Genomic DNA, 72,089 nt, shown 5'->3' with positions numbered 1-72,089 from the left:
GGGGGCACCTGCTTGGCTTAGTTAGTTAAGCCCTCAAGCTCCCTGCTCAGCACCTGCACCACCCCCACACCAACCCCCGCCACACTGTGCATGCAATATTGGGTGCCTGTGCATGCTCTCTCTCTCTCTCTCAAATAAATAAATCTTTAAAAAAAGAAAAGTACAAATGCATTAATCATGATTGACAATATAGAACAAAGATGGCTGTAAAGAACACAAACTCTTATAAGTTTCCAAGAGGGCGATTTTGCAATAATTATAAAAAACTTGAACAGAATTCATATTGTTTGACTCAGAGATTTCACTTATAGGAATTATAGGAATTCAATTTCTAAGAATTGTACTTATAGGAATATAGGATTTCACTTATAGGAATTTAATTATTTATCATAGGGAAAATATGTATCAATCTAATATCAAAATTCAAAGAATGGTTAAATAAGTTATGATTCAATGCTCTACTTCCATCTCAACCTATTTCTAATAACCTTTCTGCGCCTTTGAGGTTGGAAGGTAGAAACTACATTTACCAGATGCCTTCGCTGTTAGGGTGGTAGATGGGTTTGTGTCACCCCCCCCCCCTCACCACCATTTAGCGACATGGGGTCCATGGAGGGACAACTCACGGCAGTGGCTGGTTTTGGTGCCGCAAACCCAGTGGTGCCTGCATTGTCCTGTTTGGTCACTACCCTGTGGTTTGATGACATCGTAGGGGCAGTGCCTGCCTCCAGAATGCGGAATTAGCAGGCGAGCGGAAGTTATCAGGAGTTCACTTAGTTCCGGCCATTCCAAAGAATCTAAGCCATTGAATACCCAGTAATAAATTTGTGCTTAAACTAGGTAGGACCGTCTTCAAGTGCAACCCATAGCTAATAACTCATTTCATAATATGACACATCAATTCAAAAATCACATTGTTGCAGGATCATTGAACTCACAGTGGTCAAGAAAGAACTCTTGAGACATTTTAGACTGCAATTTAGTATATTTAAGTAAAACTGGAACCGCAGACCAGATCCATGGTTAGAAAGGGCTGCACTTTTGCTGTATGAAGCTGGTATTTATATACTTAGTGTTCAAAGGGGAGGGGACATGCGGGGAATATTAGGTCATAAGTGTTTGCTTCAAATTTCTACTTGTAAAACTTTCACAAGATTTTTCTGGTGTTTGTCATTCACCTGCATATTAGCTATCAGTGAGATGTACAGACAGTCATGTGACCCTTTAAGAATGTAGCAACCAGCACGTATTTGATCCTTATCAGAATTATGCAGGCTATCTGTTCACCTTCTGGGCTAAAGGTGAACATTTTTCTGCTTCTGTCCTTCACCAACATTGTCAAAATTAAGACTTGATGATATACAAAGTAAATTTCTAACTTTTTTTTTATTGGGTCAATTTATTTTCCACTGATTTATAATGTATGCATCATTACTTATGCCAAAAACTATTTTCTTAAAGGGCCTCTATGTCTTTAAGAGCAAACACTTAAATACATGTAATAAGTTTAATCTGGTTGTAGGGGAAATTACAAATGATTTTTTAACTCAGAGCACTAAAAAGATTTCTTTTCTGCTGTTCACCTTAAGCCACAATTGTTCTACCCAGTTTCCTTCAAAAGCATTTGTTTTTAGGAGTAATGCAGTTAATCATTTAGCCTGTCCTTCAATATTCAAACAAATTTGGCTCAAACTCACATAAATGGTATAAGTCTTGCATATCTCCTGTTTCTAATTTTTCAGCTAATTCTTGAGAAGAGATGGAAGGTGGGAGGGTGGCTTCGTTTTGTTTTATTTTGTTTTGATTTCTGGATGGTTTATCTAGTGGTCTTCTGCTTGTTGTCCCCATTCGTTATGAGAGGGCAAGGGAATAGTACAGAAATGTCTCTCCCTCTGATATGAATTACACTACTTCCCTTACCTGTGTCAAATTAATTAAAGAGGCCATTAGACTGAGGGGGCTCTAAATGCCCTTTTGGCCCACGCAAGCAAACCAAACCTTAAGCTTGTAAATGCCTCAATGTTATTACATCAAAAGCTAAATGCAACCAACCACAAACAGCTAACTAGACTTTAAAGTATAGCCAATCAATAATCTCCTTACTTGCTTCAGCTTTTTCTCTATTAAACGTCTCTCTCCAGCTCCTAACTACTTCTGGTTTGGCACTACCCAATTTGCATTGATTTTTGCTCAGATAAACTCAGAATTTTTAATATGCCTCAATTTATCTTTTTAATAACAGATGGAAGAAGCATGGTCCATTTTAGTTTTAAATATGTTTTCTACCTCCTTTCTACAAGATGACTCTGTCATCATAATTTCGTTTGAAAAACTTATAACTTAAGACCACACCAGTATGTTCTGCATATGTTTGTAGACATGTTTGGTTTAAAGACTATAGAATGTAGATCAAAGCTAAAGTCAATCATTCAGAGAAAGGACTATAAGAGAATTTCTAAAAAAATTCCACTTTTTATTTTTTTCTTCAACCTCTAGAACTGACTGGAGTTAAGAGCAGTCGTATGAGTCCCCCTGTTACCCCACCTGGTCTTCCCAGGCTGCCATGACTAGGAGGCAATTTGGCACACAGTCTCCTGTGGGATTCAAGACTGGGTAGTTCTGGGTTCAAGTTTGAGTTCTCCTACATACTTTTGTTTGGCGAAATAAGTTAACCTGATATTTCAGTGTTTTCATCCTTAAAAGTGGGGATTATGAGAATGCCTTCCTCATAAGGTTATTATGCAGATTCCATGAGAAAATGCATGCAATTAAATTTTAGCATTTAAGAGTGTAAGGTCCTGGAGCTGTGTAAGTGGTGAAGAAATTGACCCAAACTGGACTTACAGTCCTTACAATCCCGATTCTTCTTTTATAATCGTTATCTCTGCTAATACATCTTTTGGATGCTTGTCAAGAACAGATATTATTTCCTTCTCTGAGTTAAGTATAATTTTGATTCTTTTAAAACAAGCAATGAGAAGAAAATTTCAGAGCAGCCATAATGGTAGAATATGTTACATAGGGATTAAATAAGTAAATGCACGGAAAGTGTAAAATAAACTAATAGTAACAAAATAAATCTTTGCCTATTTCTAGATAATAGAAGCAGTCAGAACTCTTCTCTCTTTTGAACTAGTTAAGTATCTAGTCATGCCGCAAAGCTTGACCTGCAAATTGTGGGGACACCTTCATGTCCTACTCCTCTTCCCTCAAAAACAAAACAAAACAAACAAACAAACAAACAAAAAACAAGGCACCGCAAAACTGCCACCAGTAATAAGTGCAAGAACAATACTCCCAGTGGTGCATTCAGACCAGGTTATGATCCCAGGGTCCTGGGGTTGAGCCTGGCATCAGCATCGAGCTTCCTGCTCAGCGGAGAGCTGGTTTCTCTGTCTCCCTCTGCTGCTCCCCCTGCTTGTGGGCACTCTCTCTCTCTCTCTCTCTCTCTCTCTCTCTCTCTGTCACATAAATAAAATATTAAAAAACAAACAAATTTAAAAAACCCACCACCACCAATAATACTAATAATAACGTCCTTCTTTTGAGCACTTACTGCAGTATGCCAGATACTACATGTGCTTTTAATTGCTAAACTTGCTCAGTTACTCTCTGAGCTAGGAATACCCTCAGACATTAAGACACCAGTAAGAAGAGGTTAATTTGGCCAATAGCTCCTAAATGGCAGAGTCTAGATTAGAAGAGAAGGTGTGATTCCAGGCTGATTTCTCCTAAAGAGAAATAAAGATTTGCAGGGTTGGGCTGCCCACAATCCAAATCACTAGATGCATAGAAAGTGACAGATTTATTTTAAAATGTAAATCCAGTCATGCTATTCTTTTGAATCATTTGAGATGCCAGTTAAAAGGGCAAATTACCAGGCCTATATCAAGCCCCTGAATCTGATCTCTAGGATTAAGACTAGGAATCTGAATTTTCAATAAATTTTTCTTTAGAGTTTATGCACAATATAAGATTCAACTTTAGAAATCAAGATCAGATCAAGAGGATGAAGTTCAAACTTTTTATTTTGGCACAAAAACCAGTATCTTGAGGATGAAGTTCAAACTTTTTATTTTGGCACAAAAACCAGTATCTTAAGGATGAAGTTCAGACTTTTTATTTTGGCACAAAAACCAGTCTCTTGAGCAGTGCCTACCACAAAATAAATGTTCAATAAATACTTGTGGTGGGGGAAAAAAAAAAACAAAACAAGGAGTCAGGAGGGGGAGGAGAAGGGTACCTAACCTCCTTAAATATTAGATAACATTAAGGCTTAAGACAGAGAAGGAGAATAGACTAGTTACCCTACAGAAATTCTGCACATATTAATTCCAGTCCACTTTCTGCTTTGTTATTCTTTCTCCAAAAGGTTGTGTAGCCCTTGAAAAACAAATGAAATGATTAACGATCAAATTAACTATTTTACTTTTAATTTTTTAAAAGATTTTATTTATTTATTTGAGAGAAAGAGACAGAGAGAGTGAGAGAGAGAGAGAGCACAAATGGGTGGTGGGGGCAGAGAGAGGGAGAAGTCGATTTCCACGGAGCAGGGAGCCTGATGCCAACTGGATCCCAGGACCCTGGGATCATGACCTAAACCAAAGGCAGATGCTTAACCAACTGAGCCACCCAGGCGCCTGTTAACTACTTCACTTTTTAATGCCTTTCATTCTTTCCCTCTTTTTATTACAGCGTTCTCTGCTTACACTGGCATGTGAACTGGTTTTACTGGTCAAATCAGTTTGGATGGAAGCATTAATTTATAGGAGCACAGCTTGCATTGAGGTCCTTCATATCCATGCACAGCCACACATGAACAGAAGTAGTGGCTGCACATCTGTATTCCAGTTAGCCCACAGCATTTTTTTAGATGTTGCTGGAAATTTGGCCTGAACGTTGCTTCAGAAAGACTGATACAATTTAAATCCAAACTTACCCAAGTAAAAAGTCTCCTAATGATGGTTTTTGAAGAGCAGTTTTAGACTCACAGTAGAATTGATAAAAAGTTACGGAGATTTCCCATGAAACCCCTCTCCCCACACATGCAGAACCTTCCTCATTAACATCCCCCACCAGAGTGGTACATTTGTTACAGCTGATGAACCTATGTTGACATTATCACACAGAGTCCATGGTTTAGATTAGGGTTCATTTTTGGTATTGTACATTCTATGGGATTGGACAAATGTATTTATCATTATAGTATCGTATGTAGTAGTTTCACTGCCTTACAAATCCTGTGCTTAACTTATTCACCCTTCTCCCACCTCTAACCCCTGGCAGTCATGGACATCCAGATGGCTACCAGACCCATGAAAAGATGCTCAATATCACTCATCATCAGGGAAAGGTAAATCAAAACTACAGTGAGCTAACACCTTATTCCTGTCAGAATGGCTAAAATCAACAACACAGGAAACAAAAGATGTTGGCAAGGATGTGGAGAAAGGGGAACCCTCTTACACTGTTGGTGGCCATGCAAACTCAGACAACCACACTGAAAGAAAGTATGGCGGTTCCTCAAAAAGTTAAAAATACAACTACCCTATAATCCAGCAATTGTACTACTAGGTATTTACCCAAAGGACACGAAAATACTGGTTCAAAGGGATTCATGTACCCCAATGTTTATAGCAGCATTATCAACAATAGCTAAATTATGTAAAGTACCCAAATGTCCATTGGTCAATGAATGAATAAAGAAGAGGTTGTATATGCATATATTATGGAATATTACTCAGCCATAAAAAAGAATGAAATCTTGCCATTTGCAATGATGTGTTTCATCTATTCATTCTTCTCCCACCTCTAACCCCTGGCAACCATGGATCTTTTTACTGTTGTCATAGTTTTGCCTTTTCCAGATATCTTCTTTGGAAAATATCTTCATGTCGTCTGCCCATTCTTTTACCTAAATTACTTGTTTTTTTTGCGTGTTAAACTCTAGAAGTTCTTTGTAGATTTTGGATACCAACTCTTTCTCAGATACGTCATTTGCAAATATCTTCTCCCATTCCAAAAGTTGCCTTTTAGTTTTTTTGATTGTTTCCTTCATGGTGTAGAAGATTTTTATCTTGATGATATCCCAATAGTTCACTTTTGCTTTTGTTTCCCTTGTCTCACGAGACATATCTAGAGAGAAGTTACTATGGCTGATGTCACAGAGGTTACTGCCTAAGTTCTCCTCCAGGATTTTGATGGTTTCTTTTCTCACATTTAGGTCTTTCATCCATTTTGAATTTATTTTTGTATATGGTGTAAGAAAGTGGTCCAGTTTCACTCTTCTGCAAGTGGCTGTCCAGTTTTCCCGACACCAATTGTTGAAGAGACTGTCTTTTTCCTGTTGGATATTCTTTCCTCTTTTGTTGAAGATTAGTTGACCATATTGTAGTGGGTCCATTTCTGGGTTTTCAATTCTGTTCCACTGATCAATGTGTCTGTTTTTGTGCCAGTACCACACTGTCTTGATAACCACAGCTTTGTAATATAACGTGAAGTCCAGAATCATGACATCCCAGCTTTGCTTTTCAAGATTGCTTTGGCTATTCAGAGTCTTTTGTGGTTCCATACAAATTTTAGGATTGTTTGTTCTAGCTCTGTGAAAAATGCTGGTGGTATTTTTATAGGGATTTCATTAAATATGTACATTGCATTGAGTAGTATGGATATTTTAACAATATTTATTCTTCCAATCCATGAGCATGGTATGTTTTGCCATTTCTTTGTATCTTCTTAATCTTCTTTCATCCGTGTTCTATAGTTTTCAAAGTACAGATTTTTACCTCTTTTTTAGGTTTATTCCTAGGAATCTTACTATTTTTCATGCAATTGGAAACAGGATCTGTTCCTTGATTTCTCTTTCTGCTGCTTCATTAGAGAAATGCAACAGGGTACCTGGGTGGCTCAGTTGGTTAAGCATCTGTCTTTGGCTCAAGTCATAATCTCGGGGTCCTGGGATTGAGCCCCACATTGGGCCCCTTGCTCAGCAGAGGGTCTGACTCTCCCTCTCCCTTCATGATCTCTCTCACTTTCACTCAAATAAATAAAAATAAAATCTTAAAAAAAAGCAACAGATTTCTGTACATTGATTTTTTATCCTGTGACTGTTGAATTCATGTATCAGTTCTAGAAATTTTTTGGTGGAGTCCTTTGGGTTTTCTACGTAGAGTATCAAGTTGTCTCAAAAAGTGGAAGTTTGACTCCTTTCTTGCCAATTTGGTCATTTTGTTGTCTGGTTGCTAAGGCAAGGATGTGCTATGTTAAATAACAGTGGTGAGAGTGGACACAGCTGTCATGTTCCTGACCATAGGGGAAAGTTCTCAGTTTTTTTCCTCACTGAGGATGATGTTAGCTATGAGTCTTCTGTATATGGACTTTATGATGTTGAGGTATTTTGCCTCTATCCCAACTTTGTTGAGGATTTTTATCAAGGACGGATGCTGTATTTTGTCAAATGCTATTTCTGCATCTATTGAGAGGATCATATGGTTCTTACCCTTTCTTTTGTTAGTTTGATGTATCACCCTGATTGACTTGCAAATACTGAAGCACCTCTGAAGCCCAGGAATAAATCCCACTTGATCACGGTGAATAATTCTTTTAGTGTACTCTTGGGTTTAATTTGCTGGTATCTTGTTGAAAACTTTTGCATCCATGCTCACCAGAGATATTGGCCTGTAATCCTCTTTTTTAGTAAGTTTCTTTGGTTTTGGAATCAAGGCAATGCTAGAAGTTTGGAAGTTTTCCTTCCATTTCTATTTTTGGGAACAGTTCGAGAAGAATGAGTATTAACTTTTTAATTTTTTAAGACTTTATTTATTTATTTATTTATTTGAGAGCGAGAGAGTGAGCACTTGTGAGCAGGGGTAGGAGAAGAGGGGAGAAGGAGAGAATCTCAGGTAGACTCCCCACTGAGCATGGAGCCCAACGAGAGGCTCGATCTCACAACCCTGAGATCATGACCTGAGCCAAAATCAAGAGTCAGAGGCTAAATTGACTGAGCCACCCAGACACCCCAGTATTAACTCTTTTTAAATGCTTGGTAGATTTCCCCTGTGAAGCCATCTAGCTCTGGACTTTTATTTATTGAGGGACCTTTTATTACTGAATAAATTTCTTTGTAGGTATTTGGTCTGTTCAAGTTTTCGATTTCTTCCTGTTTCAATTTTGGTAGTTTATATGTTTCTAGGAATTTATCCATTTCTTCCAGATTGCCCAATTTGTTGGTATATAATTTTTCATAATATTCTCTTATAATTGTTTGTATTTCTGTGATGTTGGTTGTGATCTCTCCTTTCATTCATGATTTTATTTATTTGGATCCATTCTCTTTTCTTCTGGGTAAGTCTAGCTAGGGGCTTACCAATTTTATTAATTTCTTCAAAGAACCAGCTCCTGGTTTCATTGATCTACTGGGTTTTCTTTGGTTGTTGTTGTTTCTATATCATTTATTTCTGTTCTAATCTCTATTATTTCCTATCTTCTGCTGGCTTTAGGCTTCACTTGCTGTTTTTTTGTTTTGTTTTGCTTTTTGTTTTTTTAAGCTCTTTTAGGTGTAGGGTTAGGTTGCATATTGAGATTTATCTTGCTTCTTGTGGTAGGCCTGTATTGCTATATAATTCCCTGTTCTGACTCCTTTTGCTCCATCCCAAAAGTTTTGGACCATCATGTTTTAATCTGATCTGCTGCTCAGTCTACATTATGATAAAAAAAATTATCAGCTTTAAATATTCATGTGTTACTTATAGCTTCAGCCACACAGAAAAAATGATTCCCAGTCTGATTCCTGAATTTCAACTTCTGGCGGAAGTGACTTGGAACTTATTCTTATTCCTACTTCATTCTCCTTAGCTGTGGCCAGAGGATAACTATAACATTATACAAAAATGACCCACAATAGCTGTGTATCTGAATAGCAGTTAAGGGCAGTAGAATGTTGGAGCAGCCAAAATGACCTACAAGAGCCAATTATTCAATTTTCAGAAATTCTGGAAGCTGGTTGTTAAACACAGGGGTTATTAAAAATTAGATTTATATAAAGTGATAGTTAAGCATATTAAAAACAAAAGTAATAAATTTCAAAACTGATCAATTCCTAATTTTTTCAACTAAAATTTAATATCTATGTTCTTGAGTTTATCTACATTTTTATCTATTACATCTGAAGAGTGGAAATAATATATGTTACTGCACACTTCTCAACTCTGTATTCAGTAATGTGATGTCACATTTGTAGCTTGAAATAAGTCATGGTGTGAATATTTACATCAGAAAAATTGGCAAACACTACAGAGAAGTTTCGGGAGGGTTGTTTGTTAAATATATACCAGCTCACCACTGGTTAAAGGAGTCAAAATATCCTTTACTATTTATGTCTTCTACTGTCTTAGAAGATAAATTTCCTCCGAACTGGCTATAACACCATTGATTCTAATACAATGGTTTCTTCTATGATTTTTGATCTTCTAATCAGGTTATAAAAAAATCTGAGTATGGACCCTGGTTAGCATGATTTGAATTTAATTGTTTATGAATCTTCAAAGACACCCACATCCAAACGTATTCTTTATGGTAGAATTCATTCTCCAAATGATTGACTTACAACATTTTTCTAATCTTATCATCAGTGGCAGTAAAGGATAGAGGTTAAGAGCACAGATCCTAGAATCAGAAAAGGCAGATTTAGACTCTAGTTCTGTAATATGCTAGCCATAAGCTTCTATCTAGCAATCAGTAAAATAAAGGTTAAATGAGAGTGCACATAAAACACTTTTTATAGTGCTTGGCCCCTAATCATTACTCAGTAGATTCTGAATTGTCAGAATAATGTCAACATTAATGTCAACAATAATGTCAACATTATTGTTCATGTATCAGTTGCCTTCATCTCTAGTTTCCCTAACTCTCCCAACACACACGTACATGTGTAAAACTTACCTGTGTATTACCCATAGCTTCGGTATGATGGGCCTGTACTCAATTTAGATTTTCAAGTTAGAATCTCATTTACTGAAAAAAGAAAGCATTTTTTATTTTGTTTTAACGTTTGCATTCAACAAATAATAGTTGAACAGCTCCCGGTTTGGTATTATGGGAGGATAAAGCTGTAGCTAGCATAAGGATCATACATTTCTAATTTTCCAAAAGATTTTAAAAATTGTTTACCATTTATTTTCATGAACACTTTATAGAGAACTGTACCATTTTAGCACTCAAATTACATGCATCCCAATTTTGATTCAAAAAGTAAGGTGGTGGTTTTAAGGCTAAATTACTGGTGACCGAAAAGTGATTATGCGTTTGGATAGCCACATATACAAGTAGCCACAGGAGAGGAGCAAGCTTCACTGGACCACAGAGCAGGCTGCTGTCACTTGAGGCACACTGGGTGATATCTCAAAAAAAAAAGTAATACACTAAGTTGTTTGCTTTTATATAAGATATACATACTTAAAGAACATTGATTAAAATTAAATAAGAGAAAAGTAGAAAGAACATGTCACAGTTAGGAATCATGCTGGATTCCTTATACAGAGCACAGAGATACCCAATACACACAGAGTTTTTTTTGTGTGTGTGTCACACACGCAAAATAAATAAATAAAAATCAACAACTGGAACATAATGTAGGATACAAAAAATAGCTCTGATTGTTTCACAGGTTTTATCGACTTAAACACATCCCTAATATATACCTCTCAGAAGTGGGAATTACTTTTTTCCTTCTCCTAGAACTGGCCAATCATTATGGGGAGTTAGGGTTGATTTGTTTTTTTTACTTTGACTACTTTTTATGCCGCAAGCAGCATTTTGGTCATCTGTCTTGACCCTGTGGATAATTTTTTTTTATTCATGGCCTCTGACTTATCTGTTTCTCTCTGTTTGTGCCTACTTTACTGTTTTCTTTTAATTGAGATATAACTGACATATAACATTATATTAGTTGTAGGTATACAACATGATGATTTGATATATGTATATATTGTGAAATGATTACCATAATAAATTTAGTTAACATCCATTACCACACATAGTTACAAATTTTGTCCTTGTGATGAGAGCTTTTAAGCTTTACTCTCTCAGCAATTTTTAAAAATGCAATACAATATTATTAAATATAGTCACCATGATGTATATTACATCCCCAGGACTTACCTTCTTACTAGAAGTTTGTACCTTTTAATCACTTATCCTTATTTTGCCCATCTTCCCACTCTTCGCAGGGCTTGAACTCATGACCCAGAGATCAAGATGTGAACTGAGATCAAGAGTCAGACACTTAACTGACTGAGACACCCAGGTGCTTGTAATTCCACTTTTTTTTTAGATTCAACATATAAATGTTATCATAATGTATTTGTCTTTCTCTGTCTGACTTATTTTATTTTAATTAGCATAATATCCCAAAGGTCCATTATGTTGTAAACAGCAGGATTTTCTTCTTTAAGCTGAATAATAGTCCACTCTGTACACATGCACACGCACATACATACACACATCATTTTTTTTTTATTCATTCATTAATCCATGGACACTTTTGTTGTTTTTCCACCTTGGCTATTATAAATAATGATGCAATGAACATGGCAGTGCAGGTATTTTTTCAAAATAATGTTTCTATTTTCTTAAGATAACTACCTAGAAGTGGAATTGCTGGATCATATGGTAATATTAATTTAATTTTTATTTTTCATACTGTTTTCCATGGTGGCTGCACCAGTTTGCATTCCCACCAACAGTGCACAGGGGTTCCCTTTTCTCCACATCTACCCAACACTTATTTCTTTCTTTTTGACACATTGTCATGTACCTATTGGCTATTTGTACATCTTCTTTTGGAAAAATGTCTGTTCAGCTCCTCTGCCTATTTTTAATTGGATTGAGCTTTCTTTATTTTTATTTTAATTTTTTTAAAGATTTTCTTTATTTGTCAGAGAGGGAGAGGGAGACAGAGTGAGAGCAAAAGCAGGGAGAGCATCAGGCAGAGGGAGAAGCAGTCTCCCTGCTAAGGAAAAAGCCAGATGTGGGACTCAATTCCAGGATCCTGAGATCATGACCTGAGCTTAACCAATTGAGCTACCCAGGCTCCCAAGGGTTGGGTTTTCTTCCCTTCTTTCCCTCCCTCCCTCCTTCTCTTCTTCTTTTCTTTTCTTTCTTTCTTTCCTTCTTTCTTTCTTTTCTGCTCTTGAGTTGTATGGGTTTTTTAAAAAATATATTTTGAATGTTAACTCCTTATCAGATATATGGTTTCTCCATTCCATAGGTTACCTTTTCATTTCATTGAAAGTTTTCTTTACTGTACAGGTTTTTAGTTTGATGTAGTTTCACTTGTTTTTATTGTTGTTGTTGTTGCCAAATCCAAAAAGTCATTGCCAAGACGAATGTCAAGGAGCTTACTCCTATGTTTTCTTCTAGGAGTTTTTTGCCTCTTTAATCCATTTTGAGTTGATTTTTGTGTATGATGTAAGATAGGTGCCCAGTTTCATTCTTTGGCATGTGGATACCCAGTTTTCCTAGCACCGTTTATTAAAGACAGTATCATTTCTCTGGTTTTTTGTTGTTGTTGTTTTGTTTTATTTTTGTTTCTTCTTTAAAGGTAACAAATATTTATACAGAAATGGATAAGTAATAAAAAGTCTCCTTCCTTATTGCCTCTTCCTCTCCTTTTGAAGAAAAGAGACATGTAGGGAATGTAGGAGAGTGAGAGGTAGAGAGGGACACAAGAGTGACTATATTCTCTTCTCCATTTCCCATGATGACATCTTGTTGAGCAGAGGAGAAAAACAGGCTTCAGCCCACAATGTATCATATGGCTATCCAGAGGACAATGTCCAGATGGCCAGGCAGCTGCAGCTGGGCTCAATGAAACTGTAATAACCAGAGCAGCCTGGCATGGGATAGGATGGGGAGGGAAGCAAACCATGCAGGCAGTGTATTCACTGTCCCTCCGTGAAACAGAATCCAAGCAGTGATCCAATAGCCCCGATACCTGAGAGACCAGGTCTGACTGTTTTGTGGGTGCTCTCTTTGGCCAAGACGTGGAAAGGGTCGGAAGAATGTCTTCCAGCTGTTAAAGAGAACTAAATTTGTACCTATTTTAAAGGGGGAAGAAGGGAACGAAAGGAGCTTTTTATTTATTTATTTATTTATTTAAGATTTTTATTTATTTATTTGACAGAGGGAGAGAGATCACAAGTAGGCAGAGAGGCAGGCAGAGAGAGAGGGAAGTGGGTTCCCTGCTGAGCAGAGAGCCTGATGCGGGGCTTGATCCCAGGACCCATCATGACCTGAGCCGAAGGCTTAACCCACTAAGACACCCAGGTGACCCCTAAAGGAGCTTTTTAAAAAAAATAGAGTACCATCAGGCACATTCATTAGCTTTCCCAGACCTGGGCAACCTCAGAGCCAGAGGACTGAGCTGGGAGCAAACCCTGGGTCTTTACTGCCTCACAGAATTAATTCTGTTTCCAAGTTTTTCTTCTTTGCTGGGCTAGCCCAAGCAGGACATGAGAGGCTCTTAGTACCTCAAGTCCCTTTTACTTTGAGGCTTGTGCCTTTCGTAGCACTTGCTGCTGGTTTTGTAGAGCTCCCTGAATGCTGCTCCCCCACTTCCTCCAGCTCTGCCAGCCTGGATTCCCATTAGAGCCCCAACAAAGAAGCAGGAGACTGAGAAGGACACTGGAGTAAGGACACTGGTATTCTGGGGCTGTCCTTGGTTTCTACACACATCTCCAAACACACTCATTGGAGCATTTGGGCTTCAACATAGGAATTTGGGGGAACACAGTTCTATCCATAGCACTACACTAGGCTAGAATGAGCAAATTAAGGGTGGGATTACCGGAATCCAGATAGGATAGCTGTATAGTGTTGACTGCTAGGAATTGGGCCATAGATAGAGGGACAGGGTAACACTACAGGGAGGGAATTGTGAAAATCAACAGTTAACCCTCACTTTCCTCCTACTTTCAGATCTGCTTGTGCTTCCCATTGTTTGATCTCAACCAAAGCCATGGAAGGGAACCAATTGGGTAGTGTATATGCATCAGCTTTCTAAGGTTCAGAGCAGGGTGAAGTGTGTGAAAAGTGAATGGGTCAAGGCAACCAGGCATTTATAGCACATTTGTACACCAAGATGCTATCAAGAGAAGGAACAGAGGGGAAAAAAGCAAAAAACCCTAAAAGACTAAGCATTTACTTAAAAGAAACTGACCTACTCAGTAAAATAAAGATAACAGTAATTTCTCATGGGGTTGTTAGATGGATTAAGTGAGGTAAAATATAGCCAGCATTCGGGGATTGTTAGATGGATTAAATTAGATAAAATATAGCCAGCATTTAAAACATTCAGATTGACTAAGTGAGTTAAAATATAGCTGGCATTCAGAGTACTTACACAGAATCAGTACTCAGTAAATGGCAGTTACTGATATTATTGAGAAGTAAGCCAGAATTCTTTAATATCCTAGGAGTAGATAATTATTTCTTAAAAGCTGTGCAAAACTTTGTTTTTTTTAAATACTTATATTTTGAAAATCTGTTTCCTACTTTGAGAATTAAACCAATATAATTTTGTTAAAGGAGGCAAGGCTGCCTTCTGTGGTACACAAAAAAACTAAAGGAAACTTGATATCTTGATGCAGAAGAAAAGGTTAAGTACCTGGTTTCAAATCAGAAGATTAATACATTTCCAAATGTAAGAATACTTGGTAATATTTAAACAGAATTCACACTTTTATTGACTTTTTTCAATTTAAAAAGTTACTTGTTGTTATATTAAATATTTAACTCACAAGCTGGGAGTGCAGTTTAAGTGAGATAATATATGTGAAAGAGAAGTTCTAAGTAAATGTGCCAAATGATTATTGTTAAGACTACATAATATGCTAAATTGTGCAAGCAGAAACTCTGTTGAGCACCAAGTACTCTGCTCCATTACACTCAACAGTTCAGCAATATTTGCTGCAGTATAGTTAATGTGCTCCTTCCTCATTCTTTGGCAGTTCTGGAAAAGTTTCAAGCAATTTGTTACCAGAAAGGACCTAGTCTTCCTAGGAACCAGACATGAATTCAGTCTGATTCCAGAAGGCGGTGCAGAATACATATTTAAATATGTTTAATGATTACCATCAAGTAATCCTTATAAAATACTTCAGATGGGTTGAGGACATTCCCTCTCTAACCTCTTGTGTTATTTTATTTTAATTAAGATTTTATTTATTAATTTGACAGACAGAGATCACAAGTAGGCAGAGAAGCAGGCAGAGAGAGGAGGAAGCAGGCTCCCTGCTGAGCAGAGAGCCCGATGCGATGCGGGGCTTGATCCCAGGGTTAAAAAGATCTCATCCTTAGGAGGCATGAGTGCCTCATTCAGTTACTGCTTACTCTGATAGGATAATCATGGGTTGGGGAAAACGGCATTTTGAGATCACCTCATTTTTTTTTTTTTTTGGCTGTTTCTCTTGCTTTTTCTTTAAAATTATTAAAGAAAATCTCAAATATATTTAAGAAAGTAGAGAGGAGAGTATGTCTGTCCATGTAGGCATCACCCATTTTCAACTCATAAGCAGGTGTGTTTCATAGCTAACCCTCACCTATAACTCCTGCCTTACCTATTTTATTTTGAAGAAAATCCTATAGACTGTTTCATTTCATCTGTAAATATTTTAGTATGTGTCGTGAAACTATAAGAATTATTTTTTAAATATAACTTACAACTAAAAATAATCAATAGCAAGTTTTAAAAATCATCAGATATTCAGTTTTTGAAGTCTGTTGATAGGTATATGTGAGAATGAGTATGTGTTTGTGTCTGTACTCATGAATTCAAATCAGTATCTAAATAAGGTCCAAGGTCCTAGTTTCATAGAGCTGCTATAACAAAGTACAACAGTTGACTTAAAGCAATAGAAATTTATTCTCATAGTTCTGGAGGCTAGAAGTCTGAAATCAAGGAGTGGACAGGGTCATGCTTCTTCTGAAACCTATAGCGGAGAATCTTTCTTTGGCTTTCTTAGCTTCTGGCTTTTGCCCGTTATCCTTGGAGTTCCTTGGCTATATCACAGCATCCCTGGCCTCTACCTACTATGAGCTACTAGTACTTCCTCTGTTGGGCCAACTATAAATTTCTCCAAAAATTGCCTGATGTCCCCAGGGGGCAGAATTATCCCTTGTTGAAAACCACTGACAAATGTTTTCCTGGGTTTAGTGTTTTGGCAAGATTATTTCACAGATAATGTTATGTATTTCCATTAAGATGCACATAAAATCTGATTCTCTTTCTGATATATAAATTAGCAACCTTTAATAATCATTGCCTTGATCTGTACTTCATTAATAGCTGTAAAATGGCAATGTCCTAGTTTTATCACGCTCCACCCTGGCCATGTATTAGCTGAAATACTTCCATAAAGAAACTTTCTTTCATTGACTATTTGCTTGGTAACCCTGAGATACAGTTCTAACTGGAAACCCAAGATCTATGATGATTTTTGTTTACCAGTTTTCAAAATAACTTCTTCCCTAGCATCATCCAAAGAAGACGGATTTTTTTTTAACTATTATGGAATTTATGGATTGAAACATAATCCAATGCAGATTTATCTTTACAGATGCTCAGAGTGTCTCATATTTGGCTAGTGGGAGCCACTTTAGTTAGCAACTCTTCTGAGTCATTTTGACAGGATCCTAGCATTCTTTCATCATTGCTTTCTGGTATGACAAGATGTCCTAGGTTCATATTGTATTTTTGCTTTCCCTGTATCAATATTCTTTAAGATTTGGGGCAGAGTATTCTTTACTCCTCACTCTATATAACCCTTCCAGGGAAAAAGATTCCAACTACCTTCCCCCTGACACCCTCCAGAATCCACGCACTTGATACATAGACACTTCAATCGGTAATATTGGCCAGGGTTAAGGCAACTGAGAGGGGTGATGAAGGCCATGTTTGGTTAAAAGCATTACAGTTCAACAAAAGCACACAGACCCTGTGTTGGTTCAAGATCAGTAGGCACCAATTTGCAACCTGTGTTATATAACCTAGTCCTGACCTGATTTAATGTTGAATAGTGTGAAAAATATGTTTCAGAGACTCCAGATTTTATTGTCTTCCTCTGAGGAGTGCTGATCACTTTGAATTTGTGTATGCTTGGTTTTAAATTTTACAGGCATGAATCTGTACAGGGGCCCTCCATTCCTGTCCTCCAGTGGGTTCAACCTCACAATTCTGCCTCTTTTAAAAATCTCACACTGCTTTTGTTTTAGGCTAGGTCCTGATTAGGCCCTTACTCCTAAGATAGGGCCTGTCCGTCGAATACTACCTCAGTCATTTGCCTTGTCGTTATCTGGGCTCCAGCTCACTGGCATTCACCTTACGTTCTTCTTCTTCTTCTTCTTCTTTTTTTTTTTTTAATATTTTGACTTTTTTTTTCTAAAGATTTTATTTACTTATTAGAGAGATAGAGAGAGACCACAAGTAGGCAGAGCAGCAGGCAGAGGAAGAGGGAGAAGCAGGCTCCCTGCTGAGCAGGGAGCCCGATGTGGGGCTCAATCCCAGGACCCTGGGATCATGACTTGAGCCAACGGCAGCCGCTTAACCCACTGAGCCACCCAGCTGCCCCTTACATTCTTGACCATACCATGGCCTCTTTCTCCCTCAGAGCCTTTGTATGTGCTGTTCTCTGTCTGGAAGACTCTTACCTCCACCTTTTATTAGGTATCGTCTCAACTTCACCTCCTCAACAAGGCCTTTACTCATTTTTGCACTTAAAATCTCCCTTCCCCAACCCTGCCTCACCATAATAACCTCTTACTTGCTTCTTTCATGGACTTCATCATGATCTTTAATTTCTTTACTTATGCCTTATTTCCCCAACTTAATGTAGAAACTAGATCCTATACTAAATGAATTTTTTAACCCCAGAGCCTGTAATAATATTTGGACTGAATAGGAATTTAATAAATACTAGCTGCCTGAATTAATAAATGAGTAGAACATTATATAATGCTTTTCTCAATTCAGTCTTTTCTTACCTAACCATTGACTATCAACCTGAATTGAACCATGAGCAGCTTTGCCACCTAGGACCTTTTATTTTTTCTTGAAAAAGTCCTTCTGCCCACCATCTTTGCCCTTTCTTCCTTTCACCTAGACTGATAATAGTCTTTTAGTTCTCAAGTAGACTTAATTTTCCCTTCTCCAGAAAGCTTTTCTTGACTCTATTCTGAACCCCCCACCCCATGTCTGAGTGATGTGCCCCTGAAAGTTCCAATTACATTCTAAGTTTACTGGAGGCACTGTTAATCAGTTGGGTGGGGGCTGGAGGTAAACTGCCTGGCATTGAGCCATGTTACTAGTACTCCTGACCTTGGGCACTTTAATTTCATATTACTTCGCTTTCCCTTTATGTAAAATAAAGCTAGTTATAAAATCTAATTGGGTTTTTGGAAGATGAAATCAGACTGTATAGCTCAAACACTCAGAACAGCACCTGGCACACAGTAAAAACACACAATTTTCAGCTATTACTATTACACACGAATTTTCTGTTAACTTGTTTTATATATATATAGTAGATTTTAGTTATTTATTTGACAGACAGAGATCACAAGGTGGCAAAGAGGCAGGCAGAGAGAGAGGAAGGGAAGCAGTCTCTCCACTGAGCAGAGAGCCCTATGCAGGGCTGTATCCCAGGACCCTGGGTTCATGACCTGAGCCGAAGGAAGAGGCTTCAACCCACTGAGCCACCCAGGCGCCCCAACTTGTTTCATATATTATACTGGAAAAGTCCTTAAAGGAAGAAATACTGTTTTGTTAACTCTTCATTCTAAAGCATCTGATACATTGCAGAGTTTTATATTACCTGTTTTTCTTTCCCCTTTTTCCTGCAGGCCCTCCTTAAACTCTTTCCACTGATTTTAGCTTGGTCTCAACTTGTTAGAATGGCCAGCACACTCTAGACTGTCTTCTTTTTATAACAGTGCTACTTTTCTCCCCTTCAAAATCTCCGTCCCTTTTAAACGCAGTTAGGAGGGGTACCTGGGTGGCTCGGTTGGTTAAATCTGCCCTCAGCTCCCGGGATGGAGCTTCGCATCAGGCCTCGCATCGTTTCTCTTTTTCCCTCTGTGATCTGTCTCATTCTCTCTCTCTCAAATAAGTAAAATCTTAAAAAAAAAATATTAAACTCAGTTTTGGAACAGTGAAGCAAAATGACCTTTTCAGTCCCTTGGATAATGAACTTCCTGAAAGTTTCCTTGCAGATTTTACCATATTATGTAGTTAAATAATTTTGGTCATTTCTGTAGTTTCAATTTCTCAATAGTCTATTTAAATCAACTGTGTACCCCAGCCCCTCGATGAATTTTTAAATCAAATTTGCCATTATATTAATTACAAAGCTATACTACAATTCAACATAACTAATTCCCCCAGTTAACAAAACTAGTAGGAGAGCGGGTTCCTTCCCGCGCTGCCTTTGGCTAAGCCTAGGGCAGAATTAAGAAAGTGTGTCTGGCGACCCGAGTACAAAGCGGCGGCTGCAAAGGGACGGACCCAGGCTAAATCTCCGGTTTGCAGAATCGGATTAAAAGCTCCGCGAAACAATCGGAAGCATTTTTGCGCTAAGGTCCGTCACTAGGCTTTTCAGGTGAGAAAACGGAGCCACCCGAGTGTACGCGCCTCGGCCGGCAGCCCAGCAAGTTACAACTCCGTCCATCCAATCACTGAAAATAAGACTCAAGCCCGAGGACATCCGGGCTGTGGGAGACAGAGCGACGTGCTGACGTTATCACGTTTCCCTTGACCGCCCTGCTTCTCCGGCCCGCTTCCCCGGCCCGCTTCCCCGCCCCTCTCCGCACTGTGACGCTCCCACGGAGGAACGAAGCGTAAACAGCGCAGGGCATTTCGGGAGCGGGATTGTTTCGCGCAGGAAGCAGGCTCCATTTTAGCGCCGCCCGCCGTCGCCATCTGTTTCCCTTCCCTCCCCCTTACCCCCTCCCGTCCCCAAACCCCAACGAGAAGGCTGGGCCTAGGGCACCAGAAAGGTTGCAGTGAAAGGAGGAAAGGAGAAAAGGGAGAAAGGGAAGAAGCGGGAGGAAAAAGGGTGAGTCGAGAAGGGTGAGCGGTAGAGGCCAAGGTGTGAAGCGCGCAGCCCAGCGGCCGGACTGACGGACGTGCCCGTGCTACGGCTGCCGCGGCTGCGGCGCCCGCGCGAGTCGCTTCGAAGCGGCGGCGGCGGCGGCAGCAGCAGCAGCAGCAGCGGAAACAGGAGGGGAGCAATGGCGGCCGACAGCCGGGAGGAGAAAGGTTAGTGCGGAGAAAGGTGACGGGTGGAGGCGACGCTCCGGAGTGGGTCGATGGAGCCGTAGTCGTTGTTGCGGGGTGGGGGTTGGGGAGGTTATCTTGTCCCGCGCGGAGCCGATCCCACCCGAGACACTTGGACTCACTGGAAGAAACCGGGCCTGTCTTGCGTCCTCGATCTCCATTTGACCTAGCTCTTCATTTCGCCTAGGGTTGGTTTCCGTGTGTGTGTTATGTTTTTTGTTTGTTTGTTTGTTTTTTGTTTTTTTTAAATCCTATTCCCCCTCTTCACTTTACGTTTAGCAGTCCTGGGCGCGGCTGAGAGGGCCTGCTCTGAGTGGCAGACCCTTAGGTTCATTTCCTGGTAGGATTATGCGGATGTAATGCGTATTTTCAGAACGACTCTTTTATTTTAGGCAAAATTTCGAAAACCCTTAAAGCTGCGATCAAAACGATGGCAGTTTAGTAAGTGACCGTATTTAAGAAGTTGTACAAGTGGATTAGTAATCTCGAGAAATATCTACAAGTAATTTATGGCTCTTCCTGTTAAATAGGCAAAATGGCAAGAATTGCCCATTTAGTTCCTCGAATACTTATTTTGGAAAACATGATGTTTGAAAAGATACTTACATGTTTTAGGCACAAATAATCCTGGCCACTGTTGTGATAGAAACACATTGTGCTAGCACCCAGAGGGTACAACCGGGAACCAACGGGTGTAATTTATAGAGAGCTGGAGGTATAACATTACAGTGAAATACAGGAAGAACTGATGTTCGCGGAATGGAATGTCATGTCTTTTGAAATACCGACCTCCCAGGCCTTACAGATATTAATGAATATCCTGGATCATTATCGGTCTGGAGAGCAGGCTCGATTTCATGTTGCCTTAGGGTCTTTTCTAACTTTAAGCATATCCCTGATAGTTTTGGAAAGGTTATAGTTGATAAAAATATGGCACAGCTGCTGCCCTGTATCTCAGAAGCCTACTCTTCTGTGTGGTTAATTAACTTGGGGGTGGAGGGATTTGTTAAATGGATTCTAGGGTCAAGTTGCATTAGGCCTGTATCTCTTTTTCTCCTTAAGAGAAAGAAGCGTTTTCATGCTTTAGGATAGGGACAAGCTTGGAAAGTGGTGTGTATGGGAATATGTTTAAGCAATTAATTCAATGATTAGATTGTAGTACTTAATTTACCTTCCTTAAATCTTAACCCCCCCTCAAATTTTGAGAAGCACAAAAGGGTTGTAAACTTCAGGTTGCATGATGTTAGTGACAAAAATAAACTTTTTAATTAGTAGTAAAGTCAGTTATTAAAATAGATGATTTTAATCAAAAATTAATTGTCTACACTTAATTGTATCAGAGTGTAATCTCTGAGCTGTGTGTATGGGTGGTGGTTGTGGTGGGTGGGGTAAACCAAATACAAAATGAGTAAAAGTTAAGTACTTCCCAGGAGTTCATTGTTAAAACGAACATAGTTGTTAAGTCAGTAATAGGCACATACATTGTGGAAGAAAAATAGGTTATGTTTTAAAAATTGTTTTAGAAATGGAAGTAGTGATGAAAATGCAGTCCAAATACATAAACTCTGTTACTGTTCTGAGGGGCTTACAGTGCCACCTATTATTAATACTTAGGATAAGTCGTCAGCTTCTGAAATAGCTCACATTTGTGTAGTTTTAAAAACTTAATTTCATTTCTGTAGTTTAACTTATATCTATTTTAAAACCTCTGATATAAGTGCTTATTTTTATAGTTTAGATCAAAGATTGTCTCTGGTTTACTGGGAAGTCTAGCAAATAGAAACCTACTGGAATTGCTGATGGCGTAATGAGAAGATTGCTAGAATAATTCATTTTATAAATAAGGAAACTGAGGTCCAGGATGTCTCACTTTGTTGATCATGATCACTCAGCTAGAATAATAACCAGGATTAGAATACCTCATTCCCTCTTCCTTCTCCTATTTCAACAAGGAAAAGTGGGAAGTGAAGTACTTATTAGTTATCTTATACAAAACATTATGAAATTATAAAGTTAAGCCCTGTAACAATATTAGACTTGTCACAGGTCTTAAATGATTTCATGAATGATGTAGAATCTTGTTAAGAAATGAATTTAAATTGCAGAAATCTGCTGTTGGTCACAGAACAGTTAAAAGACTAGGTAATAGAGTCCTTGGATTATTGGGATTTGCACATTAATTGTATAATAAACATTAACTTCTATAATGCGTCTGTAATACCCTTACTGAAGCCTATGTAGACGCTGAAGCCTATGTAAATTGCCAGCTCTCTCTGATTCTAGTGGTGATTAAATGTCCAAAAGTGAATTTAAAAGAGACTGCAACGTTGGTGGTGTTAACTGTTAGTTTTTCTATATGAGGTATACATATCTTTTCTACTTTAAATGCCTTCTATTCATTTTATTTCTTATGCACTTAGGAAGTTCTTTCTGAAAGAGTGTGAAAATTTAATATATCCAAAATGAGGATAATGAGTTACCACTTTCATAAGTAATATGTTTTCTGCATTATCAGACTGAAAGCTCTATCAGGGCCCGCAGTGTGTGTCTCTCTTGTTCACCAGGTTCTTTGTGACAGTTAATCATGACTCAGTGCCTTGAAAAAAGGACTTCAAGGTTGGACTTCATTGGTAACTAACTGGCATTTGCTGTTGCTATCCAAAGCTAAGAGTTTTCTCAGTTTAAATTGTATATGTACACACACAGTCGTATAGGCAAGTACATAGTATAGCCCTCACTGTAGTAGGGCCTTAGAAAAAGTTGACTTCCTAGGTCCACTTTAATTAGGGCTTTAGAAAGCATAGAATATATATTTGATATTCCATTATATTTGTTTCACCGATAATAGAAATAGGATCAAAAATTTAAAATGCTGCCCTTAGACTTCAAATTGTATGCTTATTGGAGAACAGCAAATTGTGTGGGATGGGAAGTGCAAGTCTCTACACTTCAATTTAGAGGGATGGCAGTTAGGAATGACAAAACAGTAGCTGAGATTGATCTAACCTAAAATATAACAGAAGGGGAGGTTCCAGGAATTCTTGCTTCTTGTCAGAGTCCATTAAAACTACATTAAATGCGTTAAAATAAAAGATATAATAATGTACTTTGGTGTTCTGTAAAACAGAATGGCAGTATATTTAACTGCCAGGTTTTCTTTGTTTGGCTATTCTAGGTCTCACTTTGTTAAGCTGGACCCTCAAATAAATAATACTTTCTATCTCCTGACCCAGAAGCTTTCAGGTTCTAAACAATGAACTGTGTCTCAGATAAAGGCTAGTTTTCTACACTGCTATCCTGGAAGTTAAGATTTGTGGCCTCCGTGGGCCAGGAATTTGAAGATTAAAGAGTAATTCTGGTATAGTGCAAAGAGCATTAAATTTAGATTCATAGTTGTAAGATTTTAGTGAAGTCACTTCAATTCTGTGGGCTTCATTCTGGCATTCTTGTTATATACTTAACCCGATGGTTCAAGTACTTTGAAAGCTAGTTAGATTTCCAGTTTCCTAAGATTATCTAAAACAAAAAAAATCCCCCAATAGAACAATTAAAAAAAAAAAAAAAGCCTTGTTATTCCTAACATCTTGACAGGTTTTGAATAAGCTCTGAAGACAGTGATTCTTTTTATTTTCTTGTTTTGCCTCCTATGCCCCTGGATCTTTACCTTTGTTTCAAAACTCAGTTTGCTATTAATTTGAGATGACAAATAAGATTGTGCTAGTTTGCATTAGTGATGATAGTGAAGGTCTTTTTATATCAATATTGTGAGCACAAAACATTCACAGATTGCACTTACACAGAAGACTCAAGCTGTAGCAACAACCTGCATTTTTGTTTTGTTTTTGAGGCAGTGTTTAATAAATCAGTCAATTCCAAATAAAAATCTGAATTTGGGAATCCTTTTGAAACTTGGACGATGGGACAATATAGTGCTCGGGTTTTGCTAAGGTAGTTAGTTAAACCATTAGAGTCGTGTAGGATTGTCCTCTTTACCATTTCTACTCTTTCACAAAGTATCATGTATACTAAACTTCTTTGCAGTTATTTAACATTGTTTTTCAGGAATTATAGGCTTACATGCATACTAGGGTCAGGCAGATTAAAGTCCTTGTTCAATAGTTAATGGTAGGTATTATGTTAAAAAAAAAAAGTATAAGAGATGGAATGGTCTGTATGTAGGCAGTATTTGTAAATACACGTTTACCAGGCATAAACCCAGATTGTCTCTTGCAAAACCATGGCATATATTACCTTCTCTGTATTAGGACTGCTCCTGCTGGTTGCTTTCAGATGAGAATCTGGTTCCTTAATGACCAAATAGTCCTTTTAAAAAATGCAAGGTGTGCATTTTTGTATTGGATCCTTGGAGTTTCTACAACTGTGTCCAAGAGCTAGATTCCCATCATCTAGATTGTTAGGGTATAACTTTTGGATGAATTTTTATTTTAGCTATAAGAAGAAATACTGTTTAATGAATAATTTTGTGTTTCATTTGAGCTAATTCATTGTGACAAAATTCATTTTGGTGTGGCATCCTTAGTTTTTTAATTTTTTAAAATAATTTTCAAAAACTATTTTTAAAAAGGATTTTATTTACTTAAGAGCATGAGCTGGAGGGAGAGGGAGAAGCCGACTCCCTGCTGAGCGGGGAGCCTGATGTAGGACTTGATCCCAGGACCCCTGAATCATGACCTGAGCCGAAGGCAGACATTTAAGCGACAAATTGAGCCACCCAGGAGCCACAATATTGTATTCTTTATATAGACTTAATCCAAAAACTACGTGAAGTGCTTTATCTCATAGAAATATTACAGCAGAGTTATTTTTGTAGTACGTGAATTTTATGTTCATAGAATTCTTTTTAATCTGGCATTTGCTAACCTTTGTTTTTTATCGTTAATATTCTTAGGTTGGGGTGCTGCTGTCAAGCTACTATGAAGGAATCGAATATCTAAAATATACATAATAATAAATTAATAGAATATACGGTGTGTATTTTTAGGATGAAGAGTGATTTAAATTCCTTTATTAAAAATAAAGTTTATTTGAAAAAATAAAATAAAAATTAAATTTATTAAGGTACTTTAAAGAAGGCCACACTAGAGAACTAGTGGGTATTATTTTAAATTACTTTTATTTTACTTAAATTACTTTTTTCCAAAAGGAATATGCCAGTGATGATTAGTCTTCAGCAGCAGTAGCTTCTCAGAATATTAAAATAATATTTGCTTTCTTTATAATTCATTCTGGGTTGAAAAAATGAATTGAAATAAGTATAAAGTGTACTTTTTCTAGCCAATCAAAGAATTGGTCAGAGAAAGCAGCTTAAGTTAGCTTTATAACCCATTACTGTAAACTCTCACATTTTAAAACTGTATTTCGGTTTTTAAAAATACACCTTACATTTGTAATTAAAATCCTTAAGTTTAAACAGAACTAAGTAGATGGTGATAGCTTTGAAAACACCTACTAAGTATTTGATACTTCTCCATCTTTAGGTAGAGTTTTTGTCTCCTCTGTTGGAACCTGAGTAGACTTTTGTGATTGCCTCTGAATAAAATACTGAACTGAGCTTTTGCTTGGCATTTTCTCTTTCGGGGTGTACTTACTTAGTGCCCTAAGCCACCATGTAAAAAGTCTGCCTCCCCTGAAGCTGCCATGAGAGAGTGACCGCAGAAAGAAATGCTCTAGAAGCCTCAGCTGTATTGAGTCTTCCCCATGTAGGTGCCAGCCAGACGGGTGAATGAACAAGCCTTCAGGTGATTCTAGCCCTGCCCGTCATCTGACCTCAGCCACACGAGAGCTTCGCTGAGCACCAGAACTATAAGCAATAATAATAAATTATTGTATTGTTTTAGCCAATGTGTTTTGGGATGGCGTATTATATAGCAGTAGATATTAGAACATGTATATATTTGTTTGTTTATTTTTTTAAAAACGGATTTTTGTGTTCACCAGATTTTATGTATCATCTACCCTAGTCATTAACACAAAGTTCGTGGCAGGCAGGATTTATTAGAATTTGATAGTGATAGGGAAAGGCTTATAGGTTAAAAACTCATCAGGAGATTCAAATAACTGTGCTCCTGTTCCTTTCCCTGAACACTGATACTTTTATTCTAAATGCCTCTTATCAGAAGTGAAGAAACTGGAGCTCAGACTGGGACCTTCCTGAAGATAACTTAGGTCTTAAATGAAGACCTGGATTTTCTTCCAAATCCAGATCTTCTGTATATTATATTACAGTAAGGATAGGAGAGGTTTCAGTAATGGAGAAAAGTAATTTAAAATGTCATATATGTTAGGGGTTGGCAAACTTTGTAAAGGGTCAGATAGTACATAATTTTATTTTAGGCTTTGTGGACCACATAAGGGTTTGTCACATGTTCTTTGCACTGTGCCCCCCTCTCCACCCCCATACCCCCTGCTTTGAACACAGTCTTTAAGATACAGAAGCCATTCTTATCTTGCTGGTCAAATTAAGTCATAGGCTGAATTTGTTCTGCAGGTTTTTGTTTGCCAGTACTGTGATAAAAACAGGTAGGTTATTGGTCTAATGAAATAATATGGATAAAAATGTGTAAAACATCAAGTGAGGATGTAGTATTCTTATAGTAAATTTCAAGATGCTATAATGTCAGTCATACAGAGCTTTCTGGTGCATTAGTTTGAAATTTAGTGCCTGTGACTTTTTTATAATTTCTGTTTTTGTTGTTTCTCTTACACTTTGTTTAAAGGTTTTTCAAATGTTCCCCATCTAATTTAGTTCTAGATTTAGAAAACCTGGACTTGTAGGCTTGTATACCCATCTGTTTCTAGACACATGAATTTGGTCAGCTTGTACTTCTGAGCTCCTTTTTTTTTTTTAAATCTGTGAAGTAATGGATGATAAAACATACTTTAGTTGTTCCATGTAGGTATATAAATGATATAGGTGAAAGTGGTAAAATGTTGAAAAAAAAAGTAAGTATTGGTTAATATTTATTGTCTTAAAACTTTATAGCTGCTTTTAAAAAACTGCAGCCAGTCTCTACATTTGACTAATCAATTATTTGTTAAGGCTCTTTTAAACAATACCCTTTTTTAAAACTAGGGAAACTATAATTTAAACATGCCTGAAATTTAAATTGATTTAAATCAGCCTGCACAAATGTTTCATTCTGTGTTAGATTTAGCACATATAAAGTGTATAATTTTATGTAAATGTTTAGGCTTTTGGGTTGATATTTCTAATATAGAGCTAGTGATTTTATGAAAAGATTTGTGTAGCGCTGTGTTTACTTAATTGTTTCATTGTGATAGGGTTTTTTTTTGCTTTTTTTTGTTTGTTTTTTTTTGGCTCAGAAATGTAGTTGATTCTGTGAAGATCTGTTGGATCTACTTTTTTACTGACTAGAGAACTATTAGTAAAAATAAAAACAATCCGTATAATGTATATATTCATTTTAGAAAACCAGTGAAGTATACTGTTAACTACCCAAAGAAATCAACTGATATGCCGTTCCAGCATATGGAATGTTCTTTTTTTTTTTTTTTTCTTTTAAGATTTATTTATTTATTTGAGACAGATAGCATGCATGCATTGTTGGGGAGGAGCAGAGGGAGAGAATCTCTAAAGAACACACGCTTAGGGGCGCCTGGGTGGCTCAGTGGGTTAAGCCGCTGCCTTTGGCTCAGGTCATGATCTCAGGGTCCTGGGATCAAGTCCCACATCAGGCTCTCTGCTCGGCAGGGAGCCTGCTTCCCTCTCTCTCTCTCTCTCTCTCTCTCTCTGCCTGCCTCTCTGTCTACTTGTGATCTCTCTCTGTCAAATAAATAAATAAAAAACAACAAAAAAAAACACACGCTTAGCTTGGAGTCCAGCACAGGGCTCAATCCCATGACCTATGAGGTCATGACCTGAGCTGAAACCAGCTCTCAGAGAACTGAGCCACCTGGGTGCCCTTGGAAGTTCTTAAGCAGCAACGGTCTTTAATTCCAAACACTGAAGAAGATGTGTCCTTAAATAGCAGTTGTGTCTGATTCCAAATACTGAGATGTTACTTTTTCCATATCCCATGTACTCTTATCTTTCTTATACCTACAATAAGTATTTTAATTTTCTTCAGTCACTGATTTCTGTCCACCTTTGAAGATATTTTAGTCTCATTTATCCTGTTTATAGACCTCAGGTCAGATTAATCGCCCTTGTTATAATTTTGAATGGGCCTTGCTTTTTGGCTGGAGCCATAAATAAAATTATCCTATCTCATCAATGTTCATGACTTTACATTTCCCTTCACCATACTTTAAATTTGGAAAGATATTTTTGACACCAGAATACTTAATAATGTTCAAAGCATTTATCATTAGCTTTAATGTACATTTTAAAAAATATTTAATTTTTTAAAAAGATCTTATTTGAAAGCAAGTGAGCAGGAGAGCATGAGCATGAACAGGGGCAGAGGGAGAGGGAGAAGGAAGGAGCCCGACGTGGGGCTCTATCCCAGGACCCTGGGATCATGACCTGAGCCACAGGCAGACATTTAATTGACTGAGCCACCCAGGCACCCATATAATAAAAATCAATTTAAAGTAGTAAATAGACATGTATTTTTAGGATTTATTTTATCCTGTTGGATATGGTGGGAGTAAGGATACAGTGAGAAAACTGAGTTGCAGGTTTTTACCATCATTCAGTTTGTCGATTATAGTCAGCAGTTCTCTTGTCTGAACAAGTTAACATGTTTCATAGTTTATACCAGCATCCTGAAATGATTTCTGTGTAGGACAGATGTACTTTTTTTTTTTTTTTTTTTAAACTTTTAATGTTATTTTGATGTTTTTGGACAGAATAGAAAGGTTTTTTTACCTTTCAACCATATTCCACAAATAAATGTTAACTTTTCACCACATTGTTTTTCTTGGATTCAGTCTTCCCTAATTTTCTCTGTGAATATAAGCCTATGCAGGCACACTTTTTTCCCTGAACCATTTGTCAGTTGCAGACATGATACTTCTTTGTCCCTAAATACTTAAATATGTATTTCTTTAAGAATTAGGACTTTTACTTACTGATGGTACTATCAAAATTCAGGAAATTAACAGTGACATTTACTGTAATCTACAGACCTTACTACTAGCTTCCCAGTTAAGGTGTCTTATTCAGTTACCATGTCTTTTTATTCTCTTTCAGTCTGGAGTAATTTCTTACTGTTTGTAGTTCATGACTCTTCATTTTGGTTTATTTGATGTTTCTCACATTAAGGTTCAGAGTTTGCATTTTTGCATCCGAATATCTCAGAATTGTTGTGCATCATGCCAGGTGGTCTTTGATATTGATTTGGCTGTGGTTAAGTTGGAATCTTTCATGTTTCTCCATTGTAAAATATTTTTTTTTCTTGATACTAAGTATCTTGAGGTGTACACAGTCCTTGGTAAGTGTGTGTTGATGTTACACACTTGTATTTCCTAATTTTTTGTGCACATTTTAAAGCAAGTAGAAAAATTAGATATTAGAAAATGAGATACAGTTAAAGAAATTCTTAACATTTTCTTTTTGTACTCCAGTATATGCTTTTATATCCTGTGGGGTGGGTATATTCTACTCCTGGCTTTGTAGACGAGAGGTCTATATCATGTCCTTTACTTTGTATGGTTTTACAGAATTAGTCTTGAGTCTTGATCCTGAAATAAAATGTCTTTGAGGGTTATGTTATCATGTATGTAGACCCAATGTAGTAGTCAAATATAAATGCTTAATGGTAATGATTTTTCCCTATTTTTAATTTTCTTGCTTTCAGATGGAGAACTTAATGTTCTAGATGATATTTTGACTGAAGTACCAGAACAGGATGATGAACTATATAATCCAGAGAGTGAACAAGATAAAAACGAGAAAAAGGGTATGTAATTTTTAAAAAATTTTGTTAAAATAAGTTTCAATAGAGATTTAATTTATTAAGAAAGTGACTTTGTATTTGTTCTTATTCGTTGAGTCTGTTAACACCAAAAGTACAGTCATAACAAACTGTGGTACCCAGTTCTTTATAAATAAAAGTGATCTATTTTTTTTTTCAATGTGTGAAATATCTCATACCTGAATTTATTCCAATATTTGCAAGCTTTTTTTTATGATTAACATTTCAGAAGACATTTTAAAGAAATGAGCCTTCGATATGTATTTTCTGTTAATCTTGGGTGAAACAGATAGAATGCTTAGAATACATTTATATGCTTTCTTTAAATTGTATTTTTAAGGATCAAAAAGAAAAAGTGACCGAATGGAATCTACTGACCTCAAGCGACAAAAGCCTTCTGTTCATTCAAGGCAGTTGATTTCTAAGCCTCTGAGCTCATCTGCAAGCAATAACAAAAGAATAGTTAGTACTAAAGGCAAGTCAGTTGCAGAGTATAAAAATGAGGAATATCAAAGATCTGAAAGAAGCAAGCGTCTAGAAGCTGATCGAAAGATTCGTTTATCAAGCAATGCTTCTAGAGAACCTTATAAGAGTCAACCTGAAAAAACTTGTCTCCGGAAAAGAGATCCTGAAAGGAGGACCAAATCCCCTACGCCAGATGATTCTGAGGTAGTAAATGTTATTGCAGATGTAAAACAAAGCAGTTCTTTTTGAGGCTTTAGAACTGTTTATTCACTCTGACCTTTTCTGTTATATGACTGCTGATTCCCTTTTTCTTTAAACATCAGAGAATTGGGCTTGAAGTGGATAGACGTGCAAGCAGATCCAGCCAGTCTTCTAAGGAAGAAGTGAACTCTGAAGAGTATGGCTCTGACCATGAGACTGGCAGCAGTGGTTCTTCTGATGAGCAAGGCAACAACACTGAGAATGAGGAGGAGGGGGTGGAAGATGTGGAGGAAGATGAAGAGGTAGAAGAAGATGCAGAGGAAGATGAAGAAGTGGATGAAGATGGAGAAGAGGAGGAGGAGGAGGAAGAGGAGGAGGAGGAGGAGGAGGAGGAAGAAGAAGAGGAGGAAGAAGAAGAATATGAACAGGATGAGAGAGACCAGAAGGAAGAGGGAAATGATTATGATACTCGAAGTGAAGCTAGCGACTCTGATTCTGAATCCGTTTCTTTCACAGATGGATCTGTCAGATCTGGTTCAGGCACAGATGGATCAGGTACTACTTTTTGTATTTATAAGTTTGTCTTTTAAATTAAAAAAAAGACAAACTTTTTTTTTTAAAGACAGATTTATTTCTGAACATGTTTAAATTGAATTATAAAATATTTTGAGATGTGGGGTGTTAATAAGATTGTCTTGTGTTTTGTACTTTTGAGTAATATAAATACATTTGAGATTTATATGTCTTAGTAAATGTGTTTCCCAGCTTCGAATTGATTGTATTCTAAATGAATACAAGTCTGATTATTTCTCTGTGTAGAAATGTATTTCAGATTTTAATGTTATAAATTCTTAGATTTCCATACTAGCCAACATCTTATTTAAACACTAATGTCTGGTGTACTTAAAGTATATTGATATGGAACCTGTCTACTAGGTACTATAGTTTTGCCATGTTAAATAAATGACTATAGATTTCTATCACATATGGTAGTAGAAATCTTAACAACTTTTTCTTTTTGGGAGTATACACTGTTTTTCCAATTCTGTACTTGTGGGTTGACTGACTTGGGCAGGATCTCCCAAAGGCCAGGTATAAAAGTACAAGAGGTGGAAAATAGGAGTTTAAGATTCTTGTGGGGTGATTGGTTAAGGGCTCTCTTGGGTTGTCATTCCTTCAATACTACATGTCCTACCATTTTATCCCTATCTGATCTACGAGATGTAAATAGAGGAATGCTAGGTAGTTGCAGTCATTAGGCTAAAGGTAGAGACCCTCTTTTGAGGGGAATTTGATAGTGTACAACAAGGAGAGGTCAGGGTACTTAAAAGATCCCTTGCCATTTTATGATGCTTATGCATGCTGTCATGGCTGCCTTCTGTCTGGATGTAGCCAGATCTGCTGTGTATTCTAAATGAACTAAATGTTGGAATAGTAAGATAAATAATGTTCTGTTATATAGGATCATTATAACTTCATTATTACAAAATTTTATCATTTTTTGGTACATTTTTAGTAAGTCATATTCTTAAAATTGTATAGGTGATAGAACAAATGGCCAGATATTTTCTGTTTTTAGAGATTGGTAACTAAAGTGCTTTCAACCTTTTGCTCACTGCAGTTCTAGTTTGAGCGTTCAGAGAGGATTTTAAAAGGGGTGAAAGATCTAAAATGAGTAGATGAGTAGTTGAGTTTGATAAAAAAACTTTGTGGAATCTTTTTTTTTTTTTTTTTTTTTAAGATTTTATCTATTAGAAATTAAGAGAGAGCACAAACGGGGTGGGAGCAGAGGGAGAGGGTGAAAGAGAAGCAGACCTCCCCTTGAGCAGAGAGCCTGATGGGGGTGCTCAGTCCCAGGACCCTGGGATCATGACCCAGTCCTAAAGCAGAGGCTTAATCGACTGAGCTATCCAGGCACCCCAAACTTTGTGGAATCTTTAATTGTACTTTCCCATCATACTTTTTGCAAACTGATGGGATTGTATATCTTTTATAATTATAGTAATGGATAAAGAACAAAAAGTGCATTTACAATATGAATGAAGGTTTACTTACTGTGATGAATGTGTTAAATATCCATGGGGTAGGGGAAATTCTATTTTAGGAATCTTCTTTTTGGTATCTGTGTTAGGAACAATATTTCTTATTTGTCTTATTTAAGTCAAGAGAGTTTTATTTAAATGGATAGGACTTAAAATCTACATTTTTAACAAGCTTTTAGGTGGTGCTGATACTGTAGCACGGTACTTGATAATACTTCCTATTTTTATGGAGAAGACATTTCAGATTAAATGGTAGCCAATAGTTTCATGAACCTATACATCAAAACTGTTTATTGGAGAATTTGTTATTTCAAAGAGATACCTGGAATTCTTACTTTGCTTATTAAAGGAAACTGGATTATCCTTGGAAGATCCCTTATGTGGAACATGTTTATTGTGCAGGAAGTTACTATTTTTAATCATGGAGTAGTTTTTCATAAAAATGTGTGAAAGAAAAATGGGGGTGGATTTGGAACTACTCCTTAATTAGGAGATATCTGTTTTTTTTTTAAAAGATTTGTCTGAGAGAGAGCGCGAGCGTGTGAGGGTAGGTAAGGGGTAGAGGGAGAGTCTCTAGCAGACACTCTGCTGGGTGTAGAGCACAGTTCAGGGCTAGATCTCATGACCCTGAGATCATGACCTGACCTGAATGCTTAACTGAGCCACCCATTTAGTAACGCCAGGAGATGCCTGTTTTTAAACAGAAGGGATCACAGTTTACTTTCTGTGTTAATGAATTTTCTAGTTTCTAGTTTATTTTACCTCTTTTATTATCTTCAGAATTTTCAGTAACTTATTTATAAAAGTGCAACACTTTGGTGGTCATTAAAAGTTTATGTTAGATGACTTTCATTGTTCTTTTGAGCTAATAATCGTAGTTAGGAGAGGAGATCATAAACTTAAGGGCAGTAAGAGTTACTTATTAAGACATGAAAAAATCCTTGGAGATTTCTAATGGTATTTATTTTAAAAGTTGAGGAAGTTTTCTCTTAAAAAAACAACGGTTGGACAGGATCTTAACTTTGCTTTTTTTTTTTCCTCTCATGTTAGTGAGAGATCTTTAGTACTTTATAAAATATTCGTAATTATCAGCAGAAGGTGTATTATTAGTGATCAGCTCATAATGCTTAGACTCCTACGTGTTCCAAGAGAAAAATGATAGACATGCTAGAATTTTTAAATAAAGAATTTAACAAGGTTGTATTTTTAATCTTGGTGAATGTCATACTCATTGATTCACTGGACTGTATTTCTGTGGAGTGCTAGGCACTATATAAGAACATGTAGTCAGTGAACAAAATACAAGTATGAGAAAGAGATACAGGATTTGACAAAACCTGTTTCTTATCTGAAGTCTTATAGTTGACCCTGAGGGAGAGAATTCTTGAAACTTTTCAAAGTTCAGGGGTGCCTGGGTGGCTCAGTCGGTTAAGTGTCTGCCTTCAGCTCAGGTCATGATCTCGGGGTCCTGGGGTTGAGCCCTGTGTCCAGCTCCCTGTTCGGCAGGGAGTCTGCTTCTTCTCCCTCAGTGATCTCTCTTGCTCTTGCTCTCTGAAATAAATAAACAAAATCTTAAAAAAACCAAAAAAACAAAAAGCTTTTGAAAGGTCAAGTATCAGTCAAAGCAAGTGAGCCTGGAAATAAATGCTTTTCTGGAAATATGTTATACTTGGTTATTTGAGATACCATGATGTCCTCATGACTGCTAGCTTTAAATGGGCTTGGCTTTGTAATTGTGCCAGTACGTGCTTCCCTGCTCTTCTCTTTCAGTCCTGTGTTAGGAAAACCGGCGTCACTTACAAGCTGCTTAGGTCTTTTTGGAGAAACAGCAGTACATAATAAAGGGGAAGATGTAAAAAAAAAAAAAAAAAAGGAAAAGGAAAAGAAAAGGAACTTAAGAATGTCCTTGGAATTTTCCATCTTCAAACTAGTTAGACCTGGAATCCCCCTTCAGGAATAGTAGGAAAATGCCTTTTCTATTTGCTCAGTAAGAAAAGAACTCAGGGTTTATACTTTCAAGCTAGAGGACTTGCATTTGAAACTAGGTTCTGCCATCCAGGAAATGTGGGACCCTGGCCAAGTTGCCTAACCACTCCTCTTTTCTGTAAATGAGAATAATGGCTTTAAGTATTTCATGAGCTTGTTATGAGGATTAGGGAGATAATTTAGCTAAATCTTTTTAAATAGGTAACTGTTTATAGTCATAATAGAAAATTGTATGCAGGATCTTTTTTTCAGCTTTCTGCCATTTTTATAAAAATGTGTGCATTTTGTTTCCATATTTATTTCTTCTTGTAGCTGAAAAGTAAAAGAACTAACAGTGGTATGATTAAAATGCCAATAAATAGAGACAGGAGAGCCTGATTCCATTTTAGGTGTTTGTTTATATGCTTATAAAGTTCCAAATTAAGCTTGAAATTGTTCTTAAATAAACAGGTAATGCAAACCTCTTCTGTCTACTAAAGATTCTCAGCTTCTTAGTTGAAATACATAGGCTATAAATACATAGGCTATCAGTAACATTTTAGGAATAAATTTTAAATTCAATTTGCAAAGAACAACAGGAATCCAAGAGGGAAATGATCATGAAGAATGGAATTGAAGACACAAAAGCAAGCAGTGGCAACCAGAAAAGGAATCACTAATGTATTATTATTATTTTTTTTACAGTTGAAAAGCTTTGGGTTCTGGGGTTTGTCAGACATCTAAGAATCAGAGTTGGAATTGTATTGAAGAATTATAGTAATGAAGAATGATAGTATACTTTTTAGAGAGAGGACTTAGAACAGTGGTACCTGGTACATAGAAAGAGACATAGTATATTTGACTGAGATAAAAGTTGTGTTTACTTTGCAGATTTTTTCCCCTTGGAAAACTTTATTCAACACTACCTTTATGTATAGGATAAGTAGTTCTCAGTTATGGCCATGTGTTTTTAATTTGATCAATTTTTAATTTGATTGAAGTTGGTGGGAGAAGCAACATGTTTCTGTTTTTTGAACAGTGTCTTTAAAATGGAACACCTTCTGAGGAAACTGAGGGGTCAGGAGAGAGATTAGCAATGACTAGTACTTAGTGATTGTGCAAAACCCAGGCACATGATGTATTCTTATTCCAGTACCTGTACCTATATTGTAATGTTTTAAAAAATCTTGTTTGAATTCCTTTTAGATGAGAAAAAGAAGGAAAGGAAGAGAGCTAGAGGCATCTCTCCGATTGTTTTTGATAGAAGTGGAAGCTCTGCATCAGAGTCATATGCAGGTATCCTCATTTTACTTTTATTTGTGATCATATCTGACTGATTCTAATGTAACTTGCTACAGAAAGTGTGGAGGCTGTAGTTTAGTGTGAACTTGTTGATGTTCATTAGTATTGATTTTTGGCATGTTCAGTGTAATAATTCTAGAGGAAACTAAGCTTTTTCTTATTATTTTAATCCTGTTCTGTTACTGCTTAAGTGGAATTTCACTTTTTTTTTCTTGGAAGATGATGATTCAGTGACTAGTTTTCTGAGTGGGAAACTGTTCAAATATACGTATTTTTAAAAAATCCAAACAACCCCCAAAATGAAACACTCGTACACATTGAGAAGTATTTTTGTGTGTGTGGGTGCGCCAGGAAGAATAATTTGTCTTGAATGAGAACTTTATGTGACAAGACTGTAGAAATTTTGTCTTATCTCTATTAAAGCTCAATCTGAACAAATGTACTTTGGCTAAATACAGGTTCAGAAAAGAAGCATGAGAAATTATCATCTTCCGTTCGTGCTGTCCGAAAAGGTATCATTTAAATTTGAAATTGTTTTCATTGCATGCTGCATAAAGTCATTATTTTGCCTTATTAGTTCTCCATTAATGGTTGGTTTTAATGTAGTAATGTTCTGATATATTACATTGAAGAAAATAATTAATAAGGTAGTCTTACAAAGAGACAGCTCCATATTTCTTAATTCCATATCTTTTAGAACAATAGCAAACGTTTCAGGGTATTTTATGGTTTTGGACGCAGTGGATGGTATATATATATTTTAATAGCATAATGGTCTGTTAAAATGAGTAATCTGGTAAAAGATATCTATAAAATTTGTAGCTGTTTTCATACTTAAATATGAATCTGATATATCGGAACATCACTAGGTTTAACTTCTTGCAGAGTGCTGGTGTCTTTTCTTAGCTTTGCTCTATTATGTGTTGTGGCTTAGCTTTCCAGGTCGAATGGGTGATGATGAATTCTAAAAGTTTAGCTGGGTTGTGGAGGGCTAATTTCAGTACAGCTTACACCTCTGTAATAATGGCCTCCAGTTAATCAGTTTGGATTTTATTTTATTTTTTTTTCCAGATCAAACCAGTAAACTCAAATATGTCCTACAGGATGCAAGATTTTTTCTCATAAAGAGTAACAACCATGAGAATGTGTCTCTTGCCAAAGCTAAGGTATTAGCATCAGTTCTGTTGAAACTATCCCAATCTTGAAAATTTTAAATGGGAAGGTGGACTTTGATTATCTTGAGTAGTGTACTCTGATTTTCATTAAAGCTTTAAAGATCCATAGTCCAGTCGCCATTTAGGGTTTGCTTTGTGGCTGGTTAGGCAACCTAATAGTAATTTGAGTGTTTTAAAGATGATTTTAGAAGTCAAAATATGTGATACTGAAGAATATGTTTTTTTATACTTTGTACCGTAAAAGAGTGTTTCTTTTGATTTTTATGTTTCTGTATTCAGTTGCTAACTTACTGTACTAACACTTCTTTAAATGTCTCTGTAATTAACCATTTTTTGTTTTATATTGATGCTGGTTTTACACCTTGAGATCTTGAGAAGAAATCATTCTTTTACGGAGAGTTTCTTTTATTTTTAGCAGTAACATCACTTGAATTTAGAAGAAAAAGAGTTAGCTTAAAGGCCCACCCAAGGATTTACAAAAATGATATGTCCCGTTGCTGTAGGATCTTGTAAGATACTAATTTTCTGTTTGTTTTGCTACAAAAATACATCTGTTATACCATTTAAAAATTTTCTTTTCTTGGTTTAAGATGAGTCATTATAGCTTCTATTGATCTTTAGAAAGTCAATTTTTCTAACCATATTTTTTGTCAATGTTCGTATCTTAATATTTCTCACGTTAATGATTACCCATCACACTTTATAAATGGAAGCTATATGCCAAGTAGCTATGTAGTGGAAGTTTATTTTGTTCCTCTGCTAGAGTGAGTTTAGGCAGAAGTAATTAAGCACTTAGTATGAGGGAGATCATTTGTATGAGCAGATTGAACTGAATTAGAGCTTCTGCCTTACTTTACCATGCTGTTTCTTCTAATCTTTTCACAAACAGGTAATAGATTAAAATGCTTTACAGATTAATAACTTTGTTCTGCCTCTATATACAACACATTTCTCTTTAGTCAAACTATTAATGCATAAAAATTTGAACTTTAATAGAAAAAAATTGCTAGGAACTGGACAGATTCTTCACTGATGGATTTAATAATACAGCATTTTAATTATTTTGGTTAAGCAGGTTTTTAAGGAGAAAAATGTACATATTATAATTCACCTTTAAACAACATGTATTTACCACAGTAAATAGTTGTGATATTACAATAATTGTAGGTGATTGTTTCTATTATGTAGAATTCTGGCCCATAAGATTTGATATCCTCCCCCACCCCATGGTGTTACTAGTTGCTTTAATGATTTTGTTAAGGTTGGGATTTTCTCCATATTTTTCCTGAGTTTTCAGTAAATTGGTACATTATTTTGACAGTTGTTAAATAAGACCTTTCTTCATTATAGCTTACTTGAATTTAAAGTATAACGGTTATCAGTAGCCTTGGTCTTTTGCAAATATAATTGCAAAGATGAAAGATTTGCATTAATTTCTGTCTGATCTCTGTGTCATTTGTGTAGGGTGTTTGGTCCACGCTGCCTGTAAATGAGAAGAAATTAAATGCTGCATTCAGATCTGCAAGGAGTGTTATATTAATATTTTCTGTCAGAGAGAGTGGAAAATTTCAAGGTAAGAATAAAAATAATTTGGATATATAAAAATATCATTTAAATTAGCATCTATATTTTAATGTTGTGATTTTATTCCCTTAGGATTTGCAAGACTTTCTTCAGAATCGCATCATGGAGGATCTCCTATACATTGGGTGCTGCCAGCAGGAATGAATGCTAAAATGTTGGGAGGAGTTTTTAAAATTGACTGGATTTGCAGGTAAATTACACATTAATGGAGATGATAAAATTTGCCCTTGTTTTAAATGGGGTAGTAGTTGGGAGTAATGTTAAAACTCCACAGTTGTTTAGTTTTAATCTATTCTTTTGTGATTATTATTCTTTTTTTGGCTTCGTTCGTCGGGTGATTTGGATGCAAAAAACTTTAGCAGTGTTAAAGTGAAAATACATCACTATGTTTTGCTTGTCTTATTCACTGTCTTCATAAATACAGGATGTAAAGGGCAAAGGTTTATTCAGTTAAGAGCTTTATGTATTTCGTTTGTTCTCTATATTAGTAATACAGTAAGTAATTAGTTTGTTATGAATTAGACAATTGCTTGAAATGTTACCTGGATGTATATGATTTTAGTGACTTAATATGTCATTTAGTAGCTGGAATAGGAAATTAGTAGTCACTCTTTAACTTGGCTAACATTTTGGAGGTGACTAAGTTGGAACAACTGTTTCTTAAGGAAGTTAGCAAGTCATGTTTAGTTGGTATTATGTTTTGAAGTTGATATAATTAAGATTAAGTATGTTTATTAGAAAAATAGACTCGTTTTGAGCACTGGGTTATTATCACTATTTTTATGTTCTTAATGATTGTGCGTTGTTAAAAAATGGTTAAGGAAGTAAATTTAGATGATAAAAACTTTATTTAACACTTCATGAAATGGTCAGTGTCCTGTGGAGAACTACAGAATGGGACAGAAGGCAGGAAGCTTTTATAGGATAAAGAATAAAGAACAAGAAAGAGCCACATAGAAAATGGTTGGATAGGGCTATGTTGTCAACCTTGTTTGGGATGAGAAAGCCCGAATTGAGGTGGCTTTGTGTTTGGGGATTGGCAGACTGGATATACTGCATTTGTGGTCAAACCGAGCACTTGGATACAGAAGTTAAATCTAAGCTTCAGCTTGCTAACATGGCACCTTGGGCATAAACAGTTACATCCTGGCAAGTTATTTTAACATAAAAAGGTAATTATTTGAGTGAGTTTTATATGACATGCACACATCTATTGCCTATAAAATTAATTTCAGTTAAAAAAATTTAACCAGAACAGACCGTATGTATTTTTTTTTTAAGTTAAAGTGAACTTAGGTGTTAGATTTTGATAGAAATGGAGGAATTGAATAGGAATAATAAGAATGAAAAGTACCGTTCATGTTCTGGAAGGCAAACTAACAGAAGGAAGAGCACGGAAACACAAACGGGCTGAGGAGGTATTTATGAAGCAGATAATAAAGAGAACAAAAGACAAAAATGAACAGTAATTTTGGCCAGCCTAAGCAGTTAAACTTTTTATTTATGGGACAGTGAAGGACTCTGAAGTTACATGGGCAGCAGTATAGTTAAAATTAGTGCATTAGGTTGATTGTTGGTGCTGTAGCAAAAAGCTGTCTGCATGAAAATACATCATTATTCCTCATTCCATCAGTAATTTCTATAGGGAAAAATTAGAAGCAATCTAAATTCTTCCATACAGAAAATCAAGTAAATTATGGTTTGTCACTTAAATGTAGTATGCAGAAGTAATTATCTATGTAACAACATGGAAAAACATAACAAAGTGTGTATTATGTTGGAAGGCAGTGTTAGGGTAGTGAGACTGTAGGTGATACTCCCTTACTCCCATTGCATCCAGGGTTTTTAAATATAAATTTACGCTTGTTTAGAAATTAAGGTTGTAATTAAGTTATACTTAAATTATAATCAAATTAAAATTATAATATTTAAAAATCTGGAGGCACTTCATAGAGAAAACAGGTGCTTACTATTTCTTAGCAGATAGATTGACTTATTTATTTATTTGGATGACTAGAACTATAAAGGCCCAAGAAGCTTGTTAGATTATGGTTTTCTTGATTAGAAACGTTGGTGTTACTGGAAGATATTTGGAAATGATGATGTCCTAGTATTAGGAGACAGAATAATTACTTAGTTTTAAACTTGTTGCAGCATATTTTGTTTTGACCGTTACTTGTTCTGTTAACTTTCATTTCCAAATTCTTAATAAGGAAATCTGTTTATTTCAGAAGATGAGCTTAATTTGTTCATATATTACTGTCTTCCTGTTCTTCTTCATTGACTTATTGGCTATTTTACTAACTTCACTTCATGCACATACAAATAAAACCTTATCAGATGCTGTTAATTTGATTATTCCTTGACAGTTAATAGGTATTTATTACATATAGTGTTTGCATTCAGCATTGTGCTAGGTTGATAAAGAATATAAAAATATAGGATATCTTTTTTATGTTGGTGAGACCATTTTGCCCTGTGGCATAGAGTTTAGAGCCAGGGTTTAAATTAAATAGGTACTGTATCATATTGTAAGTGAAGGGCATAATTAATGTGTTGCAGATAGATGAATTCATAAGTAAATACTCATATTGTCAAGAGCCATTCCATGGGTGGTAGGGAATATGGCCTTATTGAAAGGGGGAGAAATGGGGTGCCTGGGTATTTCAGTCAGTTAAGCATCTGCCTTTGGCTCAGGTCATGATCTCTGGGTCCTAGGATCCAGCGTGAATCAGGCTTCCTTCTCAGCAGTATGTCTGCTTCTCCCTCTGTTTCTCCTCCATCCCCACCCCCCATCCCCAGTGCTGGTCGAACTCTCTCTCTCAAATAAATAAAAGATTTATTTAAAAAAAGGGGGGTGACATTTGAATCTGGGAGAGCAGCAATGAACCAAGGATGGAGGATACTATTTTTAATTTGGTATTAACTGTCTGATTAAGTTCAGCTCTTCGTTGATTAGATAATAAAATTTTTTTTTGAGTACTCAGAAGCTAGAGATAACTAAACATTTTATATATTGCTTTGCAATATATATGAAATGTAGGTAGTGATATTCTTGTTTATAAGTTGAGGAAACTCGGGCTCAGAGAGAAGTTAAGGGAGAGCTGGGATTTAAACCTAAACTGTCTGAGTTTCTGAGCTCATGTTCTTAAATACAGTATTTACTTTTTTTTGAGGACACTGGAATGTGGAAAGAACACATCTCTAAAGAGGCATTCTGGAGAATAAGTGCTACTAGTCTAAGTGATTCTTTAAATTTCAGTCACATTTAAATCAAGATTAATTGCTGAAGTATAGTGTATGGTCCCTAAAAGTTTTTGCAAAAGAATATAATTGACATTACTTTGTATTTAGGCGTGAATTACCCTTCACTAAGTCAGCTCATCTCACCAATCCTTGGAATGAACATAAACCAGTAAAGATTGGACGTGATGGACAGGTTTGTTGTTTTAATTGATTATTTAAAACACACACTTAATCAGTCCTTTTAGATATTTTTATTGAAGGACATTTCTAAGCCATTTTTGAAAGAATTCATGGGATAGATTAAGGGAGAATATTTGGAATTCATGATAACTGTAATTTTGACTGTTTAGTAAGACCTCCATAAATGTTGAAAGACAGGCATCTTTATATGGTATTTTCATTAAATACCAGTTGAAACCCTTTTTGAAGAGAAATTCTGGTCCTGACTTTTAATCATTTTTCATTATATTATTACTATATTTTGTATAATTTTTGAAATGCCATTAGAACATCTTCATTGAAGTTTTCTGACTAGAAGGAAGCTGTATGAAAAGTATGTGTACCTAGGTTTTCAAGTCTACAAATGAAATTAAAAGTGTGGTGGTTTAAAATAAACCAAAATCTTTGACTCATAGATTCTACTCATAGTAGAATATGTTTCTCTTCATAGTGTCTACATGTAACTCTGACAAGAAGTAGTGTGCTTTCATTGCTCATAAATGAACTGTTGGTAGTTGAAAATAAAAACTCATTTTAAAAAGTCCATACGTTAGTATCTCTTTGTAGTTAATCTAATATATTTTAGTGTATGTAGCAGTTCTTAATTATCAAAGTTGTTGGCACACACTAACATGTTTTTCCTCCACTGTGTTAAGGTAGATAATCCTGTCCTGATATTTTTGTATTTTGCACAAAGAGATATTCCTTTGTTTGTAGAGGACAATTGTCACAGAGTTTTAAGCAACTGCATAGGTATATTAAACTTTGGAGATTCTACAGTTTTAGTTTTTACCCTTATATAAGTACATGGAACACTTTAGAAAGGTGTCCTCCCCACCCCCCCCACCCCAAACCTTTCAAGAAAGTTTTTGGAATCCTGTATGGTCATCAGCCTTGAGAAGGAAGTCTCCAAGTCAGTCTGTTTTTGTTCTTGTCCTTCAGGAAAACACAAGTCTGTTGAAAGTTTCTCCTGTTTTCTTCTTGTAAATTACTACTTTCCTATTCTAGGAAATTGAACTTGAATGTGGAACCCAGCTTTGTCTTCTATTTCCCCCCGATGAAAGTATTGACTTGTATCAGGTCATTCATAAAATGCGTCACAAGAGAAGAATGCATTCTCAGCCCCGATCAAGAGGACGTCCATCCCGTCGAGAACCAGTCCGGGATGTGGGAAGGTTAGAAACGTTCTTTGGACTGATAATAGGCACATGTATCAGAATAACATGATGGAGGAATGTGATTCGTCAAAAGTTTGTCCTGCGGTAAAGAAGAAAGAGAAAATCCTCAAATCAAGCTGCATGGACTAGTTTGTGGCTTCATTGAGGATTTCACATGGTCACCTTGGTCTCAGTCATTTTTCAAGAGGAAAATGGGGATCTTTCCTTATGCAGAAAAAATTATTTGCTAAAGAGTGATAACCAGTTTAAATTAGATATATTCTGATTATACAATGTATACAATTGAAATGAGGTAGGCCTTTGTTGCTCAGAACAGGCTAGAAAGGAGGAAGAGGAGGAAGTCTTTATTTGCAAAAATTGTTAATATTTTGTAAAAAGCCTTTTCTTTCAGGTGTGTCTCTGGATAAGCCTTATCAGATATGGGACTTTTATAAAGGATCACTAATGTTTTTTCAGAAGATGACGCCTCATTTAGAGGATAAAATGTTTTAAGTTATTTTGATATTCAAGAGGAGCATTATTGGGACTGTTTCAAATTTTACCATCGTGATGTGTTAACCCCATTGCCAAATATTCTCTAACATGTACCCAGTGAATTCACACATCTTGCTGAGCTTCTGAAAACAATAGGTTCTTTCCAAAGGGGATCAAGTGGCCCTGGGAGACCCGGCAACAAACCGAAAAGAAGGGCTGTTGCTGTGTCTGTTTACAACTTTCCAGATGCTGGCAGTACCTGTGGACTTAAAGTGTTTTTTAGAGGATCGCCATGGTTATTGATCACTACTTTATGAACTAAGCAGCATTTTCCAGGAAAAGGGGGTTTAACTTGTTACAGAATTGGAGAAGTCTTTGCAAAGGACTGGTTTAAGCCCTTCCACCCAGCACCTTTCCCTGTGTAGATTTGCATACAGCTAAACCTAAAATATTCTGCTAAAGACTGTTGGATGTATGGTTGATGGGATGAAACGTTTGGTTAAGTTTCCTTTTGGTGGAAACATCCTGTGGTAGGTACAGATAATCCAACAAGAGTCCCCATTTCTTTGAGCTTAAAAAGGACACTGTCGAGTAGGTAGGAGGAAACCTGGCAGAGCCCCCTTATTTTTGGCCTTAAAGGACTGAACACCAAGATGTCTTTTGAAGTTTTAAGCTAAGAGGTTTCCAGTGCAATACAATATATACAAGTGAAGTTTTTACCTCAGTTTTGCAATGGACTGCAAACTATACTTATTACACCACTACACCTTCTCTCAAGCCTGCCAGGGCCTCCATATATGTATGTGGCTTACAGCTTAAAGTCAGTAGTTGGACTACTGTATGAACTGTTACTATCATGTTTTATACCGGTCGTAAATGCACTCCCCAAACTACAGGAAAGCGGTATGTTTATTTTTTAAACCAGCTTTTAATTTTCTTAGTATTATTTATTGTAGATGCAACTGTTTTTATTTTGTTGGGGGGTTTGGGGTTACTGCACTTTGCAGTTTGAGGGAACTTGTGTTGGAAAAGTTAATGAAAGCAGTTGATAAAGAAGTAGCTGGAAAACTAGTGATGCCAGTTATTAGAGAATTTTTATTTGGCATTAAGGGTAAAATGTTTATTACCAAAAAACTTGGAATTTTTGTTTTTATTTTGTGTAGTTCTTTATCAAATGCTAAATAAAATGAAGTGTATTTATGATGTATTACATTAACCATTGAGATTTATGGGAGACCGTAAAGAGCAGCCCTCTGTAGACAGTAAAATTTCACTTTCTAAAGAATATATTTTGAAATGGTTTTATGAACTTTGTTAAAACTGCCCCATTACCTTCCAGTTTTATTTTAAGGCATTGTCTCTAGAAAAAATTCCCTTAATTCTAAATGTTATTAACTAGAAATTAGTTTTTCAAAGTATTAAGATTTTCAAAACTTTCCTGTAAAGTCACTATAAGTATCAGATTTTCTGTATGATCATGTGAAAAGCATAATTTTGTGCAAAGCAAAAAGAAATAAGAATTCTTTATTTTGTTTAGACTTCTAAAATGATACTAATAATTTTGAATATATAGATTTTAGAGTTACCTGTTGTTTGTAATGATGATAGTTTTTTTTTAATTTCCTTGCTTTTTCACCTGAATGGAGACTTTATTTGGGAAAGTATTTTGTTAAACTGGATATTTACATTAGTTCGAGGGCCGCTCATTTACTTTTGTTTAGAATACTAAAATTTGATTTACATGTTTTGAACAGACTATTTCCAAGTTTTTCATCATAGTAAGAGGATTATAGAGAATATTTGTTTCCAGCAATACATTCAAGAATTGATTTATAATAATTAGAGGAATTAAAATTTAGAAATTTTAAAATTTGTTCACTAGAAATTAGGATGTTATTTTAAAGGAAATAATGGGCTATTCTTTGTACTTCTGTCAGAAACTCTTGCATTGCTGTTTGTTGTCCCAGCAGTTTTTGGTTTAATTTCTAATGTGTCTAATTTGTGTAGGCGTCGACCAGAAGATTATGATATTCATAACAGCAGAAAGAAACCAAGGATTGACTATGCCCCTGAGTTTCACCAGAGACCAGGTTAATATTTTATAATCCTGCAGATATTTGACTTAAAATTATGAAACAACAACAACAACAGCAACAACAACAACAAAACATTTATTGTAATCCTGTAGTTCTAAATGTGAGAAAACTTTAGGACATGACTACTTAAGCCGTAGGAGATTATCAGTAGTTGTCACTTAAATTCTACTTTGTGAAGGCTACCTAATCTATTTTAGTGTGACTCATTATCATAATCTGTTAATTACCCAGTGTTGCTAATTTATAATTATTTCACGAGTGGAAACTGCACAAATGTTTTAACATTAAAAGTGGTTAGGGAAAGCAGTGATTTTACACTTTATTCTTTTTATTTCCTGTTATACTTAGTATCTTATCTGGTAAATAGCTTTAATTAGACACTGAAGTTATACTATATTTTTCTAAATAAAAATCTTTGACATCATGTTTTTAGAGAGGAATGAGAAATACTTGTTTTGTAATCTACACAGCAGCTTTTCAGCTAGTCGTTCCCTTACCAGAATTAAAAAAGGTGAACCGTATTTAAGAGAAGATACTTATTTAATAACAGTAATACACATAAAAATTAGGCAATTTGAAAATTGGTGTTAGTGAGCATTATAGCATTTTTACATAACCAGTGGCTTGATAAACCTCATTCTTATCCAAAATGGAATATTCTGGAGAGTGAAATTAGTTTTTCCACAGTAACATGGCCACGCAAATATTTTCACATTTTAATTTGCTGAGTCTTTATTAAAGAAGGGGAGAAAGGATATTTCTTTTTTCACTAAGATTCTTCACTTAAAATGTATAATCTTCATTTTTGTGACTTTTGCAGTTCTGTTTTTCTCCCCCTTAAGTTTGCATTTTTTAAAACTATCTGGTTGACTTAGCAAAACTTGTGTATACCTAAGATGGAAGGTAAACATTTGTTTTAAGGAAGTCCTCTTACAGTGTCCTCAAAGATAATTCCTCTGCCCTTACTTTCCTTATGGTGCAGAATGAAGAAATTTTCTATCTAGCGAGAATTGGGGTGTGGATTTAGAAGATTCATATGAAAACCTCTCTAGCAGTTTATAATTCTGTGATATCAGTAAGTTATTTAGTTACTTCCTAGATTATCATGTAATCTGAGAAGAAAATCTGAAAATGGAATAATACAATAATAGCATCACTGTATTTCATGGGAAGAATTGAAATGAGTGGTAAGGAAGGTTTAATTATAATGCCATAATAAAAAATATAAATTTGATTTACTAAAATGCTTGATGTTTGAACAGGGTATTTAAAGGATCCACGATACCAGGAAGTAGACAGGTAAGTTGGGTTCACTCTTGCTTAGTTCTAAATTACATTCTTGGAACTAGTTTATGAATTACCTGAATTTAGTTTCACAAATCTTATTCCCAACAGACGATTTTCAGGAGTTCGCCGAGATGTGTTTTTAAATGGAGTAAGTATTTTATTTTACGTATTTAATGTTTGTAAAACCAGGATCTGATTTACTTTTTAGTTCTGGATTTAATTTTTATTATTGACATTAATATTTTTCATTTTAGTCCTACAATGATTATGTGAGGGAATTTCATAACATGGGACCACCACCACCTTGGCAAGGAATGGTTTGTATTCTTTTTCTGCAAATTATTTAATTTCATTCACAGTTCCATATATTTTGAACGCTTATTTGAAATGTGGTTGTTACAGTTACCCATTAAGAGACTTAAAGTATATATCTTTAGTGATAAATAGTGGGGGACTTTTTTTAAAACTAAAGATTAATGAATGATTTGTGTTGTTTCAAGTTTATTAAGTGTTAGGGTTTTTTATTGTAGTGGTTAGTATTGCAAACTGCCTGGGTTCAAATGTTTTCCCTTCTCAACTCAGTGACCTTGGACAAGTTTCATAATATGTTTCTTAGTTTTTCTTATCTGTAAAACTCAGTGGGCATTTGTTCATTCTTTGGCTCATCGAATAATATTTAGTGCCCATTCTGTGCAAGGCACTCTGCTTTAGGCGGGTTGGTGAATGAAACGGATATTGTGTCTGTCTTTGTATGGTTTGAAATTTAATGAATATAAGTGTTGACCTCATGGGAGTGTAGAGAAGATAATTTACAAAATACATGTTACGTTTAGCATAGTGCTTGATCCCAATACTCAGTAAATTGTTTCTGTAAAATAAGAAAGAACCCCTGAGGTCTTTACACTTTCATACCCCTGGGTGGCGCAGTCGGTTAGGCCTCTGATTGTTGGCTTCTGCTTGGGTGCTGGTCTCTATCTAGGTCATGATCTCGCCCCATGTCAGGCTCCATGCTCAGCATGGAGTCTGCTTGGGATTCTCTCTCCCTCTGCCCCTCCTACTTTTGCTCTCTGTTTCTAAAATAAATAAATCTTAAAAAAAAAAAATAAGGTTAATTAAATCCTGTGCATAATTTTTTTTCCTGTGCACAATTTTTAGTTTTTCTTCTTTCTGTAAGAAAACTGGATCTTCTTAATATCTTTGAAGGTATTGAGGATAACTGAAACATTAATTCCTGAGAAATAAAAAATTGGGGAATGTAAGTAGTTCTTATTGTTTATGTTTTTTTTTTTTCTTTCTTTTTTTTTTTCTTTAAATGCTGCCTGTAATGTGGCCTCTTCATCTGACTTACTTCACTTAAGGTACTGTATGCAGATAGATGAATTGCTTTCCTTTAGATTCTGGGAAATTTTTAAAAAGAATATTATCTTGGTGCTAACTAGGAAAGTAATCTTTGATTTGCCCTTAACTCATTTTATAATGGCATTTAAAAATTTAGTAGGTCCTGGAGATTTTTTTTTAAGGGTAGATGTTTATGTATAGTGGTTAAGATGATTGATTCTAGAGCTGGATGCCAGATGTCCCAACTCCACCTTTTTACTAGCAGTGATTTTAAGCAAGTTACTTAACCAGTTGGTGGCTTAGTTTCCTTTTTTGTAAACTAGAATAACCAATACCTATCTCATTGGGTTGATGCGAGAATTAAATAAGATGTTTAAAGTGCTTAGGACAGTGCCTAGCTTGGTGTAAGCACTGTATACTGATTTGTTTTGTTCTGTTGGTATTTAAATGATATGGTATGAAAGTATAAGCAGTTTAATCTTAATAGATGTATAATTAGTTTGTTACATGTTTTCAGCAAGCACATAAAGAGGGTCTTTTGAAGAACCTTAATGTCAAAGTAAATGGATCATACAGATTATTAAATTGTTCGGGATTGGTAGTTTGTATAGGGAAATTCTAAGAATGGTTTATTTGTAAGGATATTTGGTAGATGTTTATGGAAGTGGTTTTCTTTTTTTAGGCTCCTTATCCTGGAATGGAACAACCTCCACATCATCCTTACTATCAGCACCATGCTCCACCTCCTCAAGCTCATCCCCCTTACTCAGGACATCACCCAGTACCACATGAAGCAAGATACAGAGATAAGCGAGTAGTAAGTGCACGAGAAGGCTCAAGTGTGAGGGAACTACTTTGAATTCTGCTGATAATTTAAATGGTTGCTAGATTATGTTGAGTGGTAGACTGTTTCATATTCTTACTGACTGCTGTTTTGAAGTAATTCACAACTTTTAATTAAAAATGGGTAATCCCTTTGGATTATTTAAATAGACTTTCTTTTCACTGATTAAGGAGACTGCTCAAGTTGTGGCAACTTCTCTTTGTAACTCTTGGTTAATATCAGAGATAACATATAGTAGGATATTTTCTTTCGTACAGGAGTCTTCAATTATAACTAATTATTATTGCAAATAAGTATTTCTAAGCTTTCTGTATATTTGGACTCCATTTTCACAGGATAGATGTTCGTATATTAAGTTAGTTAACAGGTTATCTCTAGGTCAGTTGCTTGTTTCTCTGCCAAATTTTGTTGGTTCACCTTGTCTGATTCTTAAGACAATGATAACAAATGACAGATATTAAGAGAGATGAGTAATTGTCCTTTAGTAATTATTGGTTTTAATAATTTAGTATGGTTGATTTGGAAAGCTTTTTTGATCAAAACAGGGTGAATTAAAGGCAATCTCTAGTTAGAGATGTCTGGGTTTTCATTAGACTAGTTAGAGATTGTTATATTAAGTGATTGATACTCACTTTTTATCCCCTAATAGTACTTGTGTCTTTTAAAACTGAAATTACCTCCTTGTACTTTTTATTGCAGTTCCTTTGTGTATAAATTTGATAGTCTTAGAAAGGTAGTTTGGTTGTTAAAGTAGGATGTACAGTCTGGAAATTCCCTACCTCCTCCCTGCCACCATACGTGACACAATGAATTTTTTGGCAGGGCCAAATAAACATTCTTTATCTTCCCACTTTGTTGAAGAGCATGCATATTTGAGAGTAGGTCAGAGTAGCCCAGCCTATCTTTGAGATACTTTTATTTATTATTCTCATAAAGATACTAATTCTTCAAAATTAAATCATTATGATCTTTAATATTCAGTGAAACAATTTGAGAATCCTAATTGACTAACAGACTTTTTTTTTTTCAGTCACACAGGAAGAGATACACAGTCTATGTATGATAAATTAATCTTAGTTGTCTAGATGGGTTGTGGTATTTTTAAAAATGCCTTTTATAAATGATTACATAATTTTCAAAATAGGAATTTTTCCTAAGATTCTTTTGTGAAAGGATACTTGCCCTTTTAATGTAATTTTTTGGTTAGTGTATATATTTTATGCTAATATTCATGTATTCATTGTAAGAGGTAAGGTGGAATTGTGTTTTTGAACCTTATATTCTGAATATTTGAGCTGACTTGAAAAAATACCGAGTTTAGTAAGTAAAAGTGAGTTGAGAATAAGAGTAGAAAGCCAGAGCAGGGATCAAGCTTATGAGTAGCCATAGTGACAACTTGGACCTCACTTAGACAGTTGCTCATCTTACCCTCTCTTGTCCTCCTCAGCCTTTTATGTATCATTAGATCTGTGTGGAGTAGTCTTTGCAGTCTTACTAAAGTACTTATTTTCTTAAAATTACGTCCTATTTCAAAAGTTGTCATTAGCATTGCTTCAGTTTGAAAGAATATCCGGAATATAAGAATTCCTGATTTTACCATAAGAGGGCAGAGTTGGTTCAGGTTAATTGGTAGAATCAAAGAAGGGAAAAAAGTAGGGTTCACCTGTTGCAGAAAAACATTGATGATAAGCAGCACGGTTGGCTTCAGGCTTGTATCCGTGTTGGCTGATAGTCATCGCTAGTGATTACTTTGGCCTAAATCTTATTAAAAAGATTGGATGGAAAAGTCATTGAAGTTCTATAGCAGACTGCACGAATTGAGTTCCAGTAGATTTGAATAATTTCTGTTGTAGGTGTCTAGTAAGACATCAAAATCCTTTTTCTAAGCAGTGTCAAAATTGCATTTTGTGAATTAAGGCATTGGTGCATTTTTCTAGATATTTTCTCTACAGTAATTAGAGTATAGGGACTCATAAGTGCCTTTTTTTTTTTTTTTAACATACCTAACCAATTTTTTAACCTTTTCTAGCATGATTATGACATGAGGGTGGATGATTTCCTTCGTCGCACACAAGCGGTTGTCAGTGGTCGGAGAAGTAGACCCCGTGAAAGAGATCGGGAGCGAGAGCGAGACCGCCCTAGAGATAATAGAAGAGACAGAGAACGAGATAGAGGACGTGATAGAGAAAGAGAAAGAGAGCGATTATGTGACCGGGACAGAGACCGAGGGGAGAGAGGTCGATATAGAAGATAATGCGCTTTTGGAAGCACTGATTGTTTAAAGATAAAAAAAAAAAATCTTGTATTTTTTTTTTTTTTTTAATTTTGTGTGTGTTTACAAGTAGTAAATTTATTTTCAGCGGTCTACTTAAAGTTCATTGTGTAGAAGGGATTATTATATCCCTCTTTGTTCCAAGCATGCAGTATAATAAGAACTGGAAAAACTCAAGTCCTCCAAAAATGCACAGTTGACAGTTTGAGTTGACACTTTTATTGGAGCAGAATGGAACAGTCCAAGAATGTAGATATTGATTCATTCTCCGTAAATGTTCATCTGCTTATAGTGTGTTCATCCTAGAGTTATTTTTTTGTTTATTTGTTTTCTTTTTTTCGGATCTTGATTGATGACTGCCATGATATTTTGCTTTGATGTGTTTCTAAATGTAGTTGCACACGGTTCAGTAAAAATGCTGCTATCAAGTATGCAAATATTGAAGTATGATGGTTTGACAGTATGGCAGTGTTGTAGCAGCCTCTTTGTTTCTCCCTTTCCCTCTTTTTTTAATCTTAAAAAGTCACTTTTTATTTTTCTTCAGTCTTCAATGATGAGAGCAATATTAAGAAGACATTGCTATCTAATTTTTAATCTTTTTAAATAAAAAATTCCTATGTTCAGTAGCATGGTTGATGCTGTCGTTTAGCCTTCCCCTCCAAACTGTATACATTGGCTTGGAATGTTCACAACTTGCGTGTGTGGCAGCGGAAGATAATTCCCATATTCTACATTGCTACTGTTTTGTATAAAATAAATTGGTAAAGATTGACACTTAACCTGTTGTACTTCTTTCTTGTCTGGATGTAAGTTTGTTTTCTTACGCATTCATGGACATAAAATAACGCTTTGTTTTAGGAACTGTAGGAACCCTGGTTGCCCTTCACCTTTTTTTGCATATTTTAGCAGAAGTGATTGACCTAGGCCAGTTATGTTAAAAGCTTAGTTCTGTTTCTAATGTAAGAACTAATGGTACTTGCTGTGATTATGTTGATATTTGGTTAAGTATTTATTCTTCTGATAACATTCTTGGATATACTCTGGTGACAGGATTATTTCCTTATTTCAGGCTTTCTGTTGTTTTCATCTTTGATAAGTGAACGACTTTAAAGATGTTTTTCTATCTTACTTTTAAAATCTACTTCTAAATTAACCTCTTACAGATAACATCGTTTAAGTTAACCATCAATCCTTCCCAGTGATAACAAGCTATATAAAATAAATGGCCACACAAGAATATAGTTTATGAATATAGTTTACAGAAGACTTTCTTGCATTTTAGTTTCTTGAGTTATACCTGAAATTTTGGCTTTTAATAAGTTGAATATTTAAACATTTGGGATATTTAAATATATGACCCCCTTGGAGTCTGTACCAAATCACGATTGCAATTTTATATTTAATCTGTGTTGGTCTGAAAAGAGGAATGCATGAACTTCACTCCTGAAAGATACTTAAAACTATCCGTTTACTGCTTTTATATTCTCCCTGGCATTTAGAATATTTTTTTCTGTGTATTCGTAATTAATAGTTTTATTTACCTATTGCAAAAATTAAGCCTGAGGATATATTTTATGTGTGCAGTATGGTAGAGAAGAGAGAACATTTAGCTGGCTGTTACGAAACCTGGGTTCTAGTTGCGTCATTGCCTTCAGTTAGACTGAAAACAGTTGGCGATTTAGGGGAAGTCCCTTAAGTGACACTTGTATTTATCAGTAAGTTACAGTTAATATAATAGCTAAGAGTTTTTTTTTTCTTGCCTTTTAAACTGAAAGCTTCTAAGATACAGAGGAATCAATAAAAATGTTATTTTAAGAAATAACCAGTTACACAAAATTAGGTAATATTAAAGTAATTTTTCTGAAATAATCGTAAGAAATTGTAAGTTGTATTTAACAGTCTGCAAAGGTACTTTGTGCTTCATCTTCCTGTAACAGCCCACTTCCTGTTTTTATAGATGAGGAGATAGACCCAGAGAGATTAAACTTGCCCAAAAGGACAAAAGTAGCAGTTGATGGAACAAGTTTCCATCCATATTTTTATCTAATTTGGTATTTCAAGGGAAGCCATTTCATCTGTTTTGGAGAGAAATAGAGAAATAGAAATACATAAATTAATGTATATTTAAAACAATGGTGCCAGGTTCTACTAAGGATATTAAAACATTTTCTTCAAGCTTTCTTACTAAGGAGAGGTATTTCCTGAAGTGTATGGTCACTAGCCTGTGCTTTGTATTTTGGGTGTTAAGAAGGTTATTAACTATCCACTTAGTTTATTCTAAATATTTAGCTAACATGTATTGAATTCTTACTAATATACTTAGGTTAGCTCATTTAATCCTCCCAATAACTTTTCTCCTGATCTTTTTTTTTTTTTTTTTGAGGAAGAAACAGGAACGTGGTATAAAAGGTTGCTTTATAATTTTATCCCCTATGCAGAGGAGTCAAAAGTAATAGATCTGTAAAATTGAAATGTTTGATTAGCTAATTGAAGACGTGATAGTTTTTCTTACTGTGAGAGGTGTGGTTTCTTCCATGGACTCTGTGATGTTAATCTAAAACTCTCCACATCAGTAACAAACACTGTACCATATGTTGAAGTCAAAAACAGAAAATTCAGTTATTCAAAGTTTAGAAATCAGCCCGGGATTTTATTATCTGGAGCAAAAGTTCAAGAGAGTGAAACAATTCAGGTATGTTACTTCTCTTTTGGCTTTGCTTTCCCTCTATAATGGCTTTATTCTTAGTTGTACTCTTAAGTGTTCTAAAAATGTCCCATCACCATCTCCAGTCTCCTATTATCCACATACTTACCAGTGTCAGAAGGAGAGAGACCAGTTTTCCACTGAGTTTATCATTTCCTCAAAAGGACTGAATAGCTATGCTAGTTTTCATGGAGCCAGCTCTGATCTAATATGTGTTCAGGGAAGTGGGGTTCTTTGACCAGCCAGTGTGGAAGACAAAAGAGGCAGGTGATAATACAATCAGCTCCAGGGGAATTATATTAGGAAGGACAGTTTCCAAATGACAACAGATGTCTGATCAAATTTTAATGTACAATCTCATTTAGAACTAATATCTGAATGTCTGACTTTTCACTCACAGAATATTTTGTCGTAGGCATAGCTTCCTTCTGGATATCTCTTTTCATCCTGCTGTAGAATGCAATGATCACTGTTCTGAAGGACGTAGATTCTGCCTTGTCATACTATTAAAATTATCCCAAGGGATGTTGGATGTATGGAATAAGAAGAAGGAAATGAGAATTATTGCCAGCATTTCACTGACTATTCTAGAGTTTCCTGACCTCAAGGTAAGGGTGACTGACACATTAGTCATTTTATCCTGATTTTTAATATTACTTGATTTGGGTAGAAAAAATGCTTGATGCAATTTGATACACTTACTAAGAATGAGGTGTGTGACATCATTGGGCCAAACCCTTTTTTTGTGGGGTGGGAAGGCAGACCTTTTAGACCTCAAGTTCATTGTAGTAGGTATAGGAATCTTACAGCTTAATTTACAGTCATCAAGTCATCTAATTTTTTGGCCTCTTCCTTGTTTCTAAATCTCACACATCTGTGTTTCCCTTTCAGTTTCTTATTTCTATGTGTGTCTGTGGCATCTGAAAGAATGTTCAATCCTACTAATGATATTCAGGGTATAACAGGTCAGTAAACTCTTAGAGTAGATTTGGCTTCCACTGATGTCACTGAAAGGAACTTTGTTTGTAACTTATATGGCAAGAAGACAGGAGGCTACAGTTAGTCTCTCAAAGTTTCTAAGGGACTAGTACTTCTGAAATGTAAGCTCAGTTTTTGGCTGAAAATATTAAATCTGTTGGCAAATAACTGGCTTATAGAATGCAAAAATGCATACTTTCTGGTTCATTTGTAGTATATTTAAGAAGTGGATGAGAATTTTGGTAAAAATGAATACATTTTTTAAGATTTTATTTATTAGCACAAGCAGGGGGAGTGGGCGAGGGAGAAGCAGGCTTCTGGTCGCAGGAATTGATCCCCACCTGGGGTCATGACTTAAGCCAAAGGCAGATGCTTAACCGACTGAGCCATCAAGGTGCCCTGATACAAATTAAGTGGTTTTAATGGGGACATTCCCTTTAGATGAAAGAAGTATTTTCTGTTTAACTTCATAAAGTTTTTAACTGGAATCTACGGGGGTAGAATGTTATTGGGATTAAGTTTAAGCTCAGAACATTAATTGTTCTGTTATTTTTGTGTTTTCAAACTTTAAATGCTCATGAAATATATATTACATACAGACTTTCGGGGATTTGGGTAAGGTTAAATCCCCATTTTTGTAATGTCTTACTTCAAAATCACATACCCATATTCTGTTGTATAGAAAACCTCATGCAAAAATTGGGGCTATTATCGTACATATCATCATACTTTGTAATCAGACAACTTTAGAAACTTGCGTTGTAGCACAGCGGGTGTCATCCCTGTCATGAGGACACACAGTTTGAGAATCTGAGAACAGACCCCACTGACTTTCTTTTTTTTTTTTTTTATTTATTCATTTGACAGACAGAGATCACAAGTAGGCAGAGAGGCAGGCAGAGAGAGAGGAGGAAGCAGGCTCCCCACTGAGCAGAGAGCCCGACGCGGGGCTCGATCCCAGGACCCTGGGATCGTGACCTGAGCCGAAGGCAGAGGCTTTAACCCACTGAGCCACCCAGGCGCCCCCCACTGACTTTCTATTAATAAATTTTAAATAGTGGTTATGATGAATGTTAATTGATTTCCTGTATGGCCTCCATTCTTTTATTCACCCTGACAGTTCTTTATCATTTAACTATCCTGTCCTACCATAACCTATGTGATTGAGGAATAGCTGGCCCCATCCTCAGAGTAGACTTGATTGGCCTATATTAGGTTATTACTCTAGGAACTTCTCAGTCAGGGCATGGCATTCCTTTTGCCAGGGCTTGGCTTAGAACTGAGCAGTTTACCATACGTAGGCCAATGAAATGCCATGGGAGTTTTCTGGGAAAGAGATTTACTTGCTCTCATGGGACAGATACTAGACAAGATACATTTTTACTTCAGGGAACTAAATTATGTGACTCTGAGCCTGGAATTGTTAAAACTACTTTGCCAGTTTGGGAAACTGGTTTAAGATAAATCCAGCAAACAAGACAAAGACAGAATTATCTTGCATAATAGAATAGAATAAAACTTTTTTAATCTTTGAGGAACTTTTGTTTTTCACTGGACCTTGAAACAAAGACCCTGCATGTACTGTTAGGGATTTGGGAAGAGGTCGTAGATCTAAATAAAATATAGAGGATGAGGGCATAGTATTATTAGGGACAAACAGGTTATGTTAAAGTACATTTTGGCTTATTCAGAAGTCATACAGGGATATGTTTTGTAACTGGACTCGTAAGATCGAAGTGTGGATGTGGAGGAAAGGTGCTCAGAGCACACTGGAGTTGCATAGTAAGAAGTATGTTAAAGGAGAGAAATTGTAAGACAACTTTTATGATGTCACATGTAATCATCACATCATCTCTGGTGGGTGCTTCAGACTTTATTGCATGCAATAAAGTCAGGCTTTGAGCCTCATTGTTTTTTTTTGTTTGTTTTGTTTTGTTTTTGTTTGTTTGTTTTTGTTTATTTTGAGCCTCATTTAACTCAGTAGCCCACAATCATTTTTTTAAAAATTTATTGACATATAATTGACATACAACATTATATTAGTTTTAAGATTTGACGTTTTATATATATATTGCAAAATGGTCATCACCGAAGTTTAGTTACTATTACGTAACGAAGTTAATGCAGTGTTATTAACAATATTCCCTATGCTGTACATTGTATCCCTGTGACTACTTTTATAACTGTACCTTTGTACTTAATCGCTTTTACGGATGTTGTCTCCCACCACCAGCCCCTTCTCCCCTGGTAACCACTAGTCTATTCTCTGTGAGTCTAGGTTTTGTTTTATTTTTGTTTTAGATCCCACTTATAAATGAAATCATATAGCCTTTGTCTTTCTCTGTTAGACTTATTTCACACAGCATAATACCCTCAAGGTTTTTCCATGTTGTTCAGATGACAAGATTTCATTCTTTTTATGGCTAAGTAATATTCTAGCCTGTGTGTGTGTGCATGCACATGTGCATACACACACACATGCATTTGTGTATGCTGTCTTTACCCACTTTGTCCACTGGTGGACCCGTAGGTTGTTTCATTGTCTTGGCTATTGTTAAGTAATGAAATGAAAATCAGGGTGTATATATATATCTATCTTTGACCTGGTGTTTTCATTTTCTTTGGGTACATACCCAGTAGTGGCAATGCTGGGTCACATGGTAGCTATATAATTTTTTGAGGAACCTTAACACTGTTCCTGCAGTGGTTGAATCAATTTACATTCTCACCAAGAGTGCACAAGTGTTCCTTTTTCTCCACATCCTCACCACCACTTAATATTTTTTGTCTTTTTGGTAATAGCCATTCTAACAGGTGTGTGGTAATACCTTGTGGTTTCAATATGCATTTCTCGATGATTAGTGATACTAGCACTTTTTCATGTACCTTTTGGCCATCTGTATGCCTTTAGAGAAATGTCCCTTCAGATCTTTTGCCCATTTTTTTTTTTTTTTTTTTAAGATTTTATTTCTTGGGAGAGCACACAGGAGCAGGAGTGGGGAAGGACAGAGGGAAAGGGAGAAGCAGACTCCCCACTGAACAGGGAGCCCAAATCAGTGCTTGATCCCAGGACTATGATCTGAGCCAAAGGCAGACACTTAACTGAGCCACCTAAGTGCCCCCTTTGCCCATTTTTAAATTGGGTTCTTTTTCTGCTATTAAGTTCTTATGAATTCTTTGTATATTGGATATTCACCCTGTATCAGATATGTGATTTGCAAATATTTTCTGCTATTCCGTAGGTTGCCTTTTCATTTTTACTTTGATACAGTCCCACTTACTTTTGCTTTTGCTGCTTTTGCTTTTAGAGTCCTATCTAAAAAATGGCCAAGACCGATGTCAAGCAGCTTGCCAGCCATGTTTTCTTCTAGGAGTTCTGTGATTTCAGGTCTTAAGTTCAGGTCTTCAGTACATTTTGTGTTAACTTGTGTGTGGCATAAAATAGTGATCTATTTTCATGCTTTTGTATGTGGCTGTCCAGTTTTCCCAACACCATTTATTGAAGAGACTGTTCTTTCCTCATTGTATATCCTTGGCTGCTTTGTTGTAAATTAATTGATCATATATGCATGGGTTTAAATTTGGATTCCAGATTCTGTTCCATTGTTTTGTGGTTTTGTTTTTGAAGTAGGTTCCATGCCCAGCATGGAGCCCAGCGTGGGACTTCAACTCATGATCCTGAGATCAAGATCTAAACTGAAATCAAGAGTCTGACGCTTATCTGACTGAGCCACCTAGGCGCCCCACCAGTACCTTACAGTTTTAATTGCTTTCTAATTAAAAAGCTATAAAGCTACTTTATAGCTTTGTAATACAGTTTGAAATCAGGGAGTGTGATACCTCCAGTTTTGTTCCTTTTTCTCAAGGTTGCTTTGACTATTCAGGGTCTTGTTTCCATACACATTTTATGATTGTTCTCCTATTTCTATGGTAAATGCCATTGTAGTTTTGATATGAATTGCATTGAGTCTATATATTGTTTTGGGTAGTATGGACATTTTAACAATACTAATTCTTCCCACCAGCGAGTACAAAATATCTTTCCATTTATTTGTGTCTTCAGTTTCTTTCAGCAGTGTCCTATAGTGTTCAGTATACAGGTCTTTCATTTCCTTGGTTAATTTTTTTGCTAGGTATTTTATTCTTTTTGATGCAGTTGTAAATGTGTTTTCTTAATTTCTCTGATAGTTCATTATTAGTGTATAGAAATGCAACAAATTTTTTATATTTGATTTTGTAACCTATTAACTTCACTGAATTTACTAGTTTTAACAGTGTCCTGAGAGCACCTCTGTTGGCCTCTGGAAGTGTGCCAGACTGGAAGGCTGGCCCTTAGGCCAAAGCTCCTGAAAGTAGGCCTCTTTCTCATAAAGACTGAGGATATGCTTCTGTCTTCTATCTGTGCAGTGCCCTGGGGATGGTAATCTGCCAAGAGATGCCTTCCCAGTTGTTAGAGTCCCATGGAACCCAGGAATGCAAGCCCCAGAGGCCTCGCAGGGCCAAGTGATCAAGGGCTTCCCCTGAGTTGCAGCTGTAAGATCAGGGACACCACATATAAAAACTGGTGATCAGAGGATTATAAAAGCTTCTCTCTGGGGGATTCTGGTATTCTGGAGACTGGTAGAGGGAGAGGATGAAGATGATGAGAGGAGAGGGAGGAAAAAGTGTCAAAAGTGGCTCCCAGCAGCCTCTATTCCTGGAGAGTATCCCAGAAAACTCCTGCCCTTCTGTCCGGTGCTTTTAAGGTTAGCAAATGAGTTTTTTTCACATGGGTTTGGAAACTTCTCAGTTGGCTGCTTCTGCACTGAGCCCTGTGGTGAGTGAGTCTGCATGTGAACCCTTTAAGACCTGTTTCTCAGTTCATTACAGTCCTTTGGGTCTTGTGGACATGAGACCCATTAGCTTTCAGACCACACATTTTGGGGATCTTAAAAGTTGGGGTGTCCAATTTGCAGGTCTAAGCATTTGCTTTTCAGGAAGATGTTTCAGGGTTTTGAGTTCCCTCCTAATTGTGGGTCCCTACACTGGGTGTGGGGTTTATGGTGGGATTGGGTCTCTCTGTTTGCCTTAATTTGGCCTCTGTCTCATTTGCCCAGTGTAAACGAGTTGCTCAGCTAGTATTTCAGGTCTTTCTCAGAGGAAATTATTACATATGCAACTGTAAATTCCATGTTTATGGGAAGGGGCAAGTTCAGGATCTTTTCTACATTACTGTCTTGAACTGCCTCCTCCAAAACCCCTAGTGTCTAAGAGCTTCGTTAAAAATGGTAAACAAATCTGAACTAGTACAAATCTTGAAAGTACATTCAATACAGCAGGTCAGTAAATTTACATCAAATTCAACAATAATGTAGAAACATTTTCAGTGGGATACTCTGGGAGATATAAAAGACAATCTCTACCTTCAAGGAGGTTAAATTTTTTCTTTTTTTTAAGATTTTATTTATTTATTGGACAGACAGAGATCACAAGTAGGCAGAGAGGAGGAAGTGGGCTCCCCACTGAGCAGAGAGCCCGATGCGGGGCTCGATCCCAGAACCCTGGGATCATGACCTGAGCTGAAGGCAGAGGCTTTAACCCACTGAGCCACCCAGGCGACCCAAGGAGGTTAAATCTTATATAGAGATAAAATACATATTCAGAGAGAATGTGAGTTTAAACTCATGATGAAGAGGATTGTTTGGGGGGAGTAGATTTAGAAATGGTATAGATGTATGGGTGGGTGTTGGAAATGGGAGAAGACTATAGTTGAAAATATATTCAAAGCTATGTTGGAGCTAGATTGCTAGGAATTATTTACTAGTTTTTTCTTCTATTTTAATGTAAAGTAATACTTTGGAAAAGTCTGAAAGTACCGTAATGATCTATTGAAATTACAACAGTAGTGGATGCCCCTTGGACAAATATTAAATCAGAAAGTACAAAAATGTAATAGTCTGGCTTTCCAATCTAATCTAATTTCCATGGATAGTATTATTAGTTTAATATTATTATTGCAGGTTTTTAAAAAAATATTTATATAATCATCTATATGTTTTGTTTTAAGATTATTTTAGAAAATATCATACACTTCTGCAAATAGGTTTTTTGCACTGCACAGTGTACCGTGAACATATTGGGGATCTGACTTATTACATATTGAATGCTCTAGGTCATATTGGGGATCTGACTTACTACATATTGAATACTTTTCTTTCTTTTAATGGTTTTCATATTTTCTATTAATGAGTATACCAAAATGCCTTTATCCATTTACTTATCCTTGGACAGTTAAATGTTGCCCTTATCTGCTATGCTGTAATGAATATTCTTGTACCTATATTTTAACATTTAAACTATTTTTGTAAGATAGGGGTCTTGAATGATACGCTTTGGTCATTTTACATTTGGGTAGGTATTGTCAAGTCATTACAGTTGTACAATTTAAGTCTCTGAGACTTGCCCATTTACCACAGTCTCATATTAGTACTGGAATATTTAGAGCCCTTAAATTGCTGTCAGTCTAACAGAAAAACACTATTTCATTTTTATATTAATTTGTGTTACCATACTTATTTATAAATTTGAGCATCTTTTCATAAATTCTTTTAATCATTTATATTTCTTTTCATGTCAGTTGCCTTTTTCTAATCTCTGCTCATAAACATTTGTGAGTACTTTTTTTTTTTTTAAGATTTTATTTATATATTTGATACAGAGAGAGAGACCCTGAGAGAGGGAATACAAGCAGCGGGAGTGGGAGAGGGAGAAGCAGGCTTCCTGCTGAGCAGGGAGCCAGATGCTGGGCTTGAGCATGTGAATAATACACATATGAGTATTAGTGGTTTGTCTCTACTAATGATAGGTTATCTGTTTGTGGTATCTTCATATAAAAGCTTAAATCTTCAATATAGTAAATACGTAAGTAGTTTATGGGCTCTTGATTTTCTTCCATTTTCACTGCCACTTTCTTACATATTTTTAAATATTAAAGTTTTGTTTAAAATCTGTAATATTCGAGCTGAAATTTGTTTTTGTAAGAATATGGCTTTGGGATTTCATTGCATTATTGTCCCAACATCATTTAGCATTGAGTAATCATGTCTGAATGATTTTCAAGCCTCTTTTATCACACACTAAGTATCTGTTTACACCTGGTTCTGTTTTGGGTCCTAGTCTGATATATGATCTACATATGTAATCTATGTCTGCACCAGGGCCACAGTGATTTGTAAATGTAGTCCACTCTAGTGTGCATTATCCACTTTCAATTTTCCTTTTTTTGTGCATTGCATATTATTCCATAATAACAGTATAATATTTTTGTGTGAAATAAATTCATTGAGCCCATTAACTATTTGGAGGGAGTAGTTTAAATGTTGAGGTTACTGTTAGGTCCGTTATTAAACGAAACGAGACTGAGACAGTGGAAGTTACTTAAAGCTTTATTTTATGCTAAGTATTAGAAGTTAGACTGATCGGCCAGGGGAACGAGACTGAGACAAGGTGAAAGTTTTGCAAAGCTCTATTTTATGCTGAGCATTGGAAGTCAGACTGACCGGCCAGGGCCGTCTCCGAAGAGGGCAACCCCTCTCCATCTTACAGACTACCTTTTATAGAGCAAAAGTCTGGCCACACATAGGTGGCCAATGAGATTGTAGTCATGTTAGGTCACACACAGGTGGCCAATTGAATTACAGTTTACCCTATAGTAGCTGTTTGACCTAACCTATTACTCTGGTCAGAATTGGTGCTCAAGTTTGGCGCCCAAAAGGCGGAGTTTACATTCTTTGGTGGTTAGGGAGGCAGTATGTGTACTTTTACTGATTGGATGTCTCCACCTGGCCTGACTCATCCTTGTATTCTGGGCTCTGTTATCAGGAACTGGCTGACCTGGCCTTGTATTCTGGGCTCTGTTATTAGGAACTAGTCGACCATATTTTACTGGTTTCTCAGACTTGCTTCTAAGTAAGTTTCTTGGGGTGGTGGGGGGCAGGGTCAGTTTAATTTTACTGCACAAACAACAAAATGGCTTTTAACCAAGATGGAGTCGCTCTGGCTAAATAGGTCCTTACAGTTACCATCCAGGTAGGTACATGGTAGTTCTTGTCATTTTTTCATGTCTTCATGTTTTTAAGTAAACCTTTATATTTTTCTTCCAGTATGTATTACACATTTCTCATTAGGATTATTTTTACTTATTTTATGTTTCTGTTGCTATTGTGACAAATTCTGTAATACCTTATGATTAACTTTTTTTCCCTCTTAAGAAATATACTGATTTTTATTTATTTATTGTTAGGGGTGGGCAGGGTCAGAGGGACAGAATCCTTTTTTAACTAGTTTATTTTTATTAACATATATACTATTTGCTTCAAGGGTATGGATCTGTGAATCATCAGTCTTAAACAACTTAAAAAGTCTTAAACAACTTAAACATAGCACATACCCTCCCCATGTCCATAACCCAGCCACCCTATCCCCCCTCCCCCAGCAATCCTCAGTTTGTTTCCTGAGATTAAGAGTCTTTCATGGTTTGTCTCCCTCCTTGGTCATATCTTGTTTCATTTTTTTCCCTCCCTTCCCCCATGACCCCCTGCCCTGCCTCTCATATTCCTCATATCAGAGAGATCATATGATAATTGTCTTTCTCTGACTGACTTATTTTGCTTATCATAATACCCTCTAGTTCCGTCCATGTTGTTGCAAATAGCAAGATTTTGGTTTTTTGATGGCTGCATAGTATTCCATTGTATATATCTACCACATCACCTTTATCCATTCATCTGTCGGTGGACATCTAGGTTCTTTAAGCAGACTCCCTGTTGAGTGCGGAGGCAGAAGGGAAGTTGGGCTAAAATCTCACAACCATGAGATCCTGACCTGAGCCGAAATCATGAGTCAGGTTGCTTAATCAATCAAGCTACTCAGGCATCCTGGAAATAAACTCATTTTTGATACTGCTCTTATATTTGGTTATCTTACAGAATTTAAGTAATCTGTGACAATTTTTCATTTGGTGTGTTTGATTTTTCTCAATAACATATTACCCACAAATGATGACAGATTTTCTTCCTCTTCCAAATTTTAATATTTTTACATATTTTACTTTTGAATTGGCCAGGCTTTCCAGTACAATACTGAATAGTAAAGATTAACAACTAAGCATTCTTGTCTAGTTCTTGACTTTAATGATAATACTTCATTGAGGAAGGGGGGAAAAAAAAATCAACTTACCAAAAACTCAAGAATTCATACATGTGGTTAAATAGATCAAATGGTGTCTATGGGCTTACATGAAAAAGAAGTATCTTCTGATGATTAGCCTTATTTAACCATTTCAGTTTTTGTTTTTGCTGATAGTTGTCAAATCTCTAAAGAATAGTGTACAGCTATTTCAAAATTTATACAGTACAGGTAATGTATATGTATTTAAGTTTATCCAACCCTCATAAAACTTGGCTTCCTTCCAAATCAGCTACATTTTTAGTTTCAATTCCTCCACTGAGAAACTGACCACTACCTCTTTTTTTAGAGAAAGCTTCGCTTGTCTCTTCATTTTGTAAGATGAAGAAATTGGTTCCTCTGTCCTTCCACTTATCTTTCTACCTCCATTAACCTCCTGCCTTCAGTTACCTACTCTAAAATATGCTGCAGCTTTTGCATTATCAAGGATGATAACATTTATATTGTTTTGTAACTGTAGTTGATTCTTAGCACAGCCCATAAATATTTTCTCTGCTTTGTGTATTGCAACTATTATTCACTCCAAAGCCAAATAATACTGTTTACTTGTTTATGTTACATGTCATGACACCCATGCTCCTTAATGGATAATATTCCTAGGGTAAATTTTAATTGGATTTCTTTCCTCCTTTCACTGTCCCCCTATCTCCTCCTTTTTCCTTTCTTCTTTACCTCTTCCTCCTCCTCAATCCCCCTTCAACAACCCCCACCCCCAGTTATTTTCTTCATCATGTCCTCACTTTTTTTGAGTTTTTCTGTCCTCTTTTTCACTCATTTTTAACTAAGACGTCTTCTGCTGGAGCCATGTATCTTCCTTTTCCAACTTGACTATACGACGAGGCACAGCAAATCCACAGTGAGTCCACTGTGTAGTGATTCCAGTTTCTTTTTGTTTCTTGGTTTAGAGTTTTGTTTTATTGGAGTAAATTCTTCACATAACTGCCTGAGAAAGTTTAATAGTCATTAGTGCTGTTTACCATGTATTTTTTCCCCCTGCACACACCACCTACCTTCCAGGCACACTATAGGTTTGTATATTTTTGCTGTGTAAAGTTAACTTGCTCTCTTCAGTGAAAAGCCTCTTTTCTTATGTGAGAGTCACCAAAAATGTTCCAGATATACTGGCAGTTTTGTCACCCTGGTTTCTGGGGTAAGGATAATTTGACACAGAACTTTCAATGTAACTGCAGTGGACATGGAACATGAGAGAGAAATAGACCTTTATTGTTTTAAGACTGGAAAATTTGGGGGTTATCATTGCAGCATAACCTAGTATATTCTGACTGGTGAAGGAAATGTGAGTTTGTTTTAATTCCTAGAATACTTGAAATTCTGTTTTCTGAATACTTGATTCCTAATTTGGAGAAATATAAAACTCTAGATTAAAAATACTTTTCTCTCAGAAAAATAAAGACATTGATCTGTCCTAGCATTTCTTGTTGCTGATGAGATGCTGGGGGAAGTACAATTCCTGTTCCTTTGCAGGTAATCAAAAATTTTCCCTTCTCAAATCTTTTAGGATCTTCTACTTAGCCTTGTTTAAAATTTCATTGTAATGAATATATTATGCATCCAGCTTGGCTCTCCCATTGGCTGTTTTTGAAGATCACATACGTGTCTACTCTAGAAAACTTCATTATATTGTTTTGCTAATAAGAGCTGCTTTTTACTCTCATCTTTGACTTTTGTTTATACATTCTAAGAAATTTCCTTGTTTTGTCATGTCTTTTGTTTTCATGTATTTCAGGTTCAGCCACTACATTTTTATCTTTCAAGAATGTCTCTCTTAGCTTAGTTTCCCCTAGAAAGCTGCAGTTAAGAAAAGGGCTTGCATGTTGGTGTTTTGTTTCTAGAACTAATCCTATGAAACAGGAGTGTGGGGAAAAAGAAAGTGATATAAGAAAGGAGGGAAAACCAGTACCAAGATTCATTATTAATCTGGTCACTGCTGTGGAGAACTAATTGGTTTCTATCCTGCTGGGATCATCTAAAGTGGGATGTAGAATGCTTCTTAGATTAAGCCACTTAAAAAATGGTACAGGAGCAAATGTATTATGGCTCCCATTTGTCAGGGGTTTTGTATGATGAATCTCTGCTGTATTTAGATGTTCATGTGGACAACATAGCTTATCATAGGTGTCCCACATCAGTAACATCAGAGAGACTTGGGCAGAAAGCAAGATTGTGCAGGAGAGCTGCTAAGCGACTGGTTATCTCTTTAAGGAAGCTGATGGATAATGCAGTGGCTGAAGGAAAACAAGGGTAGTGGCAGGATAGAAAGCAGTGAAGAACTGGTCAGGTAGGGCAAAATGAGCAATAAATACAGCCCACATTTTGCAATTCTCTTATCCCTTGGTGCCCTCTATTTAAGTCCAATCAGTGATAGACTTTTCAGTATGGTGGCCAAGTTCACCCTTTATAAAGGGGTGTTGTGTTAGAAGAACAAGGTTTTCTCCTCACTGTGCAACTGGTTCTGAGGGAATAATAAATATTTATCATCTCCCTCCTCTATTACAAATTCCGTATTTCCCTGTCTCTGGGCCAGCAGTTTGTCTGGCTGTCCTAAATCATTAGTCTGATGGGATGATATGAGCCCGTATCCCCATACCCTAACCTTCTTGGATCATGGTTGCTGCAAGTACACGCTTGAGACTTATTAGGCACTGAGTTCCTACTTTACTGAATTTTAATCATTCTTCTACATCTCCTGGGTCTTAGAAAAAAATCCCTATTTCCTGTCATGTAACTGTGATCCTAGTAAAAGTAATGTCAGAGTCCGTTGTCCCCACTAATAATAACTATTTTTCTGTCTCACTGATACGGGGAGTCCAGAATGATCAAGTCATCACTTCAGTTGGGTGGAAACCTTACTGTGTCCCCAGTAGATTTTTCTTTACCAACCTACCTCCAGAAGCAGAACCTAGAAGAAACTGGGGAGTCAAGATTTTCAGTCTTGATCCCCCCACCCCAGGTCTCAGGGTTTCATTCTTTTTCTATTCAGGCACTGACTTTGGCATAGGAGGCCTGTTGAAGTTGTGATTTGGGTCTCTTTTGTAGCTCTGCTATCTTTGCAATTAAATTCTAAACCTGGTTTTCTGCCGCTTCAGAAGAGAAGACTCTAAACACCGCCAACGAGAAGTTCTGACTTTCACAGCGTGTTTCAGTTTGATATTTGTTTAAACTGAGCTGTCATTGCCTTATTTTAAACCTTCTAAAACTGTTAACAAAAGCCACTTTCACTATATATACTGTATGATTACTGTTGTGCCCATATAGTCAATAAGTCAGTACTTTACCTTCCTCATTCTTCACTCTGTATGAATCAAAAATTGTGATTTTACTGAATTCTAGGAGTTGTCACCCTTGCCCATGTCATAACAATGAGGTGATTCTTGCCAATTACGAGTGAAATGTCCAGTTCCCCAAGTTTCCTCTTGGGGGTCTACTTTTAAAGCCAGTTCTGGTACAGATGATCTCTGTGTTCTCTTCAGAGCCTGAGACAAGGATCAGAATGCAGTAGTTTATTTTGAGAAATCCAAGGGTTCCAGGAGTAGAGGATAGGGAAAGGTGAAACAGTAAAGTCCAGGGAAGGGAGAAAAGACAGTACCCGTGTATTACAGAGTTGTTCATCACTGTGGACAACTGGGACTTAATCCCACCGAGACCTAGTAAGCAGCTGTGGAATATACCCTCAGATGACTACCTGAAGGATAGGAGAGAGCTCCTGTTGAACATACTGCTAGATTACACACATGTAAGTGCTGGGTGAGTCCATTTAGCAGTGTGCGCAGTGGTGTCAAGTCATAGCGCAGAAAGTGAGAGAGCTTTGCTGTTAGGCTATAACTACAAAAGCTCCTTGACACAGTAAAAACTGGAGAAAAAAATGAGCTGAAAAGGTAGGAGATGGGGCATAAGATGTATGAAATATACAAAAGCTCTCCCTTTTTTCTGTTTTATAGTATATTACATGGATGAAGTATTTTTGATATCTGAATTTACTAATACAGTTAATCTTTCATTTTTAAAAATTCTTCATTATGTCTGTTGAGAGTGTGTGTGTATTTTAGCTTTATGCTGCCAGTTCATTAGCTTTTCCCAAATGTTTGTTAATCTTTAGTTGTCTGTTTATATTTAAGAATGAGGCAATGGAATGACTCACTGGATCTCTTTGTACCAGTGAAGGACTTGTTAACTGGATGGGTTTTTTGTTCGTTTGTTTTTTGTTTTTTTTGTTTTTTGTTTTTTGGTTTTTTTTTTTGAGATTGTCTAAGACTTTATTTTTGGCTGACTTTGGCTTTCATGCTAAGTGTATGTATGTGTGTGTGTGTATATATATATGTATACACACATACACACTAGGCATTCCGTAAAGGGACCTGTAAATGTCAGAATGAGAGAGGCTTTACTTAGATGTGTTATATTGACTCCAGTTATTTTATTTTACCCTGGACAATTTATTTCATTTCTTTTAGAAAAGGACCCAGATTTTTGGTGTAGGGAGAATAAGGAGGGTGTTACAGTAGATAGGTAGATACGTAGATAGGTAGATACAGTAGATAGGGTATAGGGACCACAGTTTAAGTACCTAGCTTCTAGACATTTTTTTTTTCCTGTACTAGGATCATATGTTGTATTTTGTTGTCAGCTGCCTTAGTCTCTTTTAATCTGAGATAATATTTGGTCCTTATTTTTTTTTCTTAATTTTAATGCTTTTGATTAATTCTTGGCCAGTTATTTGATAGAATGACCTTTAGTTTTAAGTTTGCTTCATGTTTATGATTAAACTCAGATTGTGCATTTTTGCACAAGAATGTTGAATAAGTGATGTGTGCTCTTTTCACTATCGTTTTCATGAGGCATATGATGTTACTGTATCTCATTAACAGTGTTACTAACTGATCACTTAAGATGATGTCTTTAGGTTTCTACACTGTAAAGTTATGATTTTCCTTTTGAAATTAAGTATTTTATGAAGGGATAGTTGGAGACTGTAAATGTCCTATTTGTCATCATGCCTTTGCCTTGTAATTTTAGTATCCATTGATGGATAATTCTTGCATAAAACAAATACTACTGTGGTGTCTGCCTGATGGTGATTTATGTATCCATAATTTCTTCTATAATTATTAATTGGAATTCTGCCATAAGGAGGAACTTCCCCTTTCCTCCACTTACTTATCATTGTTTCTTTCAGTATAGATTTATGAATATTCCAAGGGGCTGGCAGGTAACACCTATATTTTAATCAGTTCACTGGAAATTCCTAGAGCCTTTAAGTCTAGGGGGCTCTATCAATCAAGATTCAGTCAGGAAAACAAAATTCGCTAATTCTCTCTGTAGCTGATCTTGTTCATTCTTCTATTTATTCAGTTCTCTTTTATTTCATATACTCAATTATATTTCATTTAATAAATGAATTTCTGATTTTTAGAATTTCAGAATGGTTCTTTTATACATCCTCCTCAACATTTCCATTTTACATGAACCACTCATGTCTAAACACTTTTTTTCTCTGTCTATGATCTTTAGGTGCAAATCATCCTGTTTTGTATAGTTGGTTATCTCCACGTGTGGTTTTCATGAGTTAATCTTCTACAGGTATTGGTTTCTGCAAACATTGCACGTGTATTGTGAAAACATCCCTTCAAAATGTTTTTTGTTTGCTTCTGCTGTAGCCTAGCAGGATCACCAGTTTAGAGCCAGTGTAGAGCCTTTAGACTCTCCTGATTACCTGTTGTATGTACTTTTAAAGCTCTCTTGTTTCTAATTATTTTCCTGGCCTTTCCTAGGCCTCCCATTCTATTCTTCATTGCAGCATTTTTGATTGAGTCAGTGTATTTGCTTCAGTTTTTGTTTCATTCCATTCCAACTCTTGCATCCTGCTTGTCCTCATTGAGATTGATCAATCATAGCTCCAAAGGTCATCTTGTCTGACTTAGGATTTCTCATTAATTTTTACCAGTTTGTATCATTTTCATTGACCTTATCTTTGCCACTCTGAGCCACTGTCATCCATGACCCCAGAATTCTAGATTTTTTACAAATAACAAATTTACCCTTTGTAGTTTTTCGTCACTGAAGAAGAGTCAGTAGAAAAACACCACAGTAGAGATTGAGTGCAGTATATGCAAACAACAAACCTGAATAGACAAAAAACATACGGAAAGATGGCCAGTGAGATAAAGAATTAGGGATTTGCTTATTGAATCAATGAAAAGCATTTCCATAGGGGCGCCTGGGTGGCTCGGTGGGTTAAGCCTCTGCCTTCAGCTCAGGTCATGATCCCAGGGTCCTGGGATCGAGCCCCGCATCGGGCTCCCTGCTCAGCGGGGAGCCTGCTTCCTCCTCTCTCTCTCTGCCTGCCTCTCTGCCTACTGTGATCTCTCTCTGTCAAATAAATAAATAAAATCTTTAAAAATAAAAAAGAAAGAAATGCATTTCCACATATTTTGAGTTGGTAAAACACATATCTACTATAGAAGAGGCACCAAATAACTGATCACTCTAGTACTTTTTCATGGCTGTTTGAACAGACTGGTGATGGGTGCAGAGATGGTTCCATGGGGGTCCAACAGAATGACTCCCTTTAACTACTAATGTGCTAGCTATTACTGATAAAAAGAATCTAGTCTGCTAGTGTGTATATTCTTATACATTTAGAGATCAATGAGGCTACAGACTCAGTGGGCCTCTTTTGGCCTTGTCTTTGAGGCTGGACTTCCTATACCTCCCATTTCACAAACTTCATTTTAAAATTATTCATCTGAGTTTTACCTTGATGCAGTGCTCAAAGGTACAAAATCTTTGGGTTGCTAGCAAATGAGAAATTTGTAATATCGTCTGTTGTGCCAGTTTTCAGTTTATTGTGTCTTGGCTTCAGATTAAGCTTTGTCATACTGAATCTGAACGCTGTCAACATTTCTTCTTTGCTAACTGGCTAAATGTCATGCATTATCAGTAGAGGGCATTGGGGTGACTGCAGAGTGTCAGCAGGACCCATCCCTTTAAAGGCCTCACCTTTCTTTATTTTTGCTCAGTAATTTTTGTGACTTGTTGGATTTTAAGAACATATATTTAAAGAATGTACTTAAAAATTAGGCCTAAAGATATCCTAAAAAATATGAGAAGAAAACTAGTAGTATATTTGTATTATTTATCCTTTCATAAACATTGCATTCTATATGGAATATGGAATTAAAATGCTTGGTTACACCATTCCTGACATAGGTGGACCCAACTTTGTGCATTATTATCAAGATGAAGTTCATA

At 36.2% G+C, this 72,089-nt stretch overlaps 1 protein-coding gene across 5 annotated transcripts; it reads left to right on the top strand.

Annotated features, from left to right (window-relative positions):
- The first annotated feature begins 19,956 nt into the window (after positions 1-19,956).
- On the top strand, positions 19,957-52,692 carry LOC111149053 (YTH domain containing 1). Of its 5 annotated transcripts, none has more exons than XM_022505958.1 (17): positions 19,957-20,308; positions 30,109-30,210; positions 30,566-30,894; positions 31,014-31,446; positions 36,105-36,194; positions 36,659-36,712; positions 37,272-37,366; positions 38,840-38,948; positions 39,032-39,149; positions 42,314-42,398; positions 43,433-43,599; positions 46,084-46,166; positions 47,435-47,471; positions 47,568-47,607; positions 47,714-47,776; positions 49,480-49,614; positions 51,671-52,692. In XM_022505958.1, exons 1-17 carry the CDS (start codon positions 20,281-20,283, stop codon positions 51,893-51,895), a joined length of 2,193 nt encoding a protein of 730 aa, XP_022361666.1. In that variant the 5' UTR covers positions 19,957-20,280; the 3' UTR covers positions 51,896-52,692. The 5 variants fall into 5 exon arrangements, with proteins under 5 accessions (XP_022361666.1, XP_022361664.1, XP_022361667.1 ...); XM_022505956.1 differs by having other exon boundaries at positions 47,544-47,607; XM_022505959.1 differs by lacking the exon at positions 36,659-36,712.
- Positions 52,693-72,089: the final 19,397 nt, after the last annotated feature.

This window comes from Enhydra lutris, unplaced genomic scaffold (genome assembly GCF_002288905.1).
Source record: "Enhydra lutris kenyoni isolate GAN:26980312 unplaced genomic scaffold, ASM228890v2 scaffoldscaffold21, whole genome shotgun sequence".
In the NCBI taxonomy this organism is placed as follows: domain Eukaryota; kingdom Metazoa; phylum Chordata; class Mammalia; order Carnivora; family Mustelidae; genus Enhydra; species Enhydra lutris.
The sequence above is the reverse complement of the archived record's forward strand: the minus strand, read 5'-3'. Positions and strand labels throughout refer to the sequence as shown.

Coding starts and splice junctions, on each gene's coding strand:
- LOC111149053 (XM_022505955.1), top strand. CDS start 30,060: ATGCTTAATGGTAATGATTTTTCCCTATTTTTAATTTTCTTGCTTTCA. Junction 39,150..42,313: donor AAAATTGACTGGATTTGCAG/GTAAATTACACA, acceptor CTTTGTATTTAG/GCGTGAATTACCCTTCACTA. Junction 43,600..46,083: donor CCAGTCCGGGATGTGGGAAG/GTTAGAAACGTT, acceptor TAATTTGTGTAG/GCGTCGACCAGAAGATTATG.